The sequence below is a fragment of the Drosophila miranda genome, assembly GCF_003369915.1.
Source record: "Drosophila miranda strain MSH22 chromosome Y unlocalized genomic scaffold, D.miranda_PacBio2.1 Contig_Y2_pilon, whole genome shotgun sequence".
In the NCBI taxonomy this organism is placed as follows: Eukaryota; Metazoa; Arthropoda; class Insecta; order Diptera; family Drosophilidae; genus Drosophila; species Drosophila miranda.
This window is the reverse complement of record NW_022881614.1, coordinates 34,771,489-34,842,827: the sequence shown is the minus strand read 5'-3', so window position 1 is coordinate 34,842,827 and position 71,339 is coordinate 34,771,489. Positions and strand designations below refer to the sequence as shown.

Genomic DNA, 71,339 nt, shown 5'->3' with positions numbered 1-71,339 from the left:
GCTCGGAAACCCAATCTTCCTAATATTTTCCAGCTTAGTATGCCAAAAATACTCTGGCTGACCAGCCGAAAGGGAGTGTGTCATTTCCCGCTCCCCACCACTGCTATATATCCTCACTCCTTTGTCGCCGCTTGCCGGTTGGGAACACTGGTCAGTGGACGAGATGCTGCAGTGCTCCTTTGCGCGTTTTTTTGGCATCGCGCACATGAAGGTTTATAGGCATTAGGAATACCGCATCCATAGCAAAAAATTTTCCGCGCAGTCTTGATACCTATGCCCCTCTTTCCTGCAATTCCAGCATACGAGAGCAAAAGCGCCTATCTCATCCTCTACCTCTCCTTCAGAAAATTCTATGGCATCATCGATGTTTGCTTCCTCCCAGAGCTCTGATATCTGCTTCTTAAAGACCGATGGTTTCTGATAACCATGATTCTTACGGACTTCTTCTAAAAAGCATTCCCTTTTCCTGCATATATCCCTCAAGGTTTCCATCGAATCTACCCGTATGTTAAGAATTTCATGCTGAACTTGCGCACGTAAATTACGCCTCACAATTTCAATCAGCGTCTTCTCACTAAGAGGCTGGTCGAGTCTATCAGTTAGCTTTAGGATGGCATCGTAGAAACTTTCGAACGTTTCTTTTTCCCTCTGTTTTCTATCCCTTATCATTTGCCGGATATCCACATCCGTTCTGGAGTCTCGGAATTGCTTTCTCAACGCAGCACAAAGCTCCTGCCAACGAACTACTCCTACCGACTTGTGATATCGCCAAAAGAAATCAGATGCCTTGCCATAAAATAGCGAATTCGCATTACCACACAGAAGTGAGAAATTTCCCTCTAACGTCTGATGAGTAAGGGCCTCAACTCTATAGATAAAGCTATCGATTCCTATTGTATCGGTGGTTCCTGAAAATCTTAATTTCCAGTTCGACATTATGTGGCCTACTTTGTCTGGTCTTTGGGCCAATTCTGAACCTACCGATCGGGCGCTGGTAGCACGCGGAGGTAACCCCGGATCTGGTTGCTGCCCATTGATTCCTAGTAGCTGCTCCAAAGAAGTATTCCTGCTAGTATTTGGATTTGGCGTTTGTCTTTGCTGCTCCATATTATTTATGTGAGCTTCTACATTGGTTTGAATGAGATTCGCCATTTGTTCTGTCAACTGTTGTTTCCCAATTGCCATAATGACTTTATCAATGGGCTAACGGATATTTCCCTTGTCCAAATTAATGCCGTTAAAAACATTAGGGACAGACTTCTTGACCTCGTTTTTGTTAACGATGGTTCTCTTGCTACTGTATCTAGAGCAAGCCCAATATCTCTCCCTGAAGATCCTTACCATCCAACTTTGTTGATATCACTGGAGTGTACACAATCTGGAGGTGCTGACAGTTCCATGGCTCCTTGTCACATAAAGTGTTTTCGCAAAACAAACTTTATTGATTTAGATCTACATCTCTCGCGTGTTGATTGGTCGTTTCTTTATTCATTACCGAACATAGATGCAACTGTTAACTCGTTTTATAGTTCTATTTACTCCGCCCTTAATACGTTTGTTCCAGATATCACTGTACCTGTATCGTCCAAGCCTCCCTGGTTCTCCAAGTATTTGTCATACTTAAAAAATAATAAATCCCGGCTCTATAAAAAGTACCAGAAGTCGGGCTCCGCGTTGGCCTTAGCTCTATACTCCTCCGCTCGCTCTCTGTTCCTTGCCGTCAATAGTCAGTGTTATAATCATTACCTTTCACAATGTAGTAGTAATTTTCGTAGTGATCCTAAAAAATTCTATTCGTTCGTTAATTCTAAGCGCAAGTTAAACGTTTTTCCTCCGTCCCTTCATTACCAGAACAAAACAGAAGCTTCTGCTGTTGGTATTGCAAATTTATTCGCTAACTTTTTCCAAACAACGTACTCGTCTCATATTTACAACGCATCCACTCCGTATCCGTACCAGCTACCTCAAGCTAACAGTATTTTTCTGCCCTTTTTCGAGGAAAGCGTTGTTCTTGAAGGTTTGTCATCTATGGACATATCGTTTTCTGCGGGTCCAGATAAGGTACCAAGTTGCATCTTAAAACACTGTGCCCAGTCCCTTTGCAAGCCCTTGACCTTTCTCTTCAACCTCTCCTTGGCACAGTCTTGTCTCCCAGTAATTTGGAATGAGTCCTACATCATTCCGCTTCACAAAAAAGGTTCAAGATCAAACATTGAAAACTATCGTGGTATCGCAAAGCTTTCCGCCATCCCGAAGCTTCTTGAGTTCCTGGTCACCCGGCAACTGCAACATCTTTGTTGCAGCTTGATATCTCCGTCGCAACACGGTTTTTTCAGACATCGTTCAACATCGACTAACCTTCTTGAGTTTTCTAACCTAATCCACCGTGGTTTTCAAATTGGTTTGCAGACGGATGTAGTTTTTACGGACTTCAGCAAGGCATTCGATTCTGTGAACCATGCTCTGCTTATTCAAAAGCTCTCCTTATTAGGGTTCCCAACGAATCTTCTAGATTGGATTTTGTCCTATCTCTCTAACCGTACTCAACGTGTTTTGTTTTCTAACGTGTTGTCAAATACTGTTAATGTTACTTCAGGTGTGCCACAGGGAAGTCATCTGGGCCCGCTTCTGTTTATTTTATTTGTGAACGACCTTCCTCAAGTTATAACATACTCTACTACACTAATGTATGCTGATGATGTCAAAATCTGTCTTTCTTACTCTGATTGGTATTTGCACACACGCCTTCAACTTGATCTAAGTGAACTACTATTGTGGTGTTCAACTAATCTTCTTTTTCTGAACCTTTCCAAATGCAAACTTATGACATTTTACCGTCGCGCTCCTCATTTTGTCTCATATGTTCTAGGAAATCATGTCCTTGAGCGAATTTCGAGTTCAAATGACCTCGGAGTCCTTTTTGATCATAAGATGTGTTTCAACACCCATATAGCTGCAACTGTAAATAAAGCTAAGGGTGTTTTAGCGTTCATCAAGCGTTGGTCCAAGGAGTTTGACGACCCGTACGTTACGAAACAATTGTACATCTCGTTAGTACGTCCTATATTGGAGTATTGTTCTTGTGTGTGGAGCCCCCAGTATAAAGAGCAGCAGGCTGTTATTGAATCCGTGCAAAAGCAATTTTTAATTTTTGCCCTTCGGAACTTTAACTGGGACTCGGGTAGAATCTTGCCACCCTACCGGTCTAGGCTAAATCTTATTGACCTGCCGTCGTTGCACCATCGCAGAATATGCAATGGCGTAATGTTCGTGCACAAGCTCCTTCTTGGGACTGTTGACTCCCAAACTCTCTTGGGTCAGATTGACTTGGCCGTTCCATCCAGACCTACCCGTACTTTTAGGCCTATCCGTCTACCCATATGTAGGTCTAATTATGCTGATCATGAACCTTTTAGGGTTTTATGCCATAATTATAACTCCCTCTGTCTAACCCTATCCCCTGAACTGTCTCTTAAACTAATTGCATGCAATATTTATAATCATTTAAATTTAGCTAACTTTTAACTTATCTTTTTCTGCCTTTAGTAACTAAGTACCATTATTAACAGATAATTTGTTAATTTAATAAATAAATAAACTGAGTTAACAGCTCGTTCTGCATAGCCTTGACAGCGGCTGCAATTTCGGCAGACGTCTGGGTCATCTCGACGATGGACGGGCTCTCGCTCGCACTTAGCTCTTCACTTCTCGTTTCGACCAAATCTGATAAGCTATCTGCTCTTGGGATTGGTACGAGTTTAGATTGCTGCCTCGTTAACACAGATGTGCTAGCTGGATTTGTAATGGTTTGAGCTATGCAAACCGAATCACAAGTTGGGCAAGTTGTTTTAACAGTGAAATGCGTTTTTATACATGCCTTATGAAACGGATGTCCGCACTTCGTTTTATAATTTTCCCCAGTTCCCAACTCTGACTTGCATAAGCTGCATTCTATGCTTCGAGGAGGCACCCCTTTTCGTGTCGATCTATCCAGACCCATAGAACTATTTAATTTCTTCCCAGAATTAATTACATCATATTGCGGAATAACCCCCAATAAATGTATCAAATCTATTTATGTAGCCTGTATAATGAATGTATGTATGTGAGTATATATAAAAAATACAACAAAAATAAGATATAAAAAAAATTATAAAAAAAATATAGAAGAAAAATATAAAAATGTTTCTATAAAACAAATATATAAAGAAATTTAATTCTTTCAAATTATACCATCAAAAGAAAAGAATGATCTCCCGACTCCCAATAGCTCCCTGCAGAAGCTGCACAACAATTTTCCGCTTTTTTGGTAACGTCTAATAGCAAATTTATGAAACTGAACAACACAAATGAATCGTGGACAGGAGGCATTTCATGACAAAAAAAAACTCTCCTTAATTCCTACTCGACTCAATTTCTCGATCACAAACAAACAGAAGAACTGCCATGTTTCCGTTCCAGTCCATCTGCCGTGGTCAGAGATTCATCCCTAAGGTTGAATCAACTTGATTTCCAATCGTCAGAATGGATTTTCAACAAAAACATCAAAACAAATAAAAGATAAAGTTAAGTGAAAACTATCGCTAGGTAAATGTGGTCAGAAGGCAACTGCTCGCAGCCGACCCATTCTGAATTCCTATGCATTCTATCCCAGTCGTCCCTTCACTTGTTGAAAATATAGAAATCCCGCTCGAACCCACATCTCACTGGACAGGCTATCGCCTCTGAGGCTAATTTGCCTGCATTCCAAGTTTTTGTCATGGTTCCATGCTCGCAGCAAACTTTGTAGTGAAACAGATATTTGCCATCAAAGCTATACGCTAACCAGCGTAAACTTTACGGACAGCTACCCTACGCTATTGACTCAGACAATACAAGGTTGTAAATAAGACAGATGGGAAAGAAGACAATTGTGGTCAATGTAATGTGTGAGTCCTCCTGGTATTAATTAATCGGAGTCAATCCGATGTACAACACAAGGTGGCCCCACGTTGGGCGCCAAAAATAAAGATCTTCTTAATTATTACTGTAATGGGTAACGAGTACTTGGGCGAGATGGTATTACTCGGCTATGACCGGCACGTATTGTTTCCGGCTGCTGGCTCGTCGGCAAGGGGGTGGAGTTGTTTTATTGTCATAGTCCGAGGCCCCTTACTTTCTTTATTTTAAATTTAACGTGCAAGAAAAAAACAAGCCATACACTTCACCGGACAGAGTTCACTACAAATGACCACATAACACGGACGATTACCTAAAAGACAGACGGACGATCCTCAGCTGTTTCGAGGACCCCTTGCCCACCCTACCTTGGTCATGCCATTCCATACATCTATCTGTCGGCCATGACCCCTTGGTGTGCCGACACGCGCTACAGGGGCTTGGAAGGGGAGATCATAAGAAGGGTTTAGTTAAACATTATAATGATATTTATTGGAACTAAATTATACATAACGAGGGGGAACGTTGTGAGTTGCTGCGGACACCGCAACTCTACGGTTATACCCGATACTAAGTCAGTATGGGTCTCCTCCGGCAGACGCCGCTAATATTAAACGACACGACAAAGATTGCGTGCGAGAGAGACAGAAAATCAGTCTGAGCGTGACGTCGGGCGCTGCGTAGCCACTGCAAATTGATTTGTTCCTATTGGCTATAAAAATGATCTGATCTGATCAAGATTCAGCAATCTCATAGATATGGTCATTATCTATGATTCCGCGTTTTTAGTTTTCTCGAATGTGCAATATTGTGGAAGCAACAGATTTTCGTCTTTTGTGTGGGCGGAAGGGGGTGGGGCGAAATTTTGAGATACACGTTTTATAGTAAGATCTCACAGGAGTGCGGATACCAAATTTGGTTACTCTAGCCTTAATAGTCTCTGAGATTTTTGAATATCCCCAGATTTTCGTCCTTTGCGGGGGCGGAAGGGGGTGTGGAGAAATTTTGAAACAAACTCGTCTCGGTCCGATATATTAGGAGTGTGGAGACCAAATTTGGTTGCTCTAGCTTTTGTAGTCTCTGAGATCTAGGCGCTAATGTTTTACTCTAAGCAAAGACGCCTATGCTACGTGTGTGTTAGAGAGAGACAGGGCGAGAAAAAATGAAATTGTTTTCTTGATGCTGGCTATAATAATAATACGATCCAATTCAGATTCCGCAGTCTTAAAGATATGGTCAATCTCTACAACTCTACGTTTTTGGTTTTCTCATATCTTTAAAATTGTGGATGCCACAGATTTTCGTCCTTTGTGCGGGCGGAAGTGGGCGGGGCGAAGTTTTGAAATATTTTTGTAGCAGTGACATATCACAGAAGTCTGGATCCAACACATCGTTGCTCTAGCTCTTATAGTCTTTGAGCACTAGGCGCTGAAGGGGACGGACAGACGGACAGACGGACGGACGGACAGACAGACAGGGCTCAATCGACTCGGCTATTGATGCTGATCAAGAATATATATACTTTATGAGGTCGGAAACGATTCCTTCTGGACGTTACACACATCCACTTTTACCACAAATCTAATATACCCCAATACTCATTTTGAGTATCGGGTATAAAAAAAACATTCGCTCCCTTTTCATATTCAGGGTCCCGCTCTTCTTCTCGCTCTCGTCCCACCCAACTACCGTTTTCTATTCACTCATGACTCTTTTCAAATATTCATTTTATATCCATTATATTTTCTTATTCATCTTGAACATTATTAATTAATAATCTAGGTTTATATAAAGGAAACAAATACTAACACAAAACGAGGGGGAACGTTGTGAGTTGCTGCGGACACCGCAACTCTACGGTTATACCCGATACTAAGTCAGTATGGCTCTCCTCCGGCAGACGCCGCTAATATTAAACGACACGACAAAGAGTGCGTGCGAGAGAGACAGAAAATCAGTCTGAGCGTGACGTCGGGCGCTGCGTAGCCACTGCAAATTGATTTGTTCCTATTGGCTATAAAAATGATCTGATCTGATCCAGATTCAGCAATCTGATAGATATGGTCATTATCTATGATTCTGCGTTTTTAGTTTTCTCGAATGTGCAATATTGCAACAGATTTTCGTCCTTTGTGTGGGCGGAAGGGGGGGGGGCGAAATTTAAAGATACACGTTTTATAGTAAGATCTAACAGGAGTGCGGATACCAAATTTGGTTACTCTAGCCTTAATAGTCTCTGAGATTTTTGAATATCCCCAGATTTTCGTCCTTTGCGGGGGCGGAAGGGGGTGTGGCGAAATTTTGAAACAAACTCGTCTCGGTCCGATATATTAGGAGTGTGGATACCAAATTTGGTTGCTCTAGCTTTTGTAGTCTCTGAGATCTAGGCGGTAATGTTTTACTCTAAGCAAAGCCGCCTATGCTACGTGTGTGTTAGAGAGAGACAGGGCAAGAAAAAATGAAATTGTTTTCTTGATGCTGGCTATAATAATAATACGATCCAATTCAGATTCCGCAGTCTTAAAGATATGGTCATTCTCTACAACTCTACGTTTTTGGTTTTCTCATATCTTTAAAGTTGTGGATGCCACAGATTTTCGTCCTTTGTGGGGGCGGAAGTGGGCGGGGCGAAGTTTTGAAATATTTTTGTAGCAGTGACATATCACAGAAGTCTGGATCCAAAACATCGTTGCTCTAGCTCTTATAGTCTTTGAGCACTAGGCGCTGAAGGGGACGGACAGACGGACGGACGGACAGACAGACAGGGCTCAATCGACTCGGCTATTGATGCTGATCAAGAATATATATACTTTATGGGGTCGGAAACGATTCCTTCTGGACCTTACACACATCCACTTTTACCACAAATCTAATATACCCCAATACTCATTTTGAGTATCGGGTATAATAAATACGGGGTATATGTTCCCTCCCATAGGCTAACCTGGGCCTGGTTCCCTTGAACTAGGATCAGGTAAACTTATAAACTAGTATTTGAATAAATGTGTAATGGTAAAGATTAAAATTTAAAGATAGAATATAAATGTTGATTCTTACGGGCTACGAAACGGTAAGGCAATTTGGTCGGAACACCCATAGACAATTTCTTCCATGCCCAAATGATTGTAATCAAACACCTAGTAAATAAACTCACTTTTACTGCGGATCCACCGTCGAAAGCGCTTTCTGATGGTTGCTGCAAAACTGTGGTTAATATGATATCTTGGGTTCGGGTGTATTATTATTGCATTTCGGTTATAAACATATGGGTTTTTGTTATTTTTATACCCGATACTCAAAATGAGTATTGGGGTATATTAGATTTGTGGTAAAAGTGGATGTGTGTAACGTCCAGAAGGAATCGTTTCCGACCCCATAAAGTATATATATTCTTGATCAGCATCAATAGCCGAGTCGATTGAGCCATGTCTGTCTGTCCGTCTGTCCGTCCGTCCGTCTGTCCGTCCCCTTCAGCGCCTAGTGCTCAAAGACTATAAGAGCTAGAGCAACGATGTTTTGTATCCAGACTTCTGTGATATGTCACTGCTACAAAAATATTTCAAAACTTCGCCCCGCCCACTTCCGCCCCCGCAAAGGACGAAAATCTGGGGCATCCACAAACCTCAGAGACTATTAAGGCTAGAGTAACCAAATTTGGTATCCGCACTTCTGTTAGATCTCACTATAAAACGTATATCTCAGAATTTCGCCCCACCCCCACAAAGGACGAAAATCTGTTGCATCCACAATATTGCAGATTCGAGAAAACTAAAAACGCAGAATCATAGATAACGACCATATCTATCAGATTGCTGAATCTGGACCAGATCAGAAATTTTTCATAGCCAAAAGGAACAAATCAATTTGCACTGGCTACGCAGCGCCCGACGTCACGCTCAGACTGATTTTCTGTCTCTCTCGCACGCACTCTTTGTCGTGTCGTTCAATATTAGCAGCGTCTGCCGGAGGAGAGCCATACTGACTTAGTATCGGGTATAGCTGTAGAGTTGCGGTGTCCGCAGCAACTCACAACGTTCCCCCTCGTTTTTGTTTTGATCTGTGCATGGAAGGTTATCTATTTATGGATTTGTTTTAGTTTCATATTCACTCTTCCTCTTGCCCTTCTTTTCCTACTCTATGCTCCCTCACTGCTGTTCTTCATTTCTGCACTTCTTTTTTATGTATATAGTTAAATATCCGCAACTCGAAATTTAGTTTTTAAAAAAGATTTTATTTTTAGTACTTAATTTTTTTATGTCACAAGATTGGTTGAATTCCCCGACTTAACTTTACGTCTGCTTGTCTCAAACGGAACTGATCTCTCTGCTGCTGGCTAGTTTCCATGAGCCCTTCTCTTGGAACTCCCGACTCTGGCTTCGGTCGTTGCTTTCCTCGGCTGCATCTTCGTGTCGGTGGCGTACGTGCCTGGATCGATATTTGGGGATGCGTCGGCTTTGATGAAAGGCATCCACTGCTGGCGATCGGTGTTGCATTACATGACGGAGCTAGGAATGTGATACTCCTTGGTTTTATGTCTAGCTTTGATTGGTCCTCATGAGTGGCGTGATTCTAAAGAATCGATTTCTCGAGAGTGGCGTGATTCTAATGTTGATGAAACAATGTGGTCCATTGTTTATATTATGGGGGGCCCTAGCTTGGAGTATGGGAAGAAACAGTTATTGATTCTTGAGTGGGGTCCTGTTACTTGTGTGGATGGGGTGGATGAATTGTACATAAACATAATGTGTATGGGATGTGGGGAATTATGGATATGTCACTCCCCCAACGTTTGTTATTAGCCTGTCCCTAGGCGATTACCCTCGGGTATAGTGACGGGGTGTCAAGTGCGGGGGCTGAGGTTGGTTCCTCTTCTGCTTCTATTATAGGGTTAATACATTTAACCGTGACTCTTTTAGAAGTTTTCTTAAATTTAACAGCTACATAACTTAGTAGTACTAATATAATTATGACAAATGAAATTAGTAGACTTATTTGTAATAGGTTACTATATTTGGTGTATTGCATAATTATTTCATTAGTTTGGACATACGGCAGTGGTTTTATTTTAGTTATGTTGTTGTTGACATAAACATTCTGGGCAAAATCTAACATTGTGTTTGATATTGTAAATTCGTTTAATTGGATTGAAAAGTTGTAGATTTTTATAATGGTATTTCCTTCCGCTATGATTTCTTGGTTTACACAATTCTGGTTTAGCGTTGTTTTTGGAAGATTCCATGTGATTAGTATATTGGGTTCAATAAAGTTTATTTGAAAGTTTTGAAAAGTTTTGGAATATGGACATTTAGTGGGAATTTGCATTAAAATTCCTTTTATACAATTGTCATTGGTTTTCAATCTAGTTTCTTTAACAAATACTTCTTCATTTTTTATGTAGTACTTGTCGTATGTCATATCTGTTAACATGTTATTTAATTCGTCTGGATACGGAACGATTTTATAGATTGGTACTTTTGTAATGTCTTTGGGAATGTTGGAAATTTTAGAATTTCGTTGGTATCGGTTTTTATATTTAGTATTTTCTCAGAATTTATTTGTTCCAGGTAGTCTTGTTTTAATAATTTTTGATTAAATATACCGAGCCTAGTTAATTGCATACCTAGTTCTATATCTTCGATATATTCTGTGAAATGTTGTAGATTGAATATCAAAATTTCTATTTGTTGATTCCTGTCTTTTTCTTCATTTAGTTTGTTTATAACGTTTATTCCGCTATTAACTGCATCTATTACCAAATTTAGTTCATTCATTTGAATGCTATGGCTGGCTAAATTTTCTATTTTTTGTTCCAAATCGACTTTATCTTCCTGATCTAGTGTTCCAAAGAGATATTTGTAGGCTGTTCCTACTATATTGAGTATGCCCCTTTTATTTCTTTTGGTTATTTTTAGCCCGTTCATTTCTCTTAGCAATTTGTCTACTAGATATTTTATTTGGATTATGTCCTGGAATTATTATATTTGCTTCTATTAGATTTCTTCTTTTTCTTGAATTTTGATTTATAATGAGTTATTTTCCTACCCCTATTCTTTTCTTCATAATGTTTTTCGTCTACCTGTCTAATTTCGCCCGTCCTTTTGAAAGGATTTGTTACCTTAGACTTAACTAGAGGTGATAGTTTATAGCGGGTATCTACTTCATACTCTATGCGGTTTTTATTTTATTGAAGGATATTATTCACTTTATTTAGTTGGGTGTCATAATCAGGTGAGCCTGCATAAATGAATATATCAGCTGGTGTCCTATTTGTGGTATTATGTTTGGTTTTATGATTATAAGTATAAAGAATTAATTCAAACTTCGTGAATCTATCTTCTGGGTTATCCTCGCTAGATATTATTCTTAATTTTTCATTTACTGTTTTATGAAATCTTCCGGTGTAGTTTCGAATGCCAACTTCGTATTTCTATGCTCTGTTTTGGCAATATTACAAGTAGGACATTCGTTTATGATGTTTTGGATTAGTTATTGATAATCCGGGTAATAGTATTTTCCCCTAAACCAATTGACGGTTTTCTCTATCCCTGGATGGAGTAAGCCTTAATGATTCTTTAATATGGTTTCTTTAAATTCAGCGTAATACTGAATATCTAGGAGTTTCGTGCTTGATTTAATAGCTTTGGTTATATTGTTAGAATTAATGATTTCTAAATAGGCTTTTTGGAATGGAGGAAAATCTATTTCGTTATGGAAATATAATGCGCTCTTTTTGGTGCATAGATATTCCTTTATTATATCCTTTGCTAAGGTGTTAGTCATTTCCTTATACGTGATCTTGATGATTAGCTCGTGAAAATAACGAATTGTTTCTACCTTATCTTCATTGCCTTTTATTAGCTCAATTTGCCGATTGTAATAGTTAATTGGTCTTTCCGTGATAGCAATGTGATTTAGATTGTCTTCCTGTGCGCTATGTACAGTTGCACCAACGCTATTGGAAGCTTCTCCAAGGAGATTTTCATTAATCTTTACCCTTGATAAGGCATCAGCTACATGATTTTCTTTGCCTGGTAGATATTTCATTTTAAAATCAAACTCATTCAGTTTTATTTTCCACCTTTGTAATTTCATATTTGGCTCCTTGAGGTTGTTCAACCAAATCAAGGGTTTATGATCGCTTTGTATCTCGAATGTTCTACCGAACAGGTATGAACGGAAATACTTGGTTGCCCACATTTATCGCTAATAATTCCTTTTCGATGGCTGAATAGTTTATTTCATGTTCATTTAGGGTTCTGCTAGCGTAGCAGATCGGTTTGTGTTCTTGTGACAAAACCGCTCCCAATGCTATGTTACTAGCGTCGTTTGTTACCGTGAACATTTTGTCAAAGTCTGGGAACGCAAGGATAGGGTCTGAGGTGATGAGTACTTTTAGTCTCTCAAATGCCTCGACGTACTTTTCTTCCTTGGGGTCTATGACAGCTCCTTTCTTTAGTTTGAGTATCATGGGTTTTGCTATGTTTGCAAAATTAGGAATGAATTTCCTGTAGAACCCGCACAGACCTAAGAATGACTTTATTTGTTTAGTCGTTTCTGGTATTGGAAATTTGACAATGGCAGAGATTTTGCCTGGATTTGGTACTATTCTTTCAGTAGTGACTACATGACCTAGGAATTCAGTTTCCTTTTTCATGAATTCACATTTATCCATTTGTAGCTTCAAGTTGGCGTCTCTCAACTTTCCAAATACTCTCCTTAGTGACAACAAGTGTTCTTCCAATGAAGTGGAAAATATAATGATGTCATCTAAGTATACAAAGCAATCTTTGAAGATTAACTCTTCTAGCAGATTGTTCATACATCTTTGGAAGGTAGCTGGGGCAGTGGTTAGCCCAAAGGGCATACGAGTGAACTCGTAATGTCCATGCTTAGTGGAGAACGCAGTTTTGGGGATTGAGCTAGGTTCCATGGGTATTTGATGGAAACCTTTTGCTAAATCGATTGTCGAAAAATACTGACATTTACCTAGTTTGTCTAGGATTTCATTTAGGATTTAGACTTCTATAGTCTACTACCATTCGATATTTTTGCTTTCCTGAAGCATCTATCTTCTTCGGAATCATAGATATGGGCGAGCAGTAAGGAGAATTCGACTTTCGAATTATTCCCTGCCTGATCATATCTTTGATTTGCTGGTTTACCTCCTGATCATGTATCTGGGCATATTTGTATGGTCGTCTGTAGACCGGGTCTTCATGTTGAGTTTTGATCTCGTGCTTGATTGTACTTGTGAAAGTCAAATTGTCACCTTCTCTGTACTGCACATCCTTAAACTCATATAAGACCTTCTTTAACTCTTCCCTCTCTTCGTCGTTTAAGTGTTCCAATCTAAATTGATTACATTCCCTTAATTCACTGTCTAGAGCGGAAGCGAAGTATTGATCTCCCTCTGGAGATGGGTCAAGGCACTTAGGTGCGATCTTCTCTTCTTTTGTAGAGGGATCAGTGCACTTCTGTGCGGTCTTGCCGGCTTCAATAGCTTCTCCACTCTGAATGATTGGGTACGACCTAGCTCCTAGTGTTACAGTGTCATTTCTGTAATCGATGACGGCTTTACTTGCCATCAAGTATTCTCTTCCTAATAAAATATCATAATTTTCGGAAAAGTTATGTATGTAGAACTTTTGTTCGGACGGACATGTTTCGTTCGCATTCCTCATTATACTCTTAGTTAAACGGACAGGTCCATTGATGGTATGGACCGTAAGGTTATCGTCTTTTATCTCGGAATCTGTATAATTTTCTTTCATGATGTTGATCGATGATCTCGAGTCAGCGATACACCTTAGTATTCTTTTATTAATGGTAATGTTTATATAGGGTCCTCCTCGGTTTCTTCCGAGGCGGCTTGATGAAAATTTACGTCCATCTTCGTTTGGCCACTCTGGCTCTCCCTCCCTCTTTTAGTAGGTTGGTTGGGTCCACTCCCACTAGCTTGGTTTTGAGATATTTGCTGATTGAATGGATTCTGAGCCCTACCTTGATTCAAGGAATTTTTGAACTCATTGTATAATCCAGGATTTTGGGAATTTTGATTTTGATTTGTTCGATTAGTCTGACCTGTTCCAGATGAACTCTGAGTTTGATTGTGATAGTTAGTAGTATTATAATTTGGATAATAGTTTCCAACATTCTTTAGATTTGATTGAGACGATTTCGATTGATCTTTATTTGTACCTGAATCTGTTGTACTAGCTTCGTACAATCCTTCTTCTTGTGCTGCCTTCTTAAGATTAGAAAATGTGGTAATATCTTTTCTTGCTAAGGTCATGAACACTCTGTCAGGAAGTTTTCGAGTAATGACATCTTTAATTGTGTTGTTCAAAGCGTTTTTATAAATGACATTATTTTCTGGTATGTTTTCTAAGTTTAGCTTATTGTTTATTAATAATGCTTTTATCTCTAATACTTCTATAAACTTACGAAGACTGCCGTTGAATCTGGTGGTGTATAGTTGTCGTAAGAGTTCTTCATATGATGTGTGGTTTTTGAACTCGTTGATCAGCGCCGTCTTCAGTTCGAGCCACGTGTTGGGTTGTATCATTTGCGATATGCGTTGTGCCTCTCCTGACAGTTGGATCTCGGTCGTTCCAATTAGGATCCTTTGTTGGCGAAGATCTTCAGTTGGATATAATCCGCATACATATTCGATTCGTTTGATAAATGAGCTTAGCTGTCCAGATGAACCGTCATAGGCAGGTATTTGTCTGATCGAAAGCAGTGCCTGGTTCAAGTGGATTTCGCTCAATGATAGTGGTGGTAACGCCATGTTGTTGGTGTTGGTTGGGTTTTGCTTTGTTTTCAGTAGTTTTTAACTTTATTTTGGTTCACTTGTAAGTTTTTTGATTTTGTATTTAGTGTTTCACTGTTGGTGGATCACTATCTCCGCTTACTTCAGTTCACTTAATTTTAGTTTTGCAAATCGTATGTGCTCGTAACACATAGGTTCTTTGGCGGATTTCACAATTTTATTAACGATTCCGGGATTACGTGATCACAGTAATTAGAAATTACACAAGCTGACCATTACCGAAATATAGGAGTTAATTTTAAACGAAATCCTACCGGCTGCGTCAGTTAAATATCCGCAACTCGAAATTTAGTTTTTAAAAAAGATTTTATTTTTATACCCGATACTCAAAATGAGTATTGGTGTATATTAGATTTGTGGTAAAAGTGGATGTGTATAACGTCCAGAAGGAATCGTTTCCGACCCCATAAAGTATATATATTCTTGATCAGCATCAATAGCCGAGTCGATTGAGCCATGTCTGTCTGTCCGTCTGTCCGTCCGTCCGTCTGTCCGTCCCCTTCAGAGCCTAGTGCTCAAAGACTATAAGAGCTAGAGCAACGATGTTTTGTATCCAGACTTCTGTGATATGTCACTGCTACAAAAATATTTCAAAACTCTCGCCCCGCCCACTTCCGCCCCCACAAAGGACGAAAATCTGTGGCATCCACATTTTTAAAGATACGATAAAACCAAAAACGCAGAATCGTAGAGGATGACTATATGTTTTAGAATGTAAGATCTCAACCAGATCGTATAATTATTATAGCCAGAATCAAGAAAACAATTTCATTCTTTCTCTCTCTAACACACAGGTTTCATGGTCGGTTTTGCCAATTGCAAAATATGAGTTCAAGGATCTCAGAACCTATAAGAGCCAGAGTAACCAAATTTGGTATCCCCTCCTGTGATATCGGACCTTGACCGTTTCGTGTCCAAATTTCGCCACACCCCCTTCCGCCCCCGCAAAGGACGAAAATCTGGGGCATCCACAAATCTCAGAGACTATTAAGGCTAGAGTAACCAAATTTGGTATCCGCTCTTCTGTTAGATCTCACTATAAAACGTATATCTCAGAATTTCGCCACACCCCCTTCCGCCCCAACAAAGGACGAAAATCTGTTGCATCCACAATATTGCACATTCGAGAAAACTAAAAACGCAGAATCATAGATAATGACCATATCTATCAGATTGCCAATAGGAACAAATCAATTTGCAGTGGCTACGCAGCGACCGACGTCACGCTCAGACTGATTTTCTGTCTCTCTCGCACGCACTCTTTGTCGTGTCGTTTAATATTAGCAGCGTCTGCCGGAGGAGAGCCATACTGACTGAGTATCGGGTATAACCGTAGAGTTGCGGTGTCCGCAGCAACTCACAACGTTCCCCCTCGTTAGTACTAAATTTCTTTATGTCACAAGATTGGTTGAATTCCCCGACTTAACTTTACGTCTGCTTGTCTCAAACGGAACTGATCTCTCTGCTGCTGGCTAGTTTCCATGAGCCCTTCTCTTGGAACTCCCGACTCTGGCTTCGGGCGTTGCTTTCCTCGGCTGCATCTTCGTGTCGGTGGCGTACGTGCCTGGATCGATATTTGGGGATGCGTCGGCTTTGATGAAAGGCCACTGCTGGCGATCGGTGTTGCATAACATGACGGAGCTAGGAATGTGATACTCCTTGGTTTTATGTCTAGCTTTGATTGGTCCTCATGAGTGGCGTGATTCTAAAGAATCGATTGTGTATATTATGGGGGGCCCTAGCTTGGAGTATGGGAAGATACAGTTATTGATTCTTGAGTGGGGCCCTGTTACTTGTGTGGATGGGGTGGATGAATTGTACATAAACATAATGTGTATGGGATGTGGGGAATTATGGATATGTCACTATATATATGTAAACTTAAATAGCTGTTCTATTGCTCGGTACTATTCTGCTTACTCTTATGTTAACTTATGTTACTTCTCTCGGCTTATCGCCAGCCCCCTTCGGCTCCGTTGCTGGCGAGCGTTTTTATAGCTTGCTCGCTCTCCTATTGGGCTCTGCTTTTGCTGCTTGCGTGTTCTCTCTCTCTCTCTCTCTTGGGTCTAGCCAAGGTTTCATATATTCTAAAACTGTAGAGGTCTTATAGGGACCCTCAGTATCCCCAATCTTCTCGACTTCGTACCTTCCATGATTCTTTACCCTAACCACCTTATACGGCCCTAGATACTTTCCTTTTAGCTTTAATCCAGTACCATACTGAGTACGCTTGATAGCTACTAGCTCATTAACCTCATACTGTCTATCTAGTTTCCTTTTTAAGTCAAAACTCTTCTTGTTTTCCTGCTGTAACCGTGCAATGTTTTCAACTACTTCCTTTCTAATTTTTTCGCGGTCCTTGGTCAACTCTTCGATAAGTGATTCTTCCAATATTTCTTTTATTTTCGGATCCATTCCTATACGCATGTCTAGCCCAGTCAATATCTTGAAAGGTGTTACCTTGGTACTTCGCGGCTCAACACTGTTGATCATTTGCTGTACTTTTCCTAGATGCTTATACCAACTACCGGAATTACCCTGACACAATTTCGACAACATAGGCACCACTATCTTGTGCATCCTTTCGACTTGGCCATTCCCACGTGGAACGCCTGTGGCAATCATTAAATGCTGTATTTTCTCTCTCTCACAATATTCACGAAACAAATTGGACATAAACGCTGCACCCCTATCCGTCACTATTCTGTTCGGATTACCAAAACTAGTCCCCTGAATTTCCAAACACTTAACGACCTCTTCAACGCCTGTACTACGTGTAGAATATAACCAAACAAACTTAGAAAATCCATCAACGACAACCAGTATATAATTGTACTGTTTTTTAGTCATTTCCATTGGTCCAACGTGATCAATGTGATACGTTTGTAACGGCCTATCACCCTTGTCTATTGTTTGCAAATAACCCTCACGTTTTCCTGTCTTTTCATTGACAATGATACACTCGACACAACTATTTATTACGCGCCATACTTTGTCTTTTAACTTCGGTATAGAATACGACTTTTCAATGATATCTTGTGTCTTTTTAACTGAAAAATGTCCTTGCTTATGTGCTATTGATATAATCTCATTTTCCAACTGAGCTGGTACTACGATGAGCTCCTTATCCGGATCCTTAAACAAAATCTGATTCTGAATATAATAATCCTCATATTCGTTGTCCTCCACAATACTTTTAACAGCCTTAACCAAATCGTCGATTAGCTGAGCTTCTTTCAAACGATGAGCTATACTTTCGGTCTCCATAAAACAAGATACACGACTCAACGCGTCAACGTGCCTCATCTTCGTTCCTGAGCGATGTTTTATAACATAATTAAAATCTTGTAGGTACATGGCCCAACGTGCTACTCTCAAAGGAACGTCCTTCTTTTTGATCGTCATTGTAAATGCATTACAATCTGTGACAATTTTGAACTTTATACCCAAAACGTATACACGCCATTTCGCTAAAGCTTCGATAATTGCCAGAACCTCAAGGTCATAAGCAGGATATTTCTCTTCACATGGCTTAGTCCTACGGCTCATATATTGAACTGGATGGAATTGGGTGTCTTCCAAACTCTTTTGCAGTAACACGGCTCCATACCCCCATTTTGATGCATCAGTATGGATTTCTGTCTCCAACTTCGGGTTGTACATTTCTAAAACAGGCCTACTAATCAATGCTACCTTTAGTTGTTCAAACGCAACAAACTTGGCTTTATAATCTTCTGAGCCAGCCACTCTTCCACTTGCTTGTCCACGATTTCCTGTTCACACAACGGTAATCGTCTCGGATGCTGGAAAACTGGTATCTCATCCACTAATACAATTTTCATTTTTATCGGCGCTTCTACATTTCTCTGAGGTTGGTACTTTCCTACCATACCCCTAACCTCTCTAGCATGTACTTCACTGAGATGACCAACATCAATTGAAAACTCCATCTCAACTTCGTCAATACTTGACATGCAAATGCCTTTATATTCATTAAACAATTGCACGCATGAGGACGATGCTACCTGATCAAGTTTCTTATCTTTATCCTCGCCACAAACTCTACGAACAAATCTTGTTCCTGTCTTAGAAACTTGCATGTCCACATGATCCAGAATAGTCCTTCCTAAAATGGCTTCAAAACCAATATCCTCGTTTGGAATGACATGAAATTCTACCTCCATTTCAATCTCATCGATTTTCACTGGTATCGAAAAGCTACCAAAAGTTACAACTTGACTATCTCCAATACCTGTTAAACATTTCTCCTGGCCGATCAGTTCAAGATTTCCAAATTTCAAAAATACCCTCCTGCGAATTAAACACAAATCTGCTCCAGTATCAATCAAACCTTGGAATACCAAATTCGCGTACTTAATATCCTTTAATTCCAAACCTGATGGAGTGAAAATACCTGACGGCTTATCAACGACTTCCTTATCTCGAATAATGTTCGTATTCGATCTCTTTTCTTGTCTGGTTTCGACCTTGACATTACAGCTTGCAGCACGGTGTCCTGGTTGGCCACATTTGAAACAACAAAAATCATTTTTGGGACAATCTTTTCTCTCTCTCACAATATTCACGAAACAAATTGGACATAAACGCTGCACCCCTATCCGTCACTATTCTGTTCGGATTACCAAAACTAGTCCCCTGAATTTCCAAACACTTAACGACCTCTTCAACGCCTGTACTACGTGTAGAATATAACCAAACAAACTTAGAAAATCCATCAACGACAACCAGTATATAATTGTACTGTTTTTTAGTCATTTCCATTGGTCCAACGTGATCAATGTGATACGTTTGTAACGGCCTATCACCCTTGTCTATTGTTTGCAAATAACCCTCACGTTTTCCTGTCTTTTCATTGACAATGATACACTCGACACAACTATTTATTACGCGCCATACTTTGTCTTTTAACTTCGGTATAGAATACGACTTTTCAATGATATCTTGTGTCTTTTTAACTGAAAAATGTCCTTGCTTATGTGCTATTGATATAATCTCATTTTCCAACTGAGCTGGTACTACGATGAGATCCTTATCCGGATCCTTAAACAAAATCTGATTCTGAATATAATAATCCTCATATTCGTTGTCCTCCACAATACTTTTAACAGCCTTAACCAAATCGTCGATTAGCTGAGCTTCTTTCAAACGATGAGCTATACTTTCGGTCTCCATAAAACAAGATACACGACTCAACGCGTCAACGTGCCTCATCTTCGTTCCTGAGCGATGTTCTATAACATAATTAAAATCTTGTAGGTACATGGCCCAACGTGCTACTCTCAAAGGAACGTCTTTCTTTTTGATCGTCATTGTAAATGCATTACAATCTGTGACAATTTTGAACTTTATACCCAAAACGTATACACGCCATTTCGCTAAAGCTTCGATAATTGCCAAAACCTCAAGGTCATAAGCAGGATATTTCTCTTCACATGGCTTAGTCCTACGGCTCATATATTGAACTGGATGGAATTGGGTGTCTTCCAAACTCTTTTGCAGTAACACGGCTCCATACCCCCATTTTGATGCATCAGTATGGATTTCTGTCTCCAACTTCGGGTTGTACATTTCTAAAACAGGCCTACTAATCAATGCTACCTTTAGTTGTTCAAACGCAACCTGATGTATCTCCTTAAATTCAAATTTAACATCCTTCCGCAGCAGATCTGTCAATGGTTTTGCAATAACAGCATAACCCTCAATAAACTTTCGGAAATAAGAAGTCAATCCTATGAAACGCTGCACTGTTTTTTTATCAACTGGCACTGGGAACTTTTCGACTGCCCTCGTCTTCTCATCACTTGGTCTTATCGTATTCTTTTCTATTATATACCCCAGAAAATTACCCTTTTGTCGTAACAGCTGACACTTTCTCCAATTTATACGTAGCCCATTCATTTCCGCATTTTCTCAACTTTAACAAACTCTCTTCTACATCTTGACTACAAATAATAACGTCATCCATATAGACTGCTGCTTCATTATTCTTTACCAAATCTCTCAACACAGCCATTATAAATCTGGTAAACACCGCTGGAGAATTTGAAATTCCAAATGGTACATATAAAAATTCGAACTGACCATTCTGTGTCATAAAAGACGTATATTTTTGAGACTCGACTTCTACAGGCACATGGAAAAAACCATTCGTTAAATACAACGTGGTGAAATACTTTGCACCCTGCAGTTTCTCCAACACTGTATCCATATGTGACATTGGAAAGTTATCGCGAACTATTTTCTCATTCAGCTTTCGGTAATCACAGCATAGTCTCTTGCTACCGTTCTTTTTGGGTACCAACAATACTGGTGATGCATACTCCGATGTACTTGGCTTTATAATCTTCTGAGCCAGCCACTCTTCCACTTGCTTGTCCACGATTTCCTGTTCACACAACGGTAATCGTCTCGGATGCTGGAAAACTGGTATCTCATCCACTAATACAATTTTCATTTTTATCGGCGCTTCTACATTTCTCTGAGGTTGGTACTTTCCTACCATACCCCTAACCTCTCTAGCATGTACTTCACTGAGATGACCAACATCAATTGAAAACTCCATCTCAACTTCGTCAATACTTGACATGCAAATGCCTTTATATTCATTAAACAATTCCACGCATGAGGACGATGCTACCTGATCAAGTTTCTTATCTTTATCCTCGCCACAAACTCTACGAACAAATCTTGTTCCTGTCTTAGAAACTTGCATGTCCACATGATCCAGAATAGTCCTTCCTAAAATGGCTTCAAAACCAATATCCTCGTTTGGAATGACATGAAATTTTACCTCCATTTCAATCTCATCGATTTTCACTGGTATCGAAAAGCTACCAAAAGTTACAACTTGACTATCTCCAATACCTGTTAAACATTTCTCCTGGCCGATCAGTTCAAGATTTCCAAATTTCAAAAATACCCTCCTGCGAATTAAACACAAATCTGCTCCAGTATCAATCAAACCTTGGAATACCAAATTCGCTTACTTAATATCCTTTAATTCCAAACCTGATGGAGTGAAAATACCTGACGGTTTATCAACGACTTCCTTATCTCGAATAATGTTCGTATTCGATCTCTTTTCTTGTCTGGTTTCGACCTTGACATTACAGCTTGCAGCACGGTGTCCTGGTTGGCCACATTTGAAACAACAAAAATCATTTTTGGGACAATCTTTCCTCAAATGCGATTTGTCGCCACACTTAAAACATTTCCTAAAATTCTCTGCCATCGACCCTTTCACCGAACTCTCACTTTTATTACTCAGCGGCCAATTCGTACTCATCGGCTTGGATCTGCCTCTAGCTTTCTGGTAAACATCGATCTGAAATTTAAGCTCCTTTAAGTTTCTAGCTTGGTACAGCTTTGCCTTACTTGCCCTAGCGTCTGGTATACCATCCCCAAAATATTCGATTAAACTCTCATCATCTAGTTTAATTGGCTTGGCTATCTCCATTAACGCATACAAAAACTCATGCAACGACTCTCCTTTTTTCTGCTGGCGCTTTTGCAACATTCTATGTACTTCTACGGACGACAGTTTAATACTAAACTCATCCAACAGAGTTGCCTTCAACGAATTCCAGTTACGAATATCACGCAAACTACGAACGAAAGATTTTACTGCACCAACTAACAACTGCTTGGCATAAATGAATAATTGTAATTGACTCCATTGAACAGTAGCTGCGCATTCTTCTAATTCCTCTATCCATTGATTGATGTCGGGGTTATTAGAACCAGAAAATTGTGACACACTACCTTCCACGTCTTTTAGCGTAAACCAAGATTTATACTCTGCCTGTCGCGTACCTGGTTGAACTGCTACGGTATCATCAACTGCTGTTACTACGGACTCATCCTCTGACTCTTCTTCATTCTCAACTGGAAAGCCGTGATGTATTAATAGTCTATCTTGCAAATCGCGCTTTCGTCCCGTCGTCTGCAACGCAAGCTCTCTTAACTTCTCTCGCAAATCTGCGACTCTCAGTGTCATTATCTCTTCAACTTGCATCGTGACGATTTAAATACAAAATAATTGAAAATAGCTTATATCTAAGAAAATGTAATTAAATCAATCTAAACAACCTTATTACTGCTGGCCTGTTAACAATTTTCCAGTTAACATCGACTCCGAAAACGCCTTTAAAGTCGTCACTGTTAACGATCGCTTCTCTGTTAACGCTCACCTTACTATGGGTTTACCCTTGTTAACTCTCGCTTCTGCGCAGAACTTTCCAGACTCTAAATTTGACGCACACACACCACCACATCCAGATCTCGCTTGCCTGTCGATGTCGCTGTTGCCTTCCTCTCTTTGTTGCCTTGCCTTGCTCTCGCTGTTCGCCGTTAACTCGTTTTCGCTTCCCGAATCGTCGCTGCTTCTGCTGTTACAAAATGGTCGTCTCCTTGCTGCTTGTCTCTTCTTGTAGTTGTAGTCTCCGTCCGACGAAGTGCAACACAACAACAATCAATGTTCTTTGATTCTTGCCGTTTGCTGCCGTCGTTTTGTCGCTTCTGCTTCCTTTGGAACGAACGCACTCAGATTGTCGTCTCTGTGCCGCTTGTCTCCTTGTAGCTCTAGCCTCTCAGACGCAATGCACAACAACAACAACGAAGGTTTTGATTCTTGCTGTGTTTGCTGCCGTCTGCCGTCGTTTTGTCGCTTCTGCTCTCTTTGGAACGAACGCGCTCAGATTGTCGTCTCTGTGCCGCTTGTCTCCTTGTAGCTCTAGCCTCTCAGACGCAATGCACAACAACAACAACGAAGGTTTTGATTCTTGCTGTGTTTGCTGCCGTCTGCCGTAGTTTTGTCGCTCCAGCTCTCTTGAATGTCCGCTCACACTAATGCGCCTTCTTCGACATGTGTCTCTCTCGCACTTATAAGCCAGACTGCAATTCAATTTCGCACCGCGACCGATCTCTTGTGTCACCAGTCTCGTGTTCGCCAAAATTTCCAAATACACGCACAAATCTCACTTGCAAATGTTGTTGTCTTGGGCTTATTTTCGGACGAGCCCCCAATTTGTAGTAGTTTAAGTTGCTTGATGGCAACGAGTAACATTTATTTGATAAGTATGTTGGACTTAAAATTATAACAGCTCCAAGTTTTACAAGTATGTTTGTGACTAATTATATGCGTGTACGTCTGATGTGTGGCTGAACTGACAACTGACTCATCTCTCTCTCTTGATATGGGCTCTCTCAGAGCCGATTACTGCTCTATCCCGACGACACGACGAAAACACGACCGCTTCGTGTCTCTCTCTTTCCTTCGTTTCCTACATGTATACCCTCATTCATAACACATCACATAACATCACCACATTTCACACATCTATACCCGTCCGACCCACAATTAAACAAAATATCACGGTCATACAAAAAAACACCACGATTAAACGTAAACATCAGCAAGCATCAGGAAGAAACCCCAATCTTCTCGACTTCGTACCTTCCATGATTCTTTACCCTAACCACCTTATACGGCCCTAGATACTTTCCTTTTAGCTTTAATCCAGTACCATACTGAGTACGCTTGATAGCTACTAGCTCATTAACCTCATACTGTCTATCTAGTTTCCTTTTTAAGTCAAAACTCTTCTTGTTTTCCTGCTGTAACCGTGCAATGTTTTCAACTACTTCCTTTCTAATTTTTTCGCGGTCCTTGGTCAACTCTTCGATAAGTGATTCTTCCAATATTTCTTTTATTTTTGGATCCATTCCTATACGCATGTCTAGCCCAGTCAATATCTTGAAAGGTGTTACCTTGGTACTTCGCGGCTCAACACTGTTGATCATTTGCTGTACTTTTCCTAGATGCTTATACCAACTACCGGAATTACCCTGACACAATTTCGACAACATAGGCACCACTATCTTGTGCATCCTTTCGACTTGGCCATTCCCACGTGGAACGCCTGTGGCAATCATTAAATGCTGTATTTTCTCTCTCTCACAATATTCACGAAACAAATTGGACATAAACGCTGCCCCCCTATCCGTCACTATTCTGTTCGGATTACCAAAACTAGTCCCCTGAATTTCCAAACACTTAACGACCTCTTCAACGCCTGTACTACGTGTAGAATATAACCAAACAAACTTAGAAAATCCATCAACGACAACCAGTATATAATTGTACTGTTTTTTAGTCATTTCGATTGGTCCAACGTGATCAATGTGATACGTTTGTAACGGCCTATCACCCTTGTCTATTGGTTGCAAATAACCCTCACGTTTTCCTGTCTTTTCATTGACAATGATACACTCGACACAACTATTTATTACGCGCCATACTTTGTCTTTTAACTTCGGTATAGAATACGACTTTTCAATGATATCTTGTGTCTTTTTAACTGAAAAATGTCCTTGCTTATGTGCTATTGATATAATCTCATTTTCCAACTGAGCTGGTACTACGATGAGCTCCTTATCCGGATCCTTAAACAAAATCTGATTCTGAATATAATAATCCTCATATTCGTTGTCCTCCACAATACTTTTAACAGCCTTAACCAAATCGTCGATTAGCTGAGCTTCTTTCAAACGATGAGCTATACTTTCGGTCTCCATAAAACAAGATACACGACTCAACGCGTCAACGTGCCTCATCTTCGTTCCTGAGCGATGTTCTATAACATAATTAAAATCTTGTAGGTACATGGCCCAACGTGCTACTCTCAAAGGAACGTCTTTCTTTTTGATCGTCATTGTAAATGCATTACAATCTGTGACAATTTTGAACTTTATACCCAAAACGTATACACGCCATTTCGCTAAAGCTTCGATAATTTCCAGAACCTCAAGGTCATAAGCAGGATATTTCTCTTCACATGGCTTAGTCCTACGGCTCATATATTGAACTGGATGGAATTGGGTGTCTTCCAAACTCTTTTGCAGTAACACGGCTCCATACCCCCATTTTGATGCATCAGTATGGATTTCTGTCTCCAACTTCGGGTTGTACATTTCTAAAACAGGCCTACTAATCAATGCTACCTTTAGTTGTTCAAACGGAACCTGATGTATATCCTTAAATTCAAATTTAACATCCTTCCGCAGCAGATCTGTCAATGGTTTTGCAATAACAGCATAACCCTCAATAAACTTTCGGAAATAAGAAGTCAATCCTATGAAACGCTGCACTGTTTTTTTATCAACTGGCACTGGGAACTTTTCGACTGCCCTCGTCTTCTCATCACTTGGTCTTATCGTATTCTTTTCTATTATATACCCCAGAAAATTACCCTTTTGTCGTAACAGCTGACACTTTCTCCAATTTATACGTAGCCCATTCATTTCCGCATTTTCTCAACTTTAACAAACTCTCTTCTACATCTTGACTACAAATAATAACGTCATCCATATAGACTGCTGCTTCATTATTCTTTACCAAATCTCTCAACACAGCCATTATAAATCTGGTAAACACCGCTGGAGAATTTGAAATTCCAAATGGTACATATAAAAATTCGAACTGACCATTCTGAGTCACAAAAGACGTATATTTTTGAGACTCGACTTCTACAGGCACATGGAAAAAACCATTCGTTAAATACAACGTGGTGAAATACTTTGCACCCTGCAGTTTCTCCAACACTGTACCCATATGTGACATTGGAAAGTTATCGCGAACTATTTTCTCATTCAGCTTTCGGTATTCACAGCATAGTCTCTTGCTACCGTTCTTTTTGGGTACCAACACTACTGGTGATGCATACTCCGATGTACTTGGCTTTATAATCTTCTGAGCCAGCCACTCTTCCACTTGCTTGTCCACGATTTCCTGTTCACACAACGGTAATCGTCTCGGATGCTGGAAAACTGGTATCTCATCCACTAATACCATTTTCATTTTTATCGACGCTTCTACATTTCTCTGAGGTTGGTACTTTCCTACCATACCCCTAACCTCTCTAGCATGTACTTCACTGAGATGACCAACATCAATTGAAAACTCCATCTCAACTTCGTCAATACTTGACATGCAAATGCCTTTATATTCATTAAACAATTCCACGCATGAGGACGATGCTACCTGATCAAGTTTCTTATCTTTATCCTCGCCACAAACTCTACGAACAAATCTTGTTCCTGTCTTAGAAACTTGCATGTCCACATGATCCAGAATAGTCCTTCCTAAAATGGCTTCAAAACCAATATCCTCGTCTGGAATGACATGAAATTCTACCTCCATTTCAATCTCATCGATTTTCACTGGTATCGAAAAGCTACCAAAAGTTACAACTTGACTATCTCCAATACCTGTTAAACATTTCTCCTGGCCGATCAGTTCAAGATTTCCAAATTTCAAAAATACCCTCCTGCGAATTAAACACAAATCTGCTCCAGTATCAATCAAACCTTGGAATACCAAATTCGCGTACTTAATATCCTTTAATTCCAAACCTGATGGAGTGAAAATACCTGACGGCTTATCAACGACTTCCTTATCTCGAATAATGTTCGTATTCGATCTCTTTTCTTGTCTGGTTTCGACCTTGACATTACAGCTTGCAGCACGGTGTCCTGGTTGGCCACATTTGAAACAACAAAAATCATTTTTGGGACAATCTTTCCTCAAATGCGATTTGTCTCCACACTTAAAACATTTCCTAAAATTCTCTGCCATCGACCCTTTCACCGAACTCTCACTTTTATTACTCAGCGGCCAATTCGTACTCATCGGCTTGGATCTGCCTCTAGCTTTCTGGTAAACATCGATCTGAAATTTAAGCTCCTTTAAGTTTCTAGCTTGGTACAGCTTTGCCTTACTTGCCCTAGCGTCTGGTATACCATCCACAAAATATTCGATTAAACTCTCATCATCTAGTTTAATTGGCTTGGCTATCTCCATTAACGCATACAAAAACTCATGCAACGACTCTCCTTTTTTCTGCTGGCGCTTTTGCAACATTCTATGTACTTCTACGGACGACAGTTTAATACTAAACTCATCCAACAGAGTTGCCTTCAACGAATTCCAGTTACGAATATCACGCAAACTACGAACGAAAGATTTTGCTGCACCAACTAACAACTGCTTGGCATAAATGAATAATTGTAATTGACTCCATTGAACAGTAGCTGCGCATTCTTCTAATTCCTCTATCCATTGATTGATGTCGGGGTTATTAGAACCAGAAAATTGTGACACACTACCTTCCACGTCTTTTAGCGTAAACCAAGATTTATACTCTGCCTGTCGCGTACCTGGTTGAACTGCTACGGTATCATCAACTGCTGTTACTACGGACTCATCCTCTGACTCTTCTTCATTCTCAACTGGAAAGCCGTGATGTATTAATAGTCTATCTTGCAAATCGCGCTTTCGTCCCGTCGTCTGCAACGCAAGCTCTCTTAACTTCTCTCGCAAATCTGCGACTCTCAGTGTCATTATCTCTTCAACTTGCATCGTGACGATTTAAATACAAAATAATTGATATTAGCTTATATCTAAGAAAATGTAATTAAATCAATCTAAACAACCTTATTACTGCTGGCCTGTTAACAATTTTCCAGTTAACATCGACTCCGAAAACGCCTTTAAAGTCGTCACTGTTAACGATCGCTTCTCTGTTAACGCTCACCTTACTATGGGTTTACCCTTGTTAACTCTCGCTTCTGCGCAGAACTTTCCAGACTCCAAATTTGACGCACACACACCACCACATCCAGATCTCGCTTGCCTGTCGATGTCGCTGTTGCCTTCCTCTCTTTGTTGCCTTGCCTTGCTCTCACTGTTCGCCGTTAACTCGTTGTCGCTTCCCGAATCGTCGCTGCTTCTGCTGTTACAAAATGGTCGTCTCCTTGCTGCTTGTCTCTTCTTGTAGTTGTAGTCTCCGTCCGACGCAGTGCAACACAACAACAATCAATGTTCTTTGATTCTTGCTGTTTGCTGCCGTCGTTTTGTCGCTTCTGCTTCCTTTGGAACGAACGCACTCAGATTGTCGTCTCTGTGCCGCTTGTCTCCTTGTAGCTCTAGCCTCTCAGACGCAATGCACAACAACAACAACGAAGGTTTTGATTCTTGCTGTGTTTGCTGCCGTCTGCCGTCGTTTTGTCGGTTCTGCTCTCTTTGGAACGAACGCGCTCAGATTGTCGTCTCTGTGCCGCTTGTCTCCTTGTAGCTCTAGCCTCTCAGACGCAATGCACAACAACAACAACGAAGGTTTTGATTCTTGCTGTGTTTGCTGCCGTCTGCCGTCGTTTTGTCGCTTCTGCTCTCTTTGGAACGAACGCGCTCAGATTGTCGTCTCTGTGCCGCTTGTCTCCTTGTAGCTCTAGCCTCTCAGACGCAATGCACAACAACAACAACGAAGGTTTTGATTCTTGCTGTGTTTGCTGCCGTCTGCCGTAGTTTTGTCGCTCCAGCTCTCTTGAATGTCTTCTCACACTAATGCGCCTTCTTCGACATGTGTCTCTCTCGCACTTATAAGCCAGACTGCAATTCAATTTCGCACCGCGACCGATCTCTTGTGTCACCAGTCTCGGTGTGTTCGCCAAAATTTCCAAATACACGCACAAATCTCACTTGCAAATGTTGTTGTCTTGGGCTTATTTTCGGACGAGCCCCCAATTTGTAGTAGTTTAAGTTGCTTGATGGCAACGAGTAACATTTATTTGATAAGTATATTGGACTTAAAATTATAACAGCTCCAAGTTTTACAAGTATGTTTGTGACTAATTATATGCGTGTACGTCTGATGCGTGGCTGAACTGACAACTGACTCATCTCTCTCTCTTGCTATCGGCTCTCTCAGAGCCGATTACTGCTCTATCCCGACGACACGACGAAAACACGACCGCTTCGTGTCTCTCTCTTTCCTTCGTTTCCTACATGTATACCCTCATTCATAACACATCACATAACATCACCACATTTCACACATCTATACCCGTCCGACCCACAATTAAACAAAATATCACGGTCATACAAATTTTCTGGCCATACGGCAAGGTCCGGACCAGGTGGACTACTACTCGTGGCAACCTGAAATGCACATCTTCAGGCACAAGATCATTTCAAGTGAGTCCCATATGTATTTTTATTAGAGTATAAACTTATTTGAAAATGAAGTGGAACATGGGGTCATAAAATCGTACTGCGGGTAAATATAAGTTTTAAATTATTTTAAAATATCCAATTGAAGCCACTTTGAAGGATGAAACCAATTTCCAACTCAATATCGAGGGTAATGAATGGAAATGCCCTTGTAGAAGTGATTTCACGCATCACCTCAACGCAGGCTCCAAATAGAAATATAAATTATGCGGAAGTAGGGAATTCGCTCTACATTAATACCTTCTAGTACTTCTAATAAGTAAGTTGACTTAAATAGGTCATATATTACTCATATTATCTGAAACTACTGGTCCAGCTCGTCACTCTGAACATCGAGAATGGTGCGCAAGATACCCAACTCTAGTTTGGCGGCGGCACGTGTCGAGATTCGGTTCATCACATTGGCAACATATAATCCAAGGGCCTCGTGGCGCGAAGAGTTGCACAAATTCTTGAAAAATGTCGGCGGCAGCGACTGGTCAAAGTTACCCAAGTTGATCATTTCTGGGGCGTTGGAGGAGTTTGTGTTTAGTTTTGAATCAAAGATAATGTCATTCTTGAAGTCCAGTTCTTCGATGTGTGGCGAGTAGCCGTTGGTGGAGGCCACTGAAGTGGAGGCAACGGTGGCAGCTGTCGAGGATGTTGGGCCAGCGCCGTTGATCTGTTGTGACGCCGGTACGGTGATGATGTTGATGCCGGGTGGTGGCGAGTGGCTGTTTTCCCGTTCCTTCTTTACCTGCATAAGCTGAGCAGTGGTTGTGTGGACGACGTTTGAAGTGACTGTGGGGTCGGGGACGCTAGCAGCGGCTAAAGCAGCAGCCACCGTGTTAGCAGTCTGTTTTGGGCTCTGGGTCTTCGCCACCTTCTTCTGCGATAATCCTGAATACTCCTCCGACAGCTTTCGCTTCAAAGAGTCTGGCAACTGGATTGTGGTGCGCGACGATGACGTTGCTCTGTTGCTGTTACTCTGTGGCTGGGTCGGCGTCGATTTCAGTGCAGCTCCAGTCGAACTGGGAGTCTTCTTCACGGTAATTCCCTTTTTCTGCAAAACTGCGGCGGCCATAGAAACGGGATTGTTTGTCGTGGCCCTTGGAGTGTTATTGGCCATTGTGTTGAGCAACTTTTTCTCTTCGAAAGCCGGACGCGGTGTGTCAATTATGGTCTTGGAGTACACCTTTTCATCCTTCTTCGGCGAGCCGGTGCTATGCGATTTGCCTGGGCTTTCCCCATCTGAAGAAGCAGAGCCAGTAGAGTTGGTCGGAAGATGAGCGGAAGATTCGTCCTCCTCCTCTTGCTCCTGCCCTTCCAGCATCTCATACTCCTCCACATCGTCCATGGGCATTTGGTCACTAAATGCAAAACGAAATATTACCTAACCCGCCATTTTCAGCATTCCTCTAACTCACTCTTCTTCTTTCTCGACCGCTTTGGGTTCCTGATGTATTTGGTGCATCACATTGAACAGCTTCCACGTCGAATTTCCCTTGATCTTCTCCTGCTCGTACTTCTTCTGCAGCACAATAAAAATGGAGCGCGACTCGTGCACAGAAAGCTTGTTGAGCCGCCCAATCCTGCCCCAAGCGTCTTCTTGCTCCTGTTTGGTCGCTCCGCCATTGTTTGGATGTAACGCTTTCTCCTTGGCAATGTCTGCCAGAATTTTATCAAGTTGTATAGCCATTTTAGTCAACGACTTGCGGCCAGCTGATTGCGCGTTTTTATTAATTTTTAAGGCTTTTAAATATTTGGATATTAGAAATAAAACCTGCTCGACGCCGCTTTTTTGCACTTTTTTCTTCTTCTGTATGCAGACGCCGATTTGGCGGAATATGTGACCACAGCGCGTAAGAATACCAAAAAAAAACCCCTAACTGCATGCAGACCAGTGTAACCGCGGGCTTATCGATCAAATATACCGTCTGACCCTCAGAAATATACCTGAGGCAATGCACTGGCAATTGTTATGATCCGCCTCTTTTCCACCGTGGCCTATCGTTCCCAGCTAGCTCACGGGAAGTCAGGGGTGTTTCCGACCCGATAAGCCAGGGGACGGATTGAACAAAACAAAAACAAAAATAACATACAAAAAAGAACAAATCTAATTTATAGGACAGACTTGTCCTCGTTAGCACTTTCGTCAGCGGGGATAGTTGGTTTCGTTATCCCTAGCAGGGTCCCACCCTTCCATGAGCGCCACCTTTTGAATTCGCTCCCTTTTCATATTTAGGGTCCCGCTCTTCTTCTCGCTCTCGTCCCACCCAACTACCGTTTTCTATTCACTTATGACTCTTTTCAAATTTTCATTTTATATCCATTATATTTTCTTATTTATCTTGAACATTATTAATTAATTATCTAGGTTTATATAAAGGAAACAAATACTAACACAAAAATACTAACAAAAAAAATAAACCCTATTTCGGCCGAATTGGCAGCCCCCTTTGATAGAGGTTGTTGCTTCCTGATGCTTGCTGATGTTTACGTTTAATCGTGGTGTTTTTTTGTATGATCGTGATATTTTGTTTAATTGTGGGTCGGACGGATGTAGATGTGTGAAATGTGGTGATGCTATGTGATGTGTTATGAATGAGGGTATACATGCGTGGGTTGTGTGTGATGTGGGTTTTTTTTTTTTTTTATATTCATATACTTATTTATTTGCTCTATAATATATACTATACAATTTATATTTAACTAAATTTAACGGACAAGAGTATGTTGGGACTAGGGCCCCGCGGACTGGGGTACTGTCGCAAAGCATTGCTTCGCAGTGGCGTGGAAACCTACTCCGTCTGCTCCTTCCGCCTTCTCTCCAAGGACCTAAGCGTTCGCATCACGCTAGAGGCGAACTCCGCGGCCGCTTCCCACACCTTCGGGTCTGCCAGCATCAGCGGCACCAGAGTCTCGGTGCTGACCCTAGACCCTGCTGCTGTCTCCAATGTCTGACGCTCGAGGTCAAACCTGTGGCAGTCGAAGAGGACGTGGCGAGCGTCCTCCTCTATGCCTGTGCCAAACTCGGGGCACCAGTCCTCTGTCTCGTGGCCGAAGCGCTTGAGGTAGCCGCGGAAGCAGCCATGTCCGCTCAGTGCCTGGGTAAGGTAGAAATCCACCTGGCCGTGCTTCCTTTCAACCCAGCATGCTATGCTTGGGATGAGGGTGTGGGTCCATCGGCCTTTGGGTGAGTGGTCCCATCGAGTCTGCCATCTGTCTATGCTGGTCCTTCTGGCGGCGTCCTTAATTTCTGCTTTGGAGCGTACCTCGGCTGCACTGTCCGTCATGGCATGGGATCTCCTTCCTCTCCCTTATCAGCTCCCTGAGCGGAACTTGCCCGGCAATGACTAACGCGGCTTCGTCTGAGATGGTCCGGAACGAGCACGCGATCCTAATGGCGCACAGTCTGTACGTTGCCTCCACTCCTCGCATGTAGCTCCTCACCTTCGCGGCTTTTGCCCACACCGGTGCGGCGTAGAGCATCTGCGACGTCACGACGCTCGTCAGCAGTTTCCTCGTTGCCTGCTTTGGCCCTCTGGTGTTTAGCAGCATCCTGGATAGCGCTCCCGCGGTCCCACCGGCCTTCGTGTGGACGTATTCCAGATGCTCTTTGAAGGACAGGCGCGTGTCGATGAGGACTCCAAGGTACTTGGTGGACCTCTGCGATTCGATCGCGGTCCCACCAACCTGCACTCTGGCGGTCTCGACCACTTTACGGCTGGATATCAGGACCGCCTCCGTTTTTTGGCCGCCAGCTCCAGCCCCGCGGCGGCTAGCCACGCCTCGACGGCTTGTATGGCGACGTTGGCAAGCTCCTCCACTGCGGCAAGTTCCTTCGCTACCGCCACTATTGCGACGTCGTCAGCGAAACCCACCAGGTTAGTGTTGGCTGGCATCGGGAGCCGTAGGACCCCGTCGTACATGGCGTTCCAGAGCAGAGGTCCCAAAACGGAGCCCTGCGGGACTCCGGCTGAGACTTCGTATGCCCTAGAGCCCTGACATGTGTCCATTGTCAGCACCCTATTGCTGAAATAGCTGCGCGCTATATTCAGTAGGTAGCCCGGGATGTTGAAGGACCTCAGTGCCTAAAGCGTCCGGGTCCAGTCGGCCGAGTTGAAGGCGTTCCTTATGTCCAGAGTCACCACCAGACCGCCTCTCCACCTAGTCCCAGCAATGGCTTCCTCCGCCGTTAGTACGACCCTCAAGATGGCGTCCAGCGTCGACCTCCCTTTCCTGAACCCGTATTGGTTCTGGGAGAGACCGCCTGCTGCTTCGATGGCTGCGCTCAGCCTCGCACCGATCACCCTTTCGAAGACTTTTCCCATGGAGTCCAGAAGGCAGATGAGCCTGTTGGAAGAGGCCACCCCTGGCGGCTTGGTTAATAGTAGCAGCCGTTGCCTTGTCCACCTCTCGGGGAACGTCCCCTCCTGGAGGCATTTGTTGAAAAGGCCCGCAACTTCCCTCGCGAGTAGAAGAAGTGCCAGCTTCAACGCGCTGTTGGGGATCGCATCCGGACCCGGAGCCTTCCTAGGTATCAGGTTTCTGCCTGCCTGCAACACCTCGGCTTCCGTAACCTCGCAGATGTCGCTCGGGCTATGCTCGAACCGCAGGGAGCTAGGGATCTGCCGTCCTCGAGGAAACAGTGCCCTGACTATTCCCTCCAGTGCATCTGGATCTGTTGGAGCTTTACTGCCCGCGTTCTGCCTCTTCACCACCATCCTGTACGCGCCTCCCCAGGGGTCCTCTTCGGCGGCATCACACAGCTTAAGGAAGCATTCCCTCTTGCTGTTCCTTATGGCGGTCTTCAGATCCTTCCTCGCCGCTTTGTAGGTCTCGCTGCATCGGGCCAAGCGCGGTGTGCCTCTGGCTCGCTGGAGCAGCCTTCTGGCCCGGTCGCAGGTTCTACGGAGAACCGCAATCGCTTCGCTCCACCAGAAAACTGGATCCTTGTTCTTCCGGAACGTCCCTCTCGGTAGCATGCTCTGGTCGCAGGCGCTATCGTTGGCTCCGTCTGCATCGTTTGCAGAGTAGCTCTCAAGGGCGCTTGCGAAGGCTTGGGCCCTCAGCGTGTCCTGGCGGTACGCCTTCCCATGCCGTAACGGGGTACCTCTCGATCGGGCAAGGGTGCCCAGGGTGCATAGTATGGCCTCGTGGTCGCTGGCAGTATATACGTCGCTGATCCTCCATCGGGCGTGCCGGGCCCGCGTGCTGCTGGCATAGGTGAGATCGATGATCGACCCTACACCTGCCCTGCTGAAAGTTTGTTGGGACCCTTCGTTCAGAAGGACGACTTCCAGAGAGGCAAAAGCCTCCAACACCGTGCGGCCTCTGGCGTTTGTACGGGAGGACCCCCATTCCAGGGCCCAGGCGTTGAAGTCGCCACCGACTACGACGTTGTTCCGTCCTCGCAGATCGCAGCTCAGCTCGTCCATAATGCGGCTGAAAGTCTCCAGTGAGAGGCTGGGTGCCAGGTAGCAGCTGTAGAACCATATGCCGCCTACATACCCTCGGACGAACCCGTCTGCCGACTTGCTGTCGCGCAATTGTGGCGCGGCGACGTCACAGAGCCACAGGGCCGCTTTGCCAGTAAGGTCCGTGGCCCAATCGCTGCTGCTGCCCACCTTATGTGGTTCGCTGAGGAGTGCCACCTCAGAGCCAAGCTCGCGCACCGTCTGCGTCAGGAGATCCTGTGCGGCCCTGCAGTGATTCAGGTTGAGTTGAATCAACTGCATGTCGTCCTGGTTTTGCCGACCCCGCTTCGCGTGGCTGGGCAGTTTTTAGTGCCTGCCTGGTGCGTGACCTCCTTCTTTCCAGCTGCTGAGCAGATGAAGCACGCAGGCTATTTTTTGCATTCGGCAACTTTGTGCCCTTTCTCCCCGCATTTGATGCAGCAGCCACTCCTGTCCACTGTACTCTTGCAGTTCCGTGCGATATGCCCGGGTTCCAGGCATCGGTAGCACCTTGGGAGTCCATCTCTTTCCCGGATCCTACATATGGTCCAGCCGATCCTCACCTTGCCGCCTTTCAGGACCGCTTGGCCCAGGGAGAAGGGCAAGCTGACCACCGCCAGCTGGGACTCCGCGTATCCGCGGCGCAGACTGCGGACTCTTACTCGAGCCTCGTCAATTTTGAATTGGCGAGTTAGAGCGGCACAGAATCTCCTGCTCCGTCGCGAGGGAGTCGATGTCCCGTATCTCCAATATGACCACCTTCGAGTCTTCCGTCATTGCGCGCACAGACGCTCCATCGCCGAGGACGCGTGCGATGCTGGCTTTCATACCCTCAGCACTCTCCACGCTGTCTTTTGCCACCTCCAGCAGAAGGTTGCCGTTTATGATGCGGCGTATCTTGGAGACGCAGCTTCCCAGGTCGGAAAGCTGGTTGTCGTGTCGTCTGGTGACCATTGCCAGAACCTCGCTGTACGACTTCCCGGGGGCCTGAACTATGACCGCGTCTGGGCGAGCGCGGCGTGCTGCTCTCGGCCTCTTGGCCACCACGCTCCATTCGCTGTCCGGGATTCCGGGGCTCTTGGGCTGCCTCATGGCGCTGGTCGTCGCCACGTCTCCGTGTGGCCGCAACGGGGCCTTTTTAAGGGTCCTCTTGGTTGCGATAGCTCCTTTTTGCTGCCTTGGGCGCGTAGGTGGGGTTCCCGGCTCCCCCATTGGACCTTCGGCCACGGATGGCTGGCTAAGTTTACGCCACGGTTCGGTTTGCGCTGCGGCATCTTTCCTCCAGACGGTCGTTGTCTGCTGCTCCTTGTCTGCCCTCCGCGTGCTCTGTGAGTATTTCGGGCGCAGGCCTTGGGCGTCGGAGCCTTCCTGCAGCGCGCTTCTACCCGCTGCAGCCTCTTGGCTCGATTCGATGATGTTCGAGTGCAGCTCCTTCATGCGCACGAACAGTGCTCTGGTAGCCATGTTGATGTGGCGCGTATTTTTGTTAATCATCCTGGTCTGAACCTCATCAAGGATTTTTCCCAGCTCCGAGAGGTTCTCAAGGCAGGTAGCCTCCTGGTGGGCCTTGCTCTTCTTGGGCGGCGTTTGCCTCTGGGAACTTCCCGGGCTGGCTGGGTCCCGAACCCTCTTGGGGGTCTCCCTAGAGTCAAGGTCCCGACTCTGCGCCGCTGCTGCTGGAGATGGAGATGGCTCGGGTGCCGGCGATCGGGCGAGCATGCTACCCTTCCTGAAGGCGAGCTTTTCATCCTCCTCCATTCCTATTGTTTACTTTAGAATTTGAATTTCGAAATTAAAATCTCCCTCCGTTGGCGCGCAACTCCAGCTCTCTCCAACACTCTGGCAGCCCTGGGTCGATCGGGGCTGTCTGGCAACACCGTCCGTGTGGCAACTCTACGCGATCACCTGTCTGGCGGCGCGATCAGCTGCTGTGTGTGAAGCTCCGGACGAAAAGAAGAAGAAAGAAGAAAAGTTGAGTGAAAATTCCTTTTTTCCCTCCACCAACAATGTGGAAAGTGGAAGTGGAAGGCGCCAAAAACAAGGGTTCACCCCCCTTCCCCTGCTGCCTGGAGCGCACTGATTGTGCCCCTGCAACAGAGCGGGATGCCGGTGGGGCCGGTTTTTATACGCAGTACGTACCGGTGCGACAGCAACCTGCTCTCAAAAGCTTTTCTTCCAGGTAACACGCGCAGCGCGGATGCTAAAAACGGAAAATCAGGAGCCTGTGATTCAAAACAACCGCACTTGAAAACGCTCAACTCTGTCCACCTGTGTGATGTGGGTGGATGAAAGTGTGTGACGATTCTCGCACCAGGTTTTCGGCCTGGCCAGTACCGGGCTGCTGCTGCCGATGTCCGCCGCATCCGCTGATTTCTTGGTGGGATCGTCGTCTCCACGATCACCAATTTTGTTTCCTTTTTTCTTTCAGGGCACGTGCGGCCTCCACTATTCTACACCGGAAACTTCATTTTTTTTCTTCCTCGCCCCGTTTCCTTTTCTCCCACGCAACTCTGCCACTGCTTCCCAGGAACCACTATAGATGCCGCTGTCTCTTTCTTCTCCAGCCCTGATACCTATCGGCTCTCTCCAAAACCGCCCATAACACCACACTACCGTTTCCAGGATTACTCCGCCGAAACGGGAGTGCCAAGCAGGCGGGCTTTTTCAATTAAGGGGCCCTTAAGAGATTGAGAGTCTCTGGCTCCATCGACTGAGATGCCTGTGCTACTGCTTCAGATCCTTTGCGTGAAACACCCCAATACGTGAGCCTTGCAACGTCTCCAGCTCGTACAGACTGTTGCCCATACTCCGGATCACTCGGCACTTGACGTATTTTGGGCTGAACTTCGCGTTGATGTTGTTTTTAAATTTGCTCAACACGAAATTCCGCTTATATATCTCCTGACCCGGTGAGTACCTAATTTCTCGAGCTTTTCGATTTTACCTGTTCTTCGCTCTGTTGTAGGCTTCATGAGAGTTTCCTCGGACCTCATCTCGGACAAGGGGGACATTTGTGCATCATTTAGGGCGCCCAGTCTGCGTGCCAATTTATAATCTCGGCCGCTAGTAAATATGTGCTGCCCAAACAACACAAAGTATGGCGACGTCCCGATACCCGTGTGTATAGCGTTCCTAGCCACACACTGAATCTCCGTCAGCTTCTCGTCCCAGCGCGTGTGATCCTCACTAGCGTATGTCCTTATTGCTGCCAGTACAGTCTGGTTCACTCGTTCGGCCGCGTTCGCCTGCGGTGCATAGTTCCCCGACTTCAGGTGCGTTATGCTTCTCCTATCCAGGAATTGAGAGAATTCAGCTGACACAAATTGCTTTCCATTATCGGTATGCACTATTTCAGGCACGCCAAACTGCGCGAAGACCTCGGCGTGCAAGAATCGGATCACGGCCGAAGACTTAGCCTTAGGCAAAGCCTTCAACCAGACATATCTGGACATGTGATCGAGGACTATTAGTATGACTACATTGCCACTTCGATTCCTCGGATATGGACCCAGGAAATCCAGGTACAGTTTTTGAATCGGCCTCTCAGTTCTGGTTTCGGCCCCCATGAGTGGACGGTGAACCTGTGTTGAATGTTTTGTTTCTTTTCAGGTGTCACAATCAGCCACATATGCCTTCACCTGCACGGTCATCCGGGGCCAATAATAGAACTGTCGCAGCCGTCCCAGTGTCCTCGCGATTCCTCCATGCATTGCCACATCGCTGTCGTGAGCCTGTTGGATCAGTGTGCTCGTCAGGGCTTCCGAGATCCATAGCTTCCACGAAAACTCCTCTAATTCCGGCCGGCCAAATTGTGTGCGCTTAAACAGCAGTCCTTCCTCCACCTTCAGGTCTGGGAACTCATCCTCATCGCTCTGGACCGACTCGATTTTTCTTCGGTATTCTTCATCCTCGAAGGCTGTGGTGTCGAACTCCAGGAAGTCGATAGCGTCAACGTCGAAGGGACGTGACAGCATATCGGCGACGATATTTTCCTTTCCTTTGCGGTGCTCGATTTCGAAGTCATAAGCCTGGAGAGCCAACGTCCACCTGGCTAGCCTCCCATCCAGTGCTTTGAAACACATGAGCCACTGCAAACTCGCGTGATCTGTTATCACCGTGAATGGCATCAGTTCTACGTATGCACGGAACTTCTCTATGGCTCTTACCGCCGCCAGACACTCCTTCTCTGCTACGCTATAGTTGAGCTGTGCCCCTCTTAGCCTCGCCGAAAAGAATGCGATCGGGTGCTCTGCTTCTTCATCATCCCTCTGGAAGAGAACTGCTCCAATCACCACGTGACTCGCATCACACTGGATGAAGAAGTGCTTCTTAAAGTCTGGGTGATGTAGCACGGGGGCGCTGGTAAGTGCTTTTTTGAGCTCCTCGAACGATTTTCCCGCCTCCTCCGTCAGCTTAAATTGCCCTTTTCCTTTCCGACAGTCTGTCAGAGGAGCCGAGAGTGCCGAGTGCCGAGTCCCCAAAAATCTCCGGATTTATCTCACGTTCCTTGGCATTGGTATTTGGGTGATCGCCTGTACTTTCTCCGGATCTGTCCTAAGTGCGCCGTCGCCTACGATGTACCCTAAATACTTTAAATATTTATAGCCGAATTTCGATTTTTTTTTTCCAATTGTGAGGTTTGCCTCCTTGAGACACTTGGCCACTTCCTCTAACAGGTGTATATGCTCCTCAAACGTCCGGGAAATAACTAGTAGATCGTCTAAGTATACAAAGACATGGCTTCGGAGTCGTTGGGGAATTACTCGATCCATCAACCGACACAGCCGTTGGGCTGCATTGCACAACCCGAAGGGCATCGATTTAAATTGATAGAGTGGTCTGCCCGGCACCGTGAAAGCTGTGTACGTCCGACTTTCAGGCTCCAGCTCTATCTGCCAAAATGCGTGCTTTAAATCGATGCTGCTGATGTACACCGTATCCTCTACGCGGCTCAGAATTGACTCGATGCTCTGCAGCGGGTAAGCATCCTTTACGGTTAATTTGTTTAGTTTCCGCGCATCCAGACACAATCGGTTTTTTCCCGGCTTCCGTACCAGCGTCACGCGGTTGCTCCACGGGATCTCGCTGGTTTCGATGACTCCGAGACGCAACATTTCGTCCACCTCGGCAAACAACAGCTCTTGCACCGCGGGAGACACCGGGTAGAATCGCTTCTTTACGGGTACGTTTCCCTCGATTAATTGAATTTCGTGCCTTTCGAGCGTCGTTCTTCCCAAACCATGTGTGTCGAATGCCCTGAAGTTGTTCTTCACCTGGTCCAGACGTGTCTGCTGCGTGTGCGTCAACTCTTGCGGTTCCGTTGGCCTACTCCTAGTCAGCACCTCAGCATCAATTTCGGCTAATTCCTTGTGTCGTTCTAGGCCTACTATATGCGGAGCCAGACCAAACTTCCGCCAGAAATCGACCCCTGCCCGCTATTTGTACTGAGAATTTCTTTATGTCTTGAAGTTTCAGCTCCAATTCTCCTATCAGTTCCACGCCACCTTTCCCAGAAGGCTCACCGATGCCCCTGTATCCAGTAGTCCCATCAGCGTCCTCGGGCACAACTTCACTCGTGCGAATGGCCTGTCATCCTGACGAATTGCCGAGTGGACTGCAGCACACACCTGGAGCCGCCTCCTCTTACGCCCCTGAAACCTGTCCCGAGCCCGCGGTGCTCTGACTGCTCCCGTTCGGATACTCTCATCGAGTTCGTCCCCCATTATCCGATTCCTGGCCTGTTCGTACTGCCGCTGTCTTTCCTTTATCGGCTTGAGTTATACCGCTTGGTTAACCTTATATATGGTAGTGTAAATATTCTTATTGCTACTTCTTTCCTTAGGGGTATCTAATTTAGGGAGGAGGAATTGGAAGTCCTATCTATTGGCTGCTTCGCGGCGACGTGGAACTCGACTCCTCCAATTGCGTCGTGATCCTTTTCGCGTTTCCCGGCCGACATTTAGGGCATTTAGGGAGGATGACCCCGGCCAGCCCGCACTTTTAGCAGAACAGGTTACGCACGGCCGACTCACACTCAAAATAGGTGTGACCCGGCTGAGCGCAATTCCAGCACCCCATCTGGGCGCGATCGCCTCCGGATTCCCTCGTCCTATGGACAGCATCCAATGCCTCGGTCTGTTCCTCCGAGTCGTGAGTGTTCGCATCCAATTCATGTACTTTGTGATCTTCCCTGCGCCTTCTACCCCCATGGTCTGGACCGCTCCTTGTCCATCGCGTCGCCAGCAGTTTCTCGGCGTCCGCACACTATTCTCGCAGCTTCTGGAGATTTGGTATCTGCATTGGATAAATCACCCTCGAAATTGCATCCCTAATATTGATCTTTATGATCTTTATTAGATCATAATCTGAGAACGGATTCAGCAATCTCGACCTTAGCACCAACATCTCCTGGATGTAGTGGTCCGCCGACTCCCCGTGGCGTTGTCGGCGTTCCCTGAGCTCTTGCTCTCGCTCGAACTCTGTCCGACGAACTTGAAACTGCTGCTGGAGACCATATCTCAGATTCGGCCAGTCCGGTATTCCTACCATCCGAACATGCATCCAGTACCAATCCCTTGCGTGGCCACTGACCAATGTGTGAAAGGCTTTCAACACCTCCGCCCACGGTACCTGATACGACGTCTGTAGATGCTCCACCCGGAATATGAATTCCGCCACGGGCATCCCCTTTGGATCGCCGTCGAAGCTAAGTCCCCATCTTCGTATCTGCACTTGCTCCTGTCTAGCCTCTCCGAAACTCGGTCGATTCCTGTTAGGGTTTGCTCCTGCGCCCATCCCGTTGAACAGCCACTCCTCCACGGGTCTCTGATCGGCTTGGGTCCTCTGATCGGCCTCCAATGTTCGGTTGTCCACGAACAAGTGCGTTGGATGTGCTTGCTGGTTCGCGGGTGCTTCCTGTTGACCTCCTCCCAGACTGGTTGCATTTGATCCCCGATTCCTTCCATTCGCATCACTCGCCGTTCGCTCCGCTTTTAACGAACCCACCACAGCGTTGATCTCTCGCATGAACTCTAGCATGTCCGCTTGCATTGACGATCTCAGCGCTTCCATTTGCTGCCCGAGCGACGCTCGGTAGGTCTCCTGTGCTTGGGCTAAGGCTGCGTTCACGGCTGAGATTAACTCGGACGGTAACACCAGGTCCTTACGGGTTCGCTGTTGACCTCCTACCGCTCCGGCCTCTGGGTCCTCCTGGTACAACCCCGCATGTACGTTTTCCGCCACTTGCGACGGCCCTTCCGGCCTACTGCCGGCTTTACCGTCCTGGGACCGAGTCGTCGGCATGTTGTACGGCTGGTACCTGCGCTGTGCCTCTGGGCTACGCCTTGTCTTTCCCGACCCTTTAAAAATCTCCGGGTCACTCATCAACCAATTTTCCTAACGTACTCCTTTCCTTCGTCTATTCCCTATCTACTTAACTATCTTGGTGATAAATAAATTGGATTGTTTATTATCTGACTACCCTACTCCACTAAACACCTAGGTCCTGGCTAATTAATCCTCAATACCTTCAATCGTAACGAGAAAACAAATAAATAAATAGTGCAATAAATAAATAAGCGAATAATTAATTCCATGTTTAGATAACCAAATAAATAAATTTAAATACATAAATCGGTTAATTTAAATCAATAAATTGATAAATCTAAATATCCAAACTGATTCAATCAAATAAATAAACACCTGCATCTACAATTAATCGCCTAATTAAATGCAACACTAAATAACTAAATACTTCCTCTCCCAAACAAAAACTCTTTTTACGATGACTTGCCTAATGCCTACTTCTAAAATTGCTTCCAAACAATGCTAGCCAGGATCGTCAGTCCTCAACAAAAAAAAGATGATTTCCCTTTGGGTTTTCTTGCTTCGGCTTTCCAATAGTCTGCTAAACCACTAACAAAAAAAACATATAATTCCAAAACTGCTTCAGACAAAAATTCACCTTTAATTTGTTTGGTGGGACGAGAGACAACTGCATTAATTGTTTTGCAGGTGAGCGGACCACCTTCTTTTCCCCGTGCTGTTTACCTTCGCTTACTTTTTCTGAGTGCCAACTCCCTTTGCTGTTTCCTTCCTCAGATCACCGTGGATCCCCCAGAATCGGACAGGACAACGACGTTAATGCCTCTGGACATAACCCGGACCACGACTCGACAGATCCTCCGGCACCTCTTCCTCTTTTCAGATCCAGACAGCGAGCTCCACGAGTCGGACAACGAGGCTACTACCACCTGGTAATACCTGGACCACAACTCGGGACACACACTTCCTTCCCTTCTACCTCCGATACATAACTACCATGTCCATTTTCCTCTCTTCTACTCCTCTCAGCGGCTACGACGGCTAGGATTTATTCCCGGCTCGCGGACCGGCTGAGTTTCGTTCTACCAGGGTTCCATTTTACACCGGGTCTTTAAGACTCGCGTTTAAAATCGATCCCTTCTATTACCATTGGGCGCCTTTTGTTATGATCCGCCTCTTTGCCACCCTGGCCTATCGTTCCCAGCTAGCTCACGGGGAAGTCAGGGGTGTTTCCGACCCGATAAGCCAGGGAACGGATTAAACAAAACAAAAACAAAACGAGGGGAACGTTGTGAGTTGCTGCGTACACCGCAACTCTACAGTTATACCCGATACTAAGTCAGTATGGCTCTCCTGCGGCAGAGGCCGCTAATATTAAACGACACGACAAAGAGTGCGTGCGAGAGAGACAGAAAATCAGTCTGAGCGTGACGTCGGGCGCTGCGTAGCCACTGAAAATTGATTTCTTGCTTTTGGCTACAAAAATGATTCGATCTGAACCAGATTCAGCAATCTGATAGATATAGTCATTATCTATGATTCTGCGTTTTTAGTTTTCTCGAATGTGCAATATTGTGGATGCAACAGATTTTCGTCCTTTGTGGGGGCGGAAGGGGTGGGGCGAAATTCTGAGATATACGTTTTATAGTGAGATCTAACAGAAGTACGGAAACCAAATTTGGTTACTCTAGCCTTAATAGTCTCTGAGATTTGTGGATGCCCCAGATTTTCGTCCTTTGCGGGGGCGGAAGGGGGTGTGGCGAAATTTGGACACGAAATGGTCAAGGTCCGATATCACAGGAGTGTGGATACCAAATTTGGTTGCTCTGGCTCTTATAGGTTCTGAGATCCTTGAACTCATATTTTGCAATTGGCAAAGCCGACCATGAAACCTGTGTGTTAGAGAGAGACAGAGCGAGAAAAAATGAAATTGTTTTCTTGATTCTGGCTATAATAATTATACGATCTGGTTGAGATTTTACACTCTAGAACATATAGTCATCTTCTACGATTCTGCATTTTTGGTTTTATCGTATCTTTAAAAATGTGGATGCCACAGATTTTCGTCCTTTGTGGGGGCGGAAGTGGGCGGGGCAAAGTTTTGAAATATTTTTGTAGCAGTGACATTTCACAGATGTCTGGATCCAAAACATCGTTGCTCTAGCTCTTATAGTCTTTGAGCAATAGGAGCTGAAGGGGACGGACAGACGGACGGACGGACAGACAGGGCTCAATCGACTCGGCTATTGATGCTGATCAAGAATATATATACTTTATGGGGTCGGAAACGATTCCTTCTGGACGTTACACACATCCACTTTTACCACAAATCTAATATACCCCAATACTCATTTTGCATGAGCTGCGTAGCCAGTGCAAATTGATTTGTTCCTTTTGGCTATAAAAATGATCTGATCTGATCCAGATTCAGCAATCTGATTGATATGGCCATTATCTATGATTCTGCGTTTTTAGTTTTCTCGAATCTGCAATATTGTGGATGCAACAGATTTTCGTCCTTTGTGTGGGCGGAAGGGGGTGGGGCGAAATTTTGAGGTACACGTTTTATAGTAAGATCGAACAGGAGTGCGGATACAAAATTTGGTTACTTTAGCCTTAATAGTCTCTGAGATTTGTGGATGCCCCAGATTTTCGTCCTTTGCGGGGGCGGAAGGGGGTGTGGCGAAATTTTGAAACAAACTCGTCTCGGTCCGATATATTATGAGTGTGGATACCAAATTTGGTTGCTCTAGCTTTTATAGTCTCTGAGATCTAGGCGCTAATGTTTTACTCCAAGCAAAGCCGGCTATGCTACGTGTGTGTTAGAGAGAGACAGGGCGAGAAAAACTGAAATTGTTTTCTTGATGCTGGCTATAATAATAATACGATCTTATTCAAATTCTGCAGTCTAAAAGATATGGTCATTCTCTACTGTTCTGCATTTTTGGTTTTCTCGTATCTTTAAAATTGTGGATGCCACAGATTTTCGTCCTTTGTGGGGGCGGAAGTGGACGGGGCGAAGTTTTGAAATATTTTTGTAGCAGTGACATATCACAGAAGTCTGGATCCAAAACATCGTTGCTCTAGCTCTTATAGTCTTTGAGCACTAGGCGCTGAAGGGGACGGACAGACGGACGGACGGACAGACAGGGCTCAATCGACTCGGCTATTGATGCTGATCAAGAATATATATAATTTATGGGGTCGGAAACGATTCCTTCTGGACGTTACACACATCCATTTTTACCACAAATCTAATATACCCCAATACTCATTTTGAGTATCGGGTATAAATACAAAAAAAAACAAATCTAATTTATAGGACAGACTTGTCCTCGTTGGCACTTTCGTCAGCGGGGATAGTTGGTTTTGTTATCCCCAGCAGGGTCCCACCCTTCCATGAGCTCCACCTTTTGAATTCGCTCCCTTTTCATATTCAGGGTCCCGCTCTTCTTCTCGCTCTCGTCCCACCCAACTACCGTTTTCTATTCACTCATGACTCTTTTCAAATTTTCATTTTATATCCAATATATTTTCTTATTTATCTTGAACATTATTAATTAATAATCTAGGTTTATAAAAAAGGAAACAAATACTAACAAAACGAGGTGGAACGTTGTGAGTTGCTGCGGACACCGCAACTCTACAGTTATACCCGATACTAAGTCAGTATGGCTCTCCTGCGGCAGACGCCGCTAATATTGAACCACACGACAAAGAGTGCGTGCGAGAGAGACAGAAAATCAGTCTGAGCGTGACGTCGGGCGCTGCGTAGCCACTGAAAATTGATTTCTTGCTTTTGGCTACAAAAATGATCCGATCTGATCCAGATTCAGCAATCTGATAGATATGGTCATTATCTATGATTCTGCGTTTTTAGTTTTCTCGAATGTGCAATATTGTGGATGCAACAGATTTTCGTCCTTTGTGGGGGCGGAAGGGGGTGGGGCGAAATTCTGAGATATACGTTTTATAGTGAGATCTAACAGAAGTGCGGATACCAAATTTGGTTACTCTAGCCTTAATAGTCTCTGAGATTTGTGGATGCCCCAGATTTTCGTCCTTTGCGGGGGCGGAAGGTGGTGTGGCGAAATTTGGACACGAAACGGTCAAGGTTTGATATCACAGGAGTGTGGATACCAAATTTGGTTGCTCTGGCTCTCATAGGTTCTGAGATCTTTGAACTCATATTTTGCAATTGACAAAACCGACCATGAAACCTGTGTGTTAGAGAGAGACAGAGCGAGAAAGAATGAAATTGTTTTCTTGATTCTGGCTTAAATCATTATACGATCTGGTTCAGATTTTGCACTGTAGAAGATATGGTCATCCTCACCGATTCTGCGTTTTTGGTTTTATCGTATCTTTAAAAATGTGGATGCCACAGATTTTCGTCCTTTGTGGGGGCGGAAGTGGGCGGGGCGAAGTTTTGAAATAATTTTTGTAGCAGTGACATATCACAGACGTCTGGATCCAAAACATCGTTGCTCTAGCTCTTATAGTCTTTGAGCACTAGGCGCTGAAGGGGACGGACGGACGGACGGACGGACGGACAGACGGACAGACAGACAGGGCTCAATCGACTCGGCTATTGATGCTGATCAAGAATATATATACTTTATGGGGTCGGAAACGATTCCTTCTGGACGTTACACACATCCACTTTTACCACAAATCTAATATACCCCAATACTCATTTTGAGTATCGGGTATAAAAAAATTGGTGGTGTGTGGGGACACAAACGTGTCTCCAGTCGGTGTTCCGCTGGATTCCTTGGTGCCGGTGCTCCGCTGACGGTTCTCGCACCAGGTTTTCGGCCTGGCCAGTACCGGGCTGCTGCTGCCGATGTCCGCCGCTTCCGCTGATGTTGATGCCTGCCGCTGATATCTTGGTGGGATCGTCGTCTCCACGATCACCAATTTTGTTTCGTTTTTTCTTTCAGGGCACGTGCGGCCTCCACTATTCTCCACCGGAAACTTCCTTTTTTTCTTCCTCGCCCCGTTTCCTTTTCTCCCACGCAACTCTGCCACTGCTTCCCAGGATCCACTATAGATGCCGCTGTCTCTTTCTTCTCCAGCTCTGATACCTATCGGCTCTCTCCAAAACCGCCCATAACACAATGCAATGGAATTTTTTGAAAGTAAAGTTTGAAGCACGATTTATACAGTGTGTCTGGAATGGGCAACATAATTGTATCGGAATGAGTCTCATTGTTGCTGCCGATTCAGTACCCGATTCAAAGAGAGCGAAAAAAGACAGTCAACCGATTTCAAGACAGAAAAACGAGTATTTTTTAAAAATACCGTAATCTTTGAAACACCAAATACGGCACAGTAATCGACCACTATGCAACACTTGGAACTAATTCATGTAGCAAATGTGTAGTTACCATGTAAAAATGAATTTAGTGTTTATTTTTATTAAACCTTGTTTTTTAAACAATCTCCTAAAAAAGAGTACTAAGACTATCCAATCTTCTATAAATATATTTATTTAGTTCGTCTGCAGTGCATAGTTGTTCCGATCATGTTAAAAAATTCAATGTCCAATTACAATAAAACCACATTCACAGCCTCCTTGCCCGTTATACACTTGACACTCTCCTGGCGCGACGGAATATCTGTCTTGGATGGGTTTGCTGACCACAAATGGAAACTCGGTCATGCCACAGCAGGCTGCCCCATATTGGCCCAAGCGATCGACAGCAATGACCGCTCCCGAGAAGTCCTTGTAATGCTTACTGATCCGTCGAATGCCTACCTCTGCTGCCTCCGCCGGCTTCTTGCCCGCCCGCATGGCTTCCACAGCCAAAAGAGTGGGCAGGAAACGCATCATAATATCGCCATCTCCGGTAGCCACGGCAGCGCCGACCTCATTGTCCGCATACGCGCCAGCTCCGGGTATTGGCGAATCTCCAACTCGTCCAGGGATCTTATGGCGAGCTCCATTGCTTGAGGTCCCCGCATGGATGTTATTTGCAGCATCAATGGCTATCATGCCAATGGTGTCATGATTCAGGTGCCCAATCGAGTACTCGGTGCGCGCACGGTCTTCCTTCCAGCGAGTTAGCGGCGTCGCTTTGGGTTTGTACGGACCGCAGGAGATGGATGGATCTGGATGAACATTCCTCCAGAAATTTGGCTGACAATTTGCCGCTGTCCATTCCATCCACATAGCCTTTGATTCAGGCGTAACCAGGGATTCGGAACGAAATCCCATAGCCTGGGCGAGTTGAGAGGCTAAATCACCTACCAGCATAGAGTGCTTTGTGTGCTCCAGAACATGCGGAGCCACTCTAATGGCATCCTTGATGCCTCTCAGGCCTGCTACAGACCCCACATCCATGCTGCTGCCATCCATGATCATTGCATCCAACGTTGTCTCCCCCAACTCATCGGGAGAACCACCATAGCCAACAGTTCGGTCGCACTGTTGCTGCTCGCACCTGGTACATCCCTCCACTACGGCATTACGCGTCTGGCGAAGACCACCCTGAGTTACATTCAGAATCCGCCAGGCCAAAAAATTGGCATCTGTGAAGTTCCATGTATTTATAACCATAGGCAGTGAGCCACCTAGAGAGGAAGCAGAGGAACTGCGCATCGCAGGAGTGGTCTTTAAGCTGTGAAGGGTTAGTGAGATATTAGTAATTTGTTGGTATTCCATCGGCATGCGCCTCTGCTCACCCAACCACCGTAGTGAAGTTTATTTTGGGCGTGGTACGCTCGGTGGCCGATCCTGATATTAGGACCAAGCCAAAGAGCCAAAGGTATTGCGCCTTGTACATTTTCGCCAAGAAATTTTGGCTGTTTTCTAACAAAGGGCGACTTTCAGGGCTTCCTAGTCTATCAACTGTCGATGTGCAACTGCAGTTGCTCTTTTGCTGCTTCTATTTAAGTGTTCGTCGGCCCAAACCTCACTCTCCGTCAGAGTTATCAATTTTGTTTTGAAATACCCTATACTTGAAGAAGCTCTATGACTTTTTCCTTCCGATTGTCTCTAAGTTCTTTGATTATGTGCAGCTACAGAAAGAATTTCTAAAAGACTCTAAGGAATTAAAAAGAATCGACCAATGGCGCAATTAAATAAATAAATTATGAAGAATAAATTATGTATATCAACATGAAGCGCTACCATGGAAAGAAAGTGTGTGCCACCAGTCGACATACAGCCTCAAACATAATTTTTTGTTTCAGACTTATCAACACTGTTACAGTCGAACAACAATGCGCATTTTGGGATAATTAGCGAGGATTCATTGGTGACCAACAAAAAACTGGAGTTTGGCCTAGGAACGATTCAGTGCCAGGCAGTGCAGGGAGTCAACGAACTAATCGTCAAATGCCTCGATAAAAATGGCACCAGCTGGCTGTCCGTTGTGGACAGGTGGGATGCAAAACAGCTGCTGGCCGTGGCAGCCACCAACGAATCGCCGATTTTGCTGCTAACTTCAAAGGCCGTGGAACTTTGGAAAGTTAGTGAAAAGCGAAAACACACTTTAATCCGTCACCTGCTGGACATACAGGCAGAGCAAATGGCGCTGATCCGGCGTGGCGTGGGCATGCAGAGCAGCTATGTGGCTTTTCTCACGTCGTCGCCGGCAGCAGACATTATGATTTACAGGCAGGTCTTGGTACATTCTGCACTCAAAACTTGACTAAAATATTTCAAAATCGTTTCACAGCTTTAACAACGAGGACATGAGCAACTTTCAGCTGGACAAAGTTCTGGAGCTGCGAGATTCACATCAGCCGCGTGAAATGCGCTTCATGCATCTACCTGAATCGGAGGACCTGCTGCTCTGCGTGTCCAATGCCTTGCCCGAGCAGCCGCTGACAATCTACCAGCATCAAGGCGCAGCGGGATTCCAGATAATCCTTGGCGACAGCGCTTTGCCTGAAGTGCTGTTGCTGGAGGTGTTGCAGCTTCCCCACAAACAACTTCACTTCTTAGCAGTTGCCACAAGCAACTCCGTCTACTTGGTGCTGCCGCAGATTACTCCACTTTGAAATCACAGTTTCGTCACATTTTGTTAACACTCGTTTCGTTTTTTTTTTCTAAATAAAAATTTACTTTTTATTAACCGTATTTTGGGCTTTCAATTACTTTGCTTAGTCGTCGCTGGACTCAACGTTCTCCGTTTGCAAATTCTTGAATGTGGACACCGGCACATAGGTCACGTAGGTGTACAGTTTGTTGGGAGAATCCTCATCATCGTTGCGACGACGCGCCAGACGCACACGCACGCGGAATGGAGTGGATCTAAAAGCCAGTCAAAGTTTTAGAATGCGTTCTCCCATTGCAATTAATGAACCACTTACCGGATACCCTTCGACCAGATGTGCTTGTTGAGACGGGTGTCGATCCTGACGTCAGTGGTTCCCATCTCCCGTTCGGCAAACTTGCGGATCTCCTTGATGGCACGCGGGGCACGCTTCTTGAAGCCAATGTTGTGGACACGCTTCGCCAAGTGAATAGTGCACTCGCGGGTCACAACTTCGTTGATCGCCGATTTGTTGATTTTCACGCCCTTGGTCTTAGTCATTGTTCCTGATTAGGTCGCAGCACTGCTATTCAATATCCTAAAATGTTAGAGAAGGCGGTTTAATAATATTGAAGAATATTTATTCATAAACAATCAAGCCAAGACAAGGCAATATTCAGATACCCAATTTACACTCAAAACATCTTGAATTTGGCAACATTTTAATTTTCGCCGATAGCTTTGCAGGTTCATATTTGAATGTCGGTCGTTTAGCGGCATTTGTTTTGGCGTATATTCGGATGTTTTTTGATTAAATTGGAAGAAAATTGCCTAAAACCCACCTATCCGGAAATGAAAGCTGACGTAAAAGAATTGTCAAAACGCCAGGGAGTCGCAAATGTCAAAATCTCTGCCAGGGCTACAGAAATACTCAGGGCTGCTTAGAGAAAAAAAAGCAACTCTTAACAACAGCTGATTCCATGTAAACAATACAAAATGCTAGAAACTGCTGGTAAATTACTGACACATTTAAATGTTTAAATTATAATCGTTGTTTGTCTTGTTCAGTGCAATTGCTTGCGGTGGGACTGCTTTGGGGTGTGACTAACCCATTTATCCGCCTTGGCAGTCAGGGCATCGAGTCTGTCAAAGACACGGGCTCCAAGTGGAGAAATTTGTTACTGGAAGTACGTACAATTGGATCCCGTTGGCGGTACTGGATTCCATCAGTGCGGTAGTGCTTTGTATGTGTGGACATTGCAAAGTGCCAGCATCACAGTTGCGGTTCCAGTCGCCAATTCTCTCAGTTTTGCTTTTACCGCAATAACTGGTTATGCGCTGGGGGAAAAGTTGCCTGGAAAAAGTGAGTAAACAGAAGAGTTGGGGAGTTTGAGCATATTTAAATATGACTTTAATATTGCAGAAGTTATCCGGGGAACGTTCCTAATCTGCTGCGGCAGCACGCTCATGATATACGACAAACTGGTACAGGAACAGAAACAAGAAAACCACATTATACCATTCCAATGATCTAACCCTAACCCAAAGGCGTACTTGTCTTTATTGCATTCGATAAAAAAAGGCATAATTGCTAATAAAAATCACCTACAATGCCTTGTGGACCGCCTCTACCAGTACATCCATGCTAGTGATGGGAGTTTGAGGCGTTATGCCATGACCCAGATTGGCAATATAACGCGATTTACCAAATTTGTGAACCATTTCAGTGGTCAAGGCCCGCAGCTCGTCGGCATCACGGTACATGTCCTGTGGATCCAAATTTCCCTGCAGCGTTATGTTCGGTCCCACTAGGGCTCGTGCCTCAATGGGATCTACAGTCCAGTCCAGTCCAATTACATCGTAGCCCAGTTCGCTTTGCTCTTTCAGCGAGTGTCCAGCGCCCTTGGCGAACAGCGTCTGCGTAGAAGAGCTCAGATGAATTGTATTAAAAGTTGTGTCGATATTACTTACAATTGGAACCAATGGGACTGCTTTCTTGGTCAGCCGGTCCACAAGCTCATCGCGTATCCTACGCAAATAGGGCACAGCCCATAGCAAGAAGTGCTCCTTGGTCAAATGCTCGGCAGACGACTCAAAGACCTGCAGCATTTGAGCTCCAGCCTTTACTTGCATCTCCAAGTAGTCCACAATTGCGTCCGTAAGCAGGTTGAGAAACAGTTTAGTGTCCTCCGGGTGATCCGAAAGCCAAGCCTTGGCCTTGGACATAGTCTTGCTGCCGCCGCCTTCGATCATGTAGCCCATAAGCGTCCAGGGTGCTCCAGTAAACCCAATGAGGGGCACTCGGCCTTCCAACTTGTGTCGCATCATAGTGATGGCATCTCCCACGTAGGTCAGTCGGGACAATGCGCCATCTGGAGTCAACAGCTTAAGGTCCTCTGGTGTGTTTATTGGCTGGGGCAGCACCGGACCCACGCCGGCGTGCATTTCCACGGTCAAGCCAAGGGCTTGTGGAATAACCAGTATATCCGAGAATATAATGGAGGCATCCAGATCGAAGCGCCGCAACGGCTGCATGGTCACCTCACAGGTCAGCTCTGGGGTGCGGCAAACGGTGAAGAAGTCGTGCTGCTTACGGAGCTCCTGGAATTCGGGAAGATAGCGACCGGCCTGACGCATTACCCAGACGGGAACCCGGTCGACGACTTCGCCGCGAGCGGCCCGCAGGAGGTTGTCATTCTTGAGAACCGGGAATGGCTGTAATGATTCGATGGTGGTCGTTTTCATTAGCGACAGAAAAAGTAGCACAAACGACCACATCAGCCGAAGTTCAATTGCAGCCGGTGACATGATGTAACTGTGGAATGCAGCATCTATTAAAAGTAAAAACTCACCTTTGTGTCTTTCATATTGACAGTTAACTACCTGTAATGTTCTGATTTTCAATGTTTATTTCACTACTTGGTGATTTTGACGAAATTCTTTATAAAAACTGCAGTGTCTGCATGAGTATGCTTTCAAAAAAGATTTGCAATGCAGCCCTGCGTGCTTTGTTTATGGCTATAAGACACTTAAATTTGCTAATATCGTATGACATTAGACTTATGGGAAAAGCATGCAGTGAGAGCTAGAGATATAGGCGTTCCAGTTGAGCTAAGAGCATCGCTGCGGCAGATATTATAAACTGCTATATATTTAGATCCCATTTTGCGGACTGGCTGCTTGTGTTGGAACATATTACTTTTTCACAAATATTGACTTATGTCTGAGACGGCTATGAAGACTACTTTTGCGTTTTTTCTCTCATGCTATCTCCCTCTCTTCGTAGCAAAGTTAGGAAAGTTTAATGTCATAACACCATTAACTGTTCCGTTGCCAAACTGCCGAAAAGCTATTGCTGTACGTATCAGACTGGGTGGCCGTTTACGGTATTTTTAATAGTTTTCGGTACTTTTTGCTGCAATAACATGTTCTTACTTGATCATTCCATGCGGCAGCACTCAATGCTCTAATGAATGAGGAAACTAGTCAATCGCTGCTTAAACGCTATGTCAACAATATTTTGAAGGTAGTGGTCTTTATACAGAGACCAAGAATGAGTATCGAGATCAGAATATATATATACAGGAAACTAATCAAATGAATGAATACGTCTAGAACATATCAATTTGAGAAAATGTATTTATTAAGCCAGGCTCCGTTTTCCACTTTCACAAAAGTTTTCCGATTTACTTTTGAAATCACATAAATATTAAAGTTTATTACATTCGTATATTGCATGAGGGTTTTCAAAATTACTGTTGTCTTAATGTTGTCTTTATAATTGAATTATAAAATTTATGGGTATTGTCCATGAGAGTATTCAAGGTGCGACCGGCATCTAAATTTTTGCTTTGCAGATTCCCGTCGGAAAGATCGCGATTGACAATTGATTTGAAATATACATATGTAAAACCAATTCCATTTATATTTATGCATATTTATTTAAGTATATATATATATTTTCTTATATTGTATATTAAGATACATCATTGTTTTAGTTATAATAAACAAAAAAGTCGAGAACCGACGGCGTTTGCATAATTTTTATAATTTATAATCAACCTATTTAAAATAAGCAAATAAATGTGTAATTATATTATTGTAATATTTTATATTTTGTGGCATAAATCAAACAAATAACAGCTTTTATTTTATTTCCCGCGCCCTCGTGTACCATACCCCCACCCCCTGCCCATTCTTCATTTATTTTGTGGCGGTAGGTCTGTGCATCAAAAGACCCAAAACAAGAACCAAACTCAAATTTCAGATCAAGCGGCCAGCAATACTAATGTAATAAGTGTGATAATAATAGTAATAATGTGATAATAAGATAACTTCAATTCTTGGAGCGTCTGCTCCGCAGTGTTACTTTATTCCGAATGATTCTTATAATTTCATGTTGGGTTCAGCTAACCCGAAACATGCAATGCTTATATCTATGTCTTATATTTATATGTAAGTATATTGGTGTATGCATATTTGTATAAATGTACATGCAGAAGGCATATATGTACATTGGAATGCTCATTTGACCACTTGGAATATATTGCCGACACTGCAGTTCTCACGCTGCAGGCCAGTCCACATATAAGGGACTGATCGTATTACGGCTCTTGAGTGTTGTGTTACGTAAACATTGGGACAAAGTGTCTTTATGTTTATGAGCGTGATACTCTACATTAACTTTAGGCATATGACCACTTGACATAATGTATACACTACAATACGGAGGGCATATGCCTATTTGGCATATAACATACTACACCTCCCTTTTTAGAGAAATAACGTAATATAATTATGTTATTTTGAACAAAACTATTTTTTTTTTTGATATCTTGTATGTTGATTATCTCTTTTTTTTTTAAATATTTGTGTTCATTGGTAAATACCTTTTTTTATTTTTTTTATTTGAATATATTTGATTTACTTTAACTCCATTCAACCTTAATTTTTCATTCGACCTTCCAAGAAGAATTTAAATTTTCTCTATTTTATTCCCATTTGTTTTTATACCCGATACTCAAAATGAGTATTGGGGTATATTAGATTTGTGGTAAAAGTGGATGTGTGTAACGTCCAGAAGGAATCGTTTCCGACCCCATAAAGTATATATATTCTTGATCAGCATCAATAGCCGAGTCGATTGGGCCGTCTGTCTGTCTGTCTGTCCGTCTGTCCGTCTGTCCGTTCTCTTCAGCGCCTAGTGCTCAAAGACTATAAGAGCTAGAGCAACGATGTTTTGGATCCAGTCTTCTGTGATATGTCACTGATACAAAAATATTTCAAAACTTCGCCCCGCCCACTTCCGCCCCCACAAAGGACGAAAATCTGTGGCATCCACAATTTTAAAGATATGAGAAAACCAAAAACGTAGAATTGTAGAGAATGACCATATCTTTAAGACTGCGGAATCTGAATTGGATCGTATTATTATTATAGCCAGCATCAAGAAAACAATTTAATTTTTTCTTGCCCTGTCTCTCTCTAACACACACGTAGCATAGGCGGCTTTGCTTAGAGTAAAACATTAGCGCCTAGATCTCAGAGACTATAAAAGCTAGAGCAACCAAATTTAGTATCCACACTCCTAATATATCGGACCGAGACGAGTTTGTTTCAAAATTTCGCCACACCCCCTTCCGCCCCCGCAAAGGACGAAAATCTGGGGATATTCAAAAATCTCAGAGACTATTAAGGCTAGAGTAACCAAATTTGGTATCCGCACTTCTGTTAGATCTTACTATAAAACGTGTATCTCAAAATTTCGCCCCACCCCCTTCCGCCCACACAAAGGACGCAAATCTGTTGCATCCACAATATTGCACATTCGAGAAAACTAAAAACGCAGAATAATAGATAATGACCATATCTATCAGATTGCTGAATCTGGATCAGATCAGATCATTTTTATAGCCAATAGCAACAAATCAATTTGCAGTGGCTACGCAGCGCCCGACGTCACGCTCAGACTGATGTTCTGTCTCTCTCGCACGCACTCTTTGTCGTGTCGTTTAATATTAGCGGCGTCTGCCGGAGGAGAGCCATACTGACTTAGTATCGGGTATAACCGTAGAGTTGCGGTGTCCGCAGCAACTCACAACGTTCCCCCTCGTTATACCCGATACTCAAAATGAGTATTGGGGTATATTAGATTTGTGGTAAAAGTGGATGTGTGTTACGTTCAGAAGGAATCGTTTCCGACCCCATAAAGTATATATATTCTTGATCAGCATCAATAGCCGGGTCGATTGAGCCCTGTCTGTCTGTCCGTCTGTCCGTCCGTCCGTCCGTCCGTCCGTCTGTCCGTCCGTCCGTCCGTCCGTCCGTCCGTCCCCTTCAGCGCATAGTGCTCAAAGACTATAAGAGCTAGAGCAACGATGTTTTGGATCCAGACTTCTGTGATATGTCACTGCTACAAAAATATTTCAAAACTTCGCCCCGCCCACTTCCGCCCCCACAAAGGACGAAAATCTGTGGCATCCACATTTTTAAAGATACGATAAAACCAAAAACGCAGAATCGGTGAGGATGACCATATCTTCTACAGTGCAAAATCTGAACCAGATCGTATAATTATTATAGCCAGAATCAAGAAAACAATTTCATTCTTTCTCGCTCTGTCTCTCTCTAACACACAGGTTTCATGGTCGGTTTTGTCAATTGCAAAATATGAGTTCAAGAATCTCAGAACCTATAAGAGCCAGAGCAACCAAATTTGGTATTCACACTCCTGTGATATCGGACCTTGACCGTTTCGTGTCCAAATTTCGCCACACCCCCTTCCGCCCCCGCAAAGGACGAAAATCTGGGGCATCCACAAATCTCAGAGACTATTAAGGCTAGAGTAACCAAATTTGGTATCCGCACTTCTGTTAGATCTCACTACAAAACGTATATCTCAGAATTTCGCCCCACCCCCTTCCGCCCCCACAAGAAACGAAAATCTGTTGCATCCACAATATTGCACATTCGAGAAAACTAAAAACGCAGAATCATAGATAATGACCATATCTATCAGACTGCTGAATCTGGATCAGATCAGATCATTTGTATAGCCAAAAGAAACAAATCAATTTGCAGTGGCTACGCAGCGCCCGACGTCACGCTCAGACTGATTTTCTGTCTCTCTCGCACGCACTCTTTGTCGTGTGGTTCAATATTAGCGGCGTCTGCCGCAGGAGAGCCATACTGACTTAGTATCGGGTATAACTGTAGAGTTGCGGTGTCCGCAGCAACTCACAACGTTCCCCCTCGTTTTTTTTTTTAATTTTATTAGGTTGATCAAACCCGTTTTTTTCTCTTTCATGAAACGTTTCATTGATTATATATTTTTAACCTATCCTTATGTACTTTTTGTTTCTTATTCTTACTATCTTTAATGTAAATGTTATCATTATCCTCTATTTTTATACCCGATACTCAAAATGAGTATTGGGGTATATTAGATTTGTGGTAAAAGTGGATGTGTGTAACGTCCAAAAGGAATCGTTTCCGACCCCATAAAGTATATATATTCTTGATCAGCATCAATAGCCGAGTCGATTGAGCCATGTCTGTCTGTCCGTCTGTCCGTCCGTCCGTCTGTCCGTCTGTCCGTTCCCTTCAGCGCCTAGTGCTCAAAGACTATAAGAGCTAGAGAAACGATGTTTTGGATCCAGACTTCTGTGATATGTCACTGCTACAAAAATATTTCAAAACTTCGCCCCGCCCACTTCCGCCCCCACAAAGGACGAAAATCTGTGGCATTCACAATTTTAAAGATATGAGAAAAACAAAAACGTAGAATTGTAGAGAATGACCATATCTTTAAGACTGCGGAATCTGAATTGGATCGTATTATTATTATAGCCAGCATCAAGAAAACAATTTCATTTTTTCTCGCCCTGTCTCTCTCTAACACACACGTAGCATAGGCGGCTTTGCTTAGAGTAAAACATTAGCGCCTAGATCTCAGAGACTATAAAAGCTAGAGCAACCAAATTTGGTATTCACACTCCTAATGTATCGGACCGAGACGAGTTTGTTTCAAAATTTCGCCACACCCCCTTCCGCCCCCGCAAAGGATGAAAATCTGGGGATATTCACAAATCTCAGAGACTATTAAGGCTAGATTAACCAAATTTGGTATCCGCACTCCTGTTAGATTTTACTATAAAACGTGTATCTCAAAATTTCGCCCCACCCCCTTCCGCCCCCACAAAGGACGAAAATCTGTTGCATCCACAATATTGCACATTCGAGAAAACTAAAAACGCAGAATCATAGATAACGACCATATCTATCATATTGCTGAATCTGGACCAGATCAGATAATTTTTATAGCCAAAAAGAACAAATCAATTTGCACTGGCTACGCAGCGCCCGACGTCACGCTCAGACTGATTTTCTGTCTCTCTCGCACGCACTCTTTGTCGTGTCGTTTAATATTAGCAGCGTCTGCCGGAGGAGAGCCATACTGACTTAGTATCGGGTATAACTGTAGAGTTGCGGTGTCCGCTGCAACTCACAACGTTCCCCCTCGTTGTCTACTGTACAGTTTTTATTTTGTCTACTTTGTCGCCTGGTAGTGACTTTCAGTACTTTATGTTGCATGTCTTTGAGTTCTTTTATAGTAATACGTGAAAGTGCGTCTGCTACAAAATTATCTTTCCCCTTTAGGTATTCTACTGTGAAGTCATATTCTTCAAGTTCTAGCCGCATGCGAGTTAATTTCGAACTGGGATTAGTCATAGAAATAAGATATGTTAATGGTCTGTGATCCGTTTTAACAATAAAGTGTTTGCCATAAATATATGGTCTGAAATGGGTAATTGCCCAATGAATTGCCGCTAACTCTTGTTCTGTTGTGCTCTTATTGCTTTCCCCTTTTGTAAATGAACGAGATGCATAAGCTATTGGGAGCTGAATTCCGTCACGGTTCTGAGTTAGAACCGCTCCGCAAGCTTGTTTACTAGCATCTGTTATAATGCAAAATTCTTTGCGAAAATCAGGATATTGTAATAATGTGGGTGCATAAGCTTTTCTTTAAGGCATTCACTTGACCATTCAAAAGGAACATTCTTGTTGTGAAATCCTCGATACGAGATTTCAATGTTGAGCAGAAATGCTCTGGGGAATCTTTGCGTTTAATAATGTACTACACGATATAGACAATTCGAGATTTATTCATTTGGACTTCAATCAACTTAAACTTTAATCTTAATCGCGTATAGAGTACAATGTAATGGGTAATACGGGTTTAAGCGCGGCCGGCTGCAACTGCTAATTGTCGTTGTGATTTCGTCGAAACGCAAACGAAGAGTCTTCATGGTGATCGGAAACGAGGTTACGCCGCCCTAGCATGAAACGACGCCGTTCTCCGAGTGGGCAATCGCAGTTAGAGCGCTCTCACTCTCTTTGTAGTTTAACCCTTAGAAAACCGTCCATGCCGCCCCCAATACTGGGACCAGTATTAGAAACCAAAGGATGTCACATGTGAATGCTCTGTGAATAAATAAAGTGTTCGTTATGGTACATGTATGGTCGAATAGAGCTAGCAACGGTGGTAGGATTATTCTGAGGTCTGTGGCAACGGTAGCCGACATAGTTTAGAGACCGATCGTTTGTATCCGCCTGATGCTGTTTTAACAGTTGCGACTCTGACTAAACTGTCAGCTCCAGGGTGAACTTCTATTATCCTTCCCAGTTTCCACTCGTTGGGTGACAGTCGGTCATCCTTGACAATTACTAGATCGCTGACTTGTAGATTGTCGGTTTCATGTCGCCACTTTGGACGGGCTTGAAGATGTGATAGCCAATCCGAACTCCAACGTTTCCAAAATTGCCGGATCATTTTCTGTCCTTCCAGAAATTGGACTGTGAGTCCAATGTCGTTACATCCGGCGGTGCTAATAATGAATCTCCAATAAGAAAATGTGCCGGGGTGAGGACAGCTAGGTCCTCCGGCTCCGCGCTTAGTGGACATAATGGCCTGGAATTTAAACAGGCTTCAATTTGTGTTAGCACGGTAGCAAGTTGTTCGTAGGTCATTTTATATCCTGAAAAGGCTCGATAGAGATGTGTTTTGACAGACTTTACATTTGCCTCCCAAAGGCCTCCGAAATTAGGACTATGCGGTGGATTAAAATGCCATTGGACGTTTCGGGCCGCTAAAGCAGGTATTACAGTTGTGGGTAGCTCTCGTTTCAAATGTATTTGCCAGGTTTGAAGAGCCCGGTCGGCACCAATGAAGTTCGTGCCGCAGTCGCTATACATGTGTTGACAGTAGCCCCGACGCGCGATGAAACGTTGTAGGGCCATGAGAAAGTGTTCGGTGGTTAAGCCCGTGACCGCTTCAAGATGAATTGCCTTTGTAGCCAAACAGATGAAAACTGCGATATACGCCTTGTAGTTTGTGTGTCCACGGAATCTGGATGCTTGAATTTCGAACGCGCCTGTATAGTCCACTCCGGTGGCGATGAATGCACGAGTTGGCGGATTGACTCTATGTAGGGGAAGATCGGCCATCAATTGTGCTGCTGGTTTCGGTCGGTGACGAAAACATCGGACGCATTGTCGAAGAATGCGTTTGACAGTTTGTTTTCCGTTGACTATCCAGAATTTGTGTCGAATAGTGGCCAGCGTTAATTCGGTGCCGCCGTGGAGTGCGAGACGGTGGGCATTACGCACGACGAGATCGGTAAAATGATGATGATTGGGAATGATCATTGGTTTTCGCTGGCTTATCGGAAGGTGCCTTGCATTTCGCAGTCGACCTCTGACTCGTAGAATTTGTTGGTCATCTAGAAATGGGGATAATTGACACAGCTTGTGTGTGCCCGATAGTGCCTTGTTTCCCTTCAACCTCAATATCTCTGTCGCGTAGACCTCCTGTTGAATGCTGCGAACGAGATGAATTAAAGCGTTGTCGAGCTCCTGCACACTCAGTGGTCCAGACAGTTTGTCCCCTTTGGCTTGAATGTTATGTATAAACCGTAGAACATATGCCATGACTGATATTAACCTGTCGTATGAGGACGAGTTTTGGATGAAGGCTTCTGGAGCCTCCGAGACTTGCACAGCATTTTGGAACAAAACTGACGGTTTCTCCTCGATTATAGTCCTGTCGATGTCCTGACTGGGAACTCCGTTTGCCGGCCATTGGCTTTCCGGCTGCTGTAGCCATGATGGTCCAGACCACCATAATGGATGTACTGCTAACTCTTGTGGTGTTAAGCCACGAGTTGCGCAGTCCGCTGGGTTTACCGCAGTAGGTACATGTCTCCACTGAGTTGATGTACTATGCTCCAAAATCTGTCCAACGCGATTTGACACAAAGGTTTGCCATCGGTGGGGATCTCCATTAATCCAAAACAAAACGATAGTAGCATCTGACCAATAGAAGGTTGCCATAGGTGGTCCTGCAGTGCGAAGTTGGTCCCGGATCCATTTTGCCAGTTTAACTGCCAGCAGCGCACCCGAAAGTTCGACTCGTGGAATTGTGATCGGTTTCGTGGGTGTGACTTGACTGCGTGCAGCTAGCAAATGAGTTTGAATCATTCCGTTTGGTAGCTCTGCACGAATATATGCACATGCTGCATACGCCAGTGATGATCCATCGCAGAAAACATGTAGCTGTAATGACGCAAGCTCGTGGATGTTGAAGCGCAGCCATCGTGGTACTTGAATTTGCTCGACATATGGCAAGTTCTGTATGAATCCCTGCCATCTATCAAGCAGTTCGGTTGGCAGCGGTTCATCCCAGTCCAGTTGTGCTAGGCTGCCATCGTTGCGTTTGATGCGGGCCATCCATGAGTCCTTGAGTATCGCCTTCGCGGTCATGACACAGGGCGTGATGAAACCTAATGGGTCGTACAGTCGGGCGACTGTGGAAAGTAAAGAACGTTTAGTATGTGCGTGACTGATTTCAAAATTTATCTTGAACCCAAAATAGTCTTGATGTGGATGCCAATAGAGGCCTAAGGTTTTAACGGGATCTTGGTACTCAAACTCTAATAATGTCTTATGAGATAAATGGTCTGGAGGTATGTCTTGTAGCAGAGAAGCGTCATTCGCAGACCACTTTCGAAGCTCCATTCCTGCTGATCGTAAGGCTCCGATCAATTGATTTTGAATTTCTAATGCTCCTTCGCGAGTGGAAGCTCCGCTTTGTACGTCGTCCACGTATATTTCGTGTCGAAGGACCCTTTCCGCGAGTGGGTATCGGTCTCGTTCATCCTGCGCCAGTTGATGTATGACGCGAATGGCTGTGTAAGGAGCTGAAGCGGTTCCAAACGTAACTGTGTTGAGATAATACTCATCTACTTGGTTGTGTTCGTCATGCCAAAAGATGCGTTGATATTGCGAATCCTCTGCATTCATGTCAATGCATCTATACATCTTCTGAATGTCGGCAGCAAAAACAAAACGATGGAAACGCCAATTCAGGACCACGCCGGCTAGATCGTTTTGGAGCGCTGGTCCGGTGCATAGGACGTCATTGAGCGATTTTCCGTTTGACGTTTTACAGGAGGCGTCATATACTACTCTAACCTTAGTAGTGACAGTTTCCTCTTTGAATACTGCGTGATGAGGCAAGGTGCAACATGTGGACTCGATTCCATTCTCCTTGGTAATGATGCAATGCTGCTGCTCCTTGGTTGTTACTTTGGTCACCTGGCCTAGTTGAAAGTACTCCTTCATGACTTCCGAATGTTTGGCTTGCAGCTCCGGCTGCCTTTGGAATCTTCGTTGAAGCATTTGGAATCGATTAATCGCGATTTGACGTGATTTGCCTAGCACCTGCGAAGGGTCAAACAAACGCTTAAGTGGTAACCGTACCAAATACTTGCCGTTTCGTTGACGGATGTGAGTTCGTTTAAAATGCTCCTCGCACCATCGCTCTTCTGGTGTGAGCTGTTTTGCAGAACCGAGATGCTCCATTTCGAAGAATTTCTGGACGAGATTCTCTAGCCTGTTGTGATGACATCTAATGGTGACAGCGTGTGAGCGTGTGGAAGTGGCTCGACCAAAGACTATCCAGCCAAGCTGGGTGTGCTGTGCAATTGGTTGGTTCTCCTTTCCTCTGCGGATATCTGAAAGCAGGATCTGTGGGATTACGTCCGCTCCCAGCAGAAGATCAATCCGTTGTGATTTGTAGAACCTGGGATCGGTGAGTTCTATTCCGTTCAAATGAGGACATTGCTGCAATTTGATGGATTTTGAAGGTAATTGCGTTGTAAGCGTTTTAAGTATAAACGCAGTATCAATGGTAGTACAAAACTGCGAAGTACAAGAACTTAATGACAATTCTGTAGTGTAGGTACACCTGGTCTTGGAGGTGGTCCCAACTCCAGCAATTTCTGCCGAAATTGGATGACGCTTGAGGTTGAGAGCCTGCACTGTGTGCTCTGTAATGAGCGTTCCTTCCGAGCCTGAATCCACTAACGCACGTCCCACCGCTGATTGACCAGTGTGGGGGTTGTGGATTGTGACCAGGGCAGTGGCCAGAAGGACAGTGCTGGGTCCGTGATGCGTTGCCGTAGCGGAGACTAGTTGCGCAGAGTGTGTTCTCACAGACGAGTCGGTCGCTGCAGACTGTGGATGACCACCGGAACTAGTGTTGGGAACAACTGGGAGAGGCTGTGCAGTGCTCTGAGTAGGAAGTGGGGTCCTAGCGTAGAGTTGCGTAGGTGTAGCCCTGCCAGATGAGTCGCTCGTTGTATACTGCCAGGAGTTACCGGAACGAGCGCTATGGAAGGCTGCGTGAGGCTGTGTTGCCACCTGAGCAGGAGTTGGGAAGTGCAGCAGTGTATGGTGTCTTTGACCACACTGCGTGCAGTTCCTTTTACTGGTACATTTTGAAAGTGCATGGGAACGGCTCAGACAGTTGAGGCATGCCTTTGCATGATCGACGATGGCTTTCCTTGCAAAGCAGTCCTTGGACAAAAGGTCCGGGCAATGCCGAAGATTGTGACTGTCGCTACAGTGAGGGCAGCGAGTGTGTTCGGCAACCGCAGTCTTGGCGTGGAAACTGTTGCCCTTGTATGTTACGTTGCCAACTGACTTCTTCGGGTGCCTTTGATTGACAGGCTGCGGCACAGGTGTAAGAAAAGGTGGCAAGTTCGGCAGAGCTACCGAGATGGAGCTCCCAAGCTTGCAGTGTCGTGCTTGGCAGTCTGGAAGTGAGATGATGAGCCATCCAATGCTGAACATCTAGATTCTTGAAAGCATTGAGACAAACCGTCGCAACATTAAGCATATGTTTTATATCAGCAGACTGCTCCTTTGTCAACTGTGGCAAGTCATACAAACCGTTCATATGGTACATAAACTGCAGCCGTTTGTTGTCGTATCGCTTGAGGACGAGACTCCAAGCTGTTGCATAGTTATTTCCCGCAAGCGCCATCTGCTGAATATCCTCGTCGCGATCCGAGGGAAGAGCTTGCTTCAGGAAATGAAACCTTTGGACGTCGGACAGTTTCTGGTTGTTATGGATGAGTTGAACAAATGCATCGTGAAATGCCGGCCAATCCACAAACTTGCCTGTAAATGTCGGTACAGGTAGCTTGGGCAATTGCACTGATGATACGGATGGATTTGCTGGCTCCGGATTCTGCTGTACCGGTGGTGCTCTTGGACATACATTTTCGTAGGCCTCTGATATGATGCTGAATGCCGTTGTATAGTCTTCATCAAAGCGAAAGGCCACTTCGCTGGACACATAACTATGCGTACTTGGACATCGAAGTATTAGTAAACGTTGATGATTTTGCTCAAATTCACCTAAGAACCGTTGCAAAGTTTGTAAGCGCGTTTGAAAATAAGCTTTTGTTTTCCGATCTGCGCCATCCTTTCTGAAATTACGCACCGTTTGATTAACCCTCGCAATGAGATTTGTCTGAATAACACTGAGATTGTCGATCTCCACCTGAGGATCGGCTTCGAGGTCGTGGGACTCGGCTGTTGACATGTTGCTGTTATATGTGTATGTACCTTTCTCACCCTTAGTTGCACTCTCTTCGACCTTGTACAAAATACCCACAACGAAACACTTACTCTGGTACTCGGGAGTGCTTCTCTTTGCTTAAAGCGTAGCTTAAGAGAACTTGCGAGTCGTTGTTGTTGGTGTTGTCCGAGCGGAGAGCAGAAACTGTGCTACTGTGAGCGTTGAGTTGAGGCCTTGTGTCTAGAGATGATGTGCAGCAACAGAACGCTCGTTGGTCTCTTGGTCTCTGCTTTGCACGAGAGAGAGGCTGCTGTCTAACCGTCGGCTTGTGTTGTTGTTGTGTGCTACTGTCCCGGCGCAGAGCTATCGTCTGGTCTTCTTTGTCCCTGCTTCGTGCGAGAGATAGCGGGGGTTGGATAAACCGTTGGTTTGCGTTGTGTTTGCCGTTTACAGTTGCAGCCGGTAAAATATGATTTTATTTGTACATTTAACTGAACGCGGAACGAGGTAGAATCATATGCGTATAGTACGAATTAAACGCGGCTCCCCTCATGGGCCACCAAAAATGTTGTGAAATCCTCGATACGAGATTTCAATGTTGAGCAGAAATGCTCTGGGAAATCTTTGCGTTTAATAATGTACTACACGATATAGACAATTCGAGATTTATTCATTTGGACTTCAATCAACTTAAACTTTAATCTTAATCGCGTATAGAGTACAATGTAATGGGTAATACGGGTTTAAGCGCGGCCGGCTGCAACTGCTAATTGTCGTTGTGATTTCGTCGAAACGCAAACGAAGACTCTTCATGGTGATCGGAAACGAGGTTACGCCGCCCTAGCATGAAACGACGCCGTTCTCCGAGTGGGCAATCGCAGTTAGAGCGCTCTCACTCTCTTTGTAGTTTAACCCTTAGAAAACCGTCCAATTCTTTTTACATAATCTAGTTATGTGCCGTGAATAGTCGGCGAAGTTTTTTATAAATCGACGATAATAATTGCAGAATGCTACAAATCGTCTCGCGCTGTCCGCATCTTGAGGGACAGGATAATTTTTGATGACGTCAAATTTCTTGTCATCTGGCAATACTCCTTTGTCAGTGCATTTGTGACCCAAGAATGACACTTCATGCATGAAAAATTAACATTTTTCTGGATGCAACTTTAGGTTATATTTCCTACATACATTAAAAACATCAGTTAAGTTTTTAATCATGTGTTTTTCGGAACATCTTATCACCATTAAGTCATCCATATAAAGGAATGCCTGAGAGGGTTCTAAGCCCGAGAATGCTATTGTCATCATTCTCTGTAATGAATTTGGTGCTATTTTAAGACCAAATGGTAATCGCGTGAAGCGATATGAGCCATTGCTCGTTGAAAAAGATGTTATATTTCTTGAATTTTCTTCAAGTTCGATTTGGTGAAAACCTGACATTAAGTCAAGGCATGAAAAGTATTTAGCTCTGCCCAGTTGGTCTAGAATATCATCAATTCTGGGGAGCGGGAATTTATCAGAAAGTAGTTTTTTGTTGATTTGTCGATAGTCAATTACCAATCGCCATTTTTTTTCTTTCGAATTTGGTAATGATTTTTTTCGGAACTAACAAGAGTGGGCTGTTATACTCGGATACAGACGGTTCTACGGTTTTTTAATTTATTTTTTTCCCTACTTGTTTTTGAATTTCTTCAACGTGGCTATGCGGGCTTCTGTAGTTTTTAATATAAATGGGTTCATCATCTTTAAGTCTCAATGTTTGTTTATAAAAATTATTTGTCGCTATTGGTTCGGTTTCCAGTCCGAACACATCACTATACTTGGTGCATAATTCTGTTAGTTGATTTTTGAATAGTTCTGGAAAATTTTTCTTTAACTTTGAAAGTACTTGTTCGCTTCTATTTTCTGGATTATTGTTATGAATGTCGTAATCTGTTAAATTTTCATATTGGATTTTGTTCACTTTGACCAATTGGTCGAAATTAGTTGTGTTTAGAAGGCGAATGTAGACATGTTTGGATGCTGCTATTGTATTTTCAACATAAATTCCATTACCCAGCAAACCAACTAACGTGCCTTTTGCGAGAGTTCCGCAAAATGCTCGCAAACGAGCTCGCAAGCGAGCTTGTGTACGAGCGATATGGTTTTGTGTCGCAAAACGCTCGCAAACGAGCTCGCAAGCGAGCCAAAAATGAGCTCTACTTCTTGTGTTGCAAAACGCTCGCAAACGAGCTCGCGAGCGGGAGTTTTACAATAGGAAAGTGCGCTTCGACTGTGCTGCCGGTCGAAAGCCAAAAAAAAAGCAAGCCTTCGTGTGCCTTCGGTCCGGCAATTCTCCTTCGGCTTTGTGTTCACGTCTCGACAGATGACGTGTCGACAGATTAGTGGTCGAAAAGTCATTCGTGTTTTTCTTTTTTTACATGTGTCGAGCATTAGAAACATGTGCAAATAAAGCGTGCGTTCCTTGCGCCGTCATTTCAATTATTTTCGTCGAACTGTGCAGTGCTAAGTTAAAAATCTCTACCATCTCTTACGCATTTAAAAGAAATTTCTGCCAATCGGTAAGTACATTATTAATAAAAGAAATAAAATGTCTTACAAAAGAAAAAGCCGAACATGTAATTCCCCAATTTTTAATATATTTTATATTTTCTACAGATGCACTTAAACAGAAGTTTGCGCTCGACGATCAGGATTTCGACCATACAACTCAAAAATACAGGAACGGAAGGCCAGATTGGAAAAAAAACTTAAATTTTAGTACATAGTTCATACATATTACATATATACATTAAATTCATTTCATATTACAATTTAAAAATATTTTTTATTACGGAACAAAATGGGAACGGGTCAAAAAAAAACTCTCGCAAAAACTATTTCTTGCGAGCCTTTTGCGACATCGTTTGCGAGCCTTTTGCGATATCATTTATGATAGCTCGCAAAGGAATCATTTGTGAGCCTTTTGCGATATCATTTATGAGTCTTTTTTGATACTGCTATGGGCTCGAAAAAAATATTTCTTTTGATATTATTTTATATCAAAAATGACCCATAAATGATATCGCAAAAGGCTCACAAATGATATCGCAAAAGGCCAATAAATGATATCGCAAAAGGCTCGCAAACGATTCCTTTGCGAGCTATCATAAATGATACTTTCACTGCCACAAACTGAACGACACAAGTATCATATTTCTATCATATGCGGGTCCGAATGCGAGCGTTTTGTCGGGTTAAGTCTCGCATTTGACTCGTATGCGATATCATTTGTGAGCGTTTGGTTTGCTGGGTATGTATTTCTTGATTAGGAACAAATATATAATCGTTTACTGTATTAATGTCTATTTTTCGAATTACTTGGGATCTGGCTGGCAGAAGAACTGTATTGTTGCCAGCACTATATGTTATCGGAACATAAATAGGATAATTTAATTTTTGAGGTCTAATTCACCAGTAATTGAACCAGTCTTCACTTGGCTTGAAGTCTAATTGGCAATTGAATTTTTTTTATAAAATCAATGCCTATTATTCCATCAGACGGTATTGAAAAATCTGAATTTACTAAATGAAATTCGAGTGGAATAATATATTTTGTTGATTGAAGTTCTATTGAAGTTGTTCCTTGAGATTTTATAACACCTTGGCCTATGCCTTGGATGTTTATAATTTTGTCTTCTTGAATATTGAAATTATCTGAATTTATTTTTAAAAGTGAGATGTCTGCACCAGTATCTATTAGGAATGTGAGTTTATTTTCAGTTGAATGATTATAAAAAGTGACAAATATATTAAGACTGTAATTGATGGAATGAACCTTTGCATTTACTGATTGTTTCTAAAGGGTTCTGAGAGTTTTCCGACGCATTTTGCGTCACTCTCACATTGTTATTATTGTAACCTTGGTTGGAGTTACCTCGGCCTCTTCCTCGATTTTGGCCTCGTCTTCCTCCACGGTTATTGTAATTATTGTTGTTGTTGTTGTTACCACCTCGGTTATAATTTGTAATTTCTGCCACGATTATAACCTCGGCCTCCTCTATTATTGTGATTTGCACCTCGTCGATAATACAGGACAGTGTTACTTTGACCTGTTACCTCCTGGCACCTATTGACAAATTTGGAAACGGCATCATTCATATTTGTGAATGTGCCTGCCTGCATGATAAGTTTTACCTTATCAATCGAACAATTTAGGGTCATAGCTTTTACAGCTGTTGTAGTGCTGTATTTGTTTGCAAGTGATTGGCTTAGACCTTCACTGATATAGGCTCCTTCAAGGGCCTTTGCCAGTTTTTCCACCTCTTGGGTGTATTGGTTAGCCGTTTTGTTTTTCTGTTGCAGATTAAGTAGCTTGGCAGATACAACTTCTACCGATTCTCCTTTTACTGCATTTGACAGTTGCGTAATGATTGCAGGAATTGTCTGCTCATTACTAATTAGATTTCTCGCATGGCCTTTAAGTTTTGTTTTTATAAGGCTTATGGCTGTTAGCTCATGCGTGCCTTTTAAGGTATCTAATAGATTCAAAGAATCTAGAAAACTTTGCAGATTTTCCTGCTTACCGTCAAACTCTGGTAATAGAGATGCGGCTAGCTTGATAAATTCTGCAACTGTTTGTGCCATTTCAGAGATTTTTATCGTTTCCGGTTTCGTTTCGATTGTATCGCTTTCTTCTAGTGTTTTGATGTCACTATCAGGTTCAGCGTCGCTTGACGGAGTCGATTCGTCTAATTCTTTTAATTGGTCGGGATCAAATTCCGCCAATTGATTTAGACTTTCTGGCACTTTTATCTGAATGTGTCGCCTATTGGTGACAGTAATTAATCTTGTGTTTAGGGATTTTATTAGGGATTAAACATTTACTTTTGTGTTCAGATGTGAATTTGTTTTCGAAACGATTTACTAAGGTAACTATATTATTATGTTCCCTTACTAATATTTCTATATGGGTTTTCAGAGTTTCCGCTTTTATGACTGCATCTTTATTAATGCATTTGTAAGATATATCGAATTTGTAACGAAATGAGTCTATATGTTTCGCGATTTCGTTCCATTCCATTCTTTTAATGGAATTATCTTACTTTTGTAAGCGTACTAACCATATGGTTCCTATACCTAAATATGGGTCTTCTTCTTTTATTAATTTTACTTTGACATATGGTAGTGTTGAAAGTACCATTGCCTTTTCTGCTTTATCGCAGTGAATAAGTGGGCTACAGATTGCGTCGAAAGCTTCTATATAATCAGTCTCAAACTGATGTACTGATATGTACTGTCGCATTAATGCGAAAATTTGGATAGCTTTCGTAGACGTGCTTTATTTTCTCTTTATTCATTTCTAGATATTATCTAGGTTATTTGCCCTACTCATGTTATTTGATAATTTTGTTATGCTTAACATAGAGTGTAAGCAGAAATTACAAAACCAATACTATCGTGATAATTAATAACAGGATCCACAATGAGTTTATGTCATCCGTGTGATCAATTATCTTGACGTTGTTTACAACGTTGGCAGTATTGTCTTTTGCCTCACTAGAATCACTAAACCACCCCATTATGTAGGTTTAATTGTTTTTATATATTCAATGAAAATAATTTTTTTTTCGTTCTAACGTTCATGAAAGAAAAATGAATTTTATTTCCAAAATCTTGGTTTAGTCTTTCATTTAATCTTTTTCTTTAAATCTTATATGGGATTTTATAAAGAAAGAAAAAATATATTCCTCCCTTTGAAAATCGAAAATAAAAATTGTGTAAGATATGAATATTAGTTTATAAGATTTGAATATTAGTTTAAGATTTA

General features: G+C 43.6%; 5 protein-coding genes and 2 pseudogenes across 5 annotated transcripts; 3 read left to right on the top strand and 4 right to left on the bottom strand.

The window, feature by feature from the left end:
- Positions 1-29,702: 29,702 nt before the first annotated feature.
- On the top strand, positions 29,703-50,708 carry LOC117194011. Its single transcript, XM_033398645.1, has 3 exons — positions 29,703-29,822; positions 49,817-50,243; positions 50,305-50,708. Exons 1-3 carry the CDS (start codon positions 29,792-29,794, stop codon positions 50,627-50,629), a joined length of 783 nt encoding a protein of 260 aa, XP_033254536.1. The 5' UTR covers positions 29,703-29,791; the 3' UTR covers positions 50,630-50,708.
- LOC117194007 lies at positions 30,119-31,709 on the bottom strand. Its single transcript, XM_033398642.1, has 2 exons — positions 31,265-31,709; positions 30,119-31,207 (listed from the first exon to the last, which is right to left on the bottom strand). Exons 1-2 carry the CDS (start codon positions 31,534-31,536, stop codon positions 30,163-30,165), a joined length of 1,317 nt encoding a protein of 438 aa, XP_033254533.1. The 5' UTR covers positions 31,537-31,709; the 3' UTR covers positions 30,119-30,162.
- LOC117185900 lies at positions 39,756-43,841 on the top strand. Its single transcript, XM_033398647.1, has 4 exons — positions 39,756-39,854; positions 39,934-40,275; positions 43,248-43,309; positions 43,397-43,841. The coding sequence occupies exons 2-4, from the start codon at positions 40,214-40,216 to the stop codon at positions 43,609-43,611; spliced, it is 339 nt and encodes a 112-aa protein (XP_033254538.1). The 5' UTR covers positions 39,756-39,854; positions 39,934-40,213; the 3' UTR covers positions 43,612-43,841.
- On the bottom strand, positions 48,094-49,537 carry LOC117194008 (annotated as a pseudogene).
- LOC117194014 (60S ribosomal protein L31-like) lies at positions 50,679-51,202 on the bottom strand. Its single transcript, XM_033398646.1, has 2 exons — positions 50,942-51,202; positions 50,679-50,882 (listed from the first exon to the last, which is right to left on the bottom strand). The coding sequence occupies exons 1-2, from the start codon at positions 51,163-51,165 to the stop codon at positions 50,732-50,734; spliced, it is 375 nt and encodes a 124-aa protein (XP_033254537.1). The 5' UTR covers positions 51,166-51,202; the 3' UTR covers positions 50,679-50,731.
- Positions 51,202-52,185, top strand: LOC117194012 (annotated as a pseudogene).
- LOC108158806 (uroporphyrinogen decarboxylase) lies at positions 52,121-53,610 on the bottom strand. Its single transcript, XM_017291493.2, has 3 exons — positions 53,457-53,610; positions 52,576-53,319; positions 52,121-52,521 (listed from the first exon to the last, which is right to left on the bottom strand). Exons 1-3 carry the CDS (start codon positions 53,469-53,471, stop codon positions 52,210-52,212), a joined length of 1,071 nt encoding a protein of 356 aa, XP_017146982.2. The 5' UTR covers positions 53,472-53,610; the 3' UTR covers positions 52,121-52,209.
- Positions 53,611-71,339: the final 17,729 nt, after the last annotated feature.

Bases quoted from the DNA above. Each gene is read 5' to 3' on its own strand.
- LOC117194007 (XM_033398642.1), bottom strand. From the start codon at position 31,536: ATGGCTATACAACTTGATAAAATTCTGGCAGACATTGCCAAGGAGAAA. The intron at 31,208-31,264 runs GTGAGTTAGAGG...TTTTGCATTTAG, and splicing joins GCGGTCGAGAAAGAAGAAGA to TGACCAAATGCCCATGGACG.
- LOC117194011 (XM_033398645.1), top strand. From the start codon at position 29,792: ATGCACATCTTCAGGCACAAGATCATTTCAA. The intron at 29,823-49,816 runs GTGAGTCCCATA...TTTTTGTTTCAG, and splicing joins CAGGCACAAGATCATTTCAA to ACTTATCAACACTGTTACAG. The intron at 50,244-50,304 runs GCAGGTCTTGGT...ATCGTTTCACAG, and splicing joins GCAGACATTATGATTTACAG to CTTTAACAACGAGGACATGA.
- LOC117185900 (XM_033398647.1), top strand. From the start codon at position 40,214: ATGCTGCTGATGTACACCGTATCCTCTACGCGGCTCAGAATTGACTCG. The intron at 40,276-43,247 runs GTAAGCATCCTT...AAACTGCTTCAG, and splicing joins GACTCGATGCTCTGCAGCGG to ACAAAAATTCACCTTTAATT. The intron at 43,310-43,396 runs GTGAGCGGACCA...TTCCTTCCTCAG, and splicing joins CTGCATTAATTGTTTTGCAG to ATCACCGTGGATCCCCCAGA.
- LOC108158806 (XM_017291493.2), bottom strand. The intron at 52,522-52,575 runs GTAAGTAATATC...TCTTCTACGCAG, and splicing joins CAGTCCCATTGGTTCCAATT to ACGCTGTTCGCCAAGGGCGC.
- LOC117194014 (XM_033398646.1), bottom strand. From the start codon at position 51,165: ATGACTAAGACCAAGGGCGTGAAAATCAACAAATCGGCGATCAACGAA. The intron at 50,883-50,941 runs GTAAGTGGTTCA...ACTGGCTTTTAG, and splicing joins ATCTGGTCGAAGGGTATCCG to ATCCACTCCATTCCGCGTGC.